The sequence below is a fragment of the Patella vulgata genome, chromosome 1 (assembly GCF_932274485.2).
Source record: "Patella vulgata chromosome 1, xgPatVulg1.2, whole genome shotgun sequence".
In the NCBI taxonomy this organism is placed as follows: domain Eukaryota; kingdom Metazoa; phylum Mollusca; class Gastropoda; family Patellidae; genus Patella; species Patella vulgata.
In genome coordinates, this window is record NC_065879.2 from 41,327,650 (window position 1) to 41,399,738 (window position 72,089).

Sequence of the window (72,089 nt, forward strand, 5' to 3'; positions counted from 1 at the left end):
GCCTAGGTTTTGCAGATATATTTTGTAAGAAATTAAACAATTTGGAGAGGGGCCGATTTAATAACGTAGCACAATTTTTCAAAATAATGTTGCTAATTCTGTCAGGTCCACTGGCTTTATTTGTCGAAAGTGAGATTAACTGATCGCGTACTTCAGCTGTTGTGTAAACAGGTTGTTCAATTTCAATCGGATTAACGTAAAGTTGCGGTGGCTCATCGTTGGGATTCTCAAGATGAGACTGACTGGAAAAGTAATCATTTAAAATATTAGCTTTTTCACAATCGCCATAAAACAGTCTATCATTAACTTTCAGGATGGGGAATTCCGTGGGGAACTTGCCGGTATGAACAGCATGACTTTTAACAAGATTTAATAAACAATTACAATTGTTTTTTCTGTGTTTAGGTTAAAGTGAATTATCATAGGCCTTTGAAGTGCAGTGATGAACTTTTGGAGATCGATTGCATGTGATTTTTGTTTTTGATTTTGGTTATTTGTGTTTTCATTGATACTTTTATTCTTGAAACAGATTGAAGCAGATTGTGATCATTTGTAATCGTGTATGTTAATCGTATAGTAATCGTATATATGTGCATTTTGCATGAATAATTATATGGTTTAGTAAATGGAAGTGTTTAAGGGTCTCCTACCTGTTAATTTCTCACAAATCGCAAAACAGAGGGAGGTAATATAATATCGATGGCGAGATTTGTGCTACATGTATATTTATATAATCCTATAGATGTTGGTATGGTCGTCGTAAAGGTTTCAGGGGATCTTTTACCTAATATCGAGCAAGAAGTCTTAAGAAAGGGAGGAATGTAATAAGATTGGTAGAATGTTTGCTCTTTAAATTAAAGCATTGTATTAATATTATATCTTTAAATAATTATTTGATTCAAACATTTATGCATTAAAAATATAAGTGACACATAAAAAGAGTTATAATTTGTTAATCATAGCTAGTTCCGTAGGAATCAGAATATCACGTGATTGGAAATTTACTAACTGCATCATTTGGCTTAAGTAACTAATCATATCAGTAATTGCACAGATTCAGGATCATGAATAGACTGACCTGTGCGTGATTTTCTTATGGGTACTATAAAAGAGAACCTGGCAAGCTTTTAAGTTTAGATATCCTAGGGGGCTCACGGTGGCTAAGCGGGTAAGACGCCGGCTCGCTAGTCTGGAGGTCTGGTGTTCGATCCCTGCATTGGCCCAGAAAGTTCATCCAGATTTTCCGGCGTGGTTCCCCCTTGTCAGTGATGCAGGACGGCGGGCCTGACAAGGGCAACTGTCTAGCCGTCGGATGGGACAAAAACCGAGGTTCCGTGTACACATTGGCGTGTACGTAAAAGATCCCTTGACAGTTGGAAATCGATATAAGAGTAAGCCGTAGTGCCGCTGTCCGGGCAAAGTTTCCCTCATAGCACACTGCATGGCGTATGCCCGTCTTCATTAGCCAAGTTCGGGGCAGGGCAGCAGGACGTTAAACTCCATTTCATTTCATTTCGGTTCGGGACAGATACCATCCGAGTTCCTAGGGACTGCCGCTGAATTCTCAGAGAGGGTAGACATCACTTTGGTTCTTTAGATGCCCAAATGATATAGCCGTTTCCCGAGTCTAATCATGCTGGTTAGACTTTTACAGGAGTTGGGGTTGAGAGAAAGATGTTTTAATTTTAAATATGCTAATGTAATATATTATGACTGTAATCTACGTAACTCGGAGCTAATATAAAACTGTAATCAAGAAAATCTTGTATTTGTTGTTCCTGTTAATCATATTAATTAAGACCGTCTTCATTATCCCAGTTCGGAACAGAACAGTGGGACGTTAAACCCCATTTCATTTCATTTCACTAATTAAGATGCAGTACATGTATATTCAATCACACTGTGAAGCTGTCATAAATGTGGAATGACAAAGATACGTCCTAACCAGGTAAAGAATTACAAATACAACCAGAGACAATACTAGACGATCAAGGACTGTTCCAAGGTATGTAGTAAGAAAAGGGAGTGTCACACGTTGGATGTGGGGAGTTTTTGTTTAATTGTATTTTCCACATCTAACCAGCGACTCATAGCACTGCATGGTGCTACATATGATGTGCAGAATATAGAAATCGATAACATAGTTTTCATTTCGGAAACTGTTTTTAAATACATGTCAGTGATAGTGTTCATTATGGGGCCATCTTGGATTTTTTAAATTGACGAATGGTTTTTTGACCACCAAAATCAGAGATCTAACATGCCTATGTCAAAATCCCTCGACGGATAGGTAATTGAGTCCATACTAAAAGCGGTATTGTTGAATTCGTGTAAGAGACTGGTCTTGTTGATTTAGTAGGTTTGACTGTGGGATTTGTTTTGAAATGCAATCGTTGTAGCACACATCATTACACAGTGTCGTGAGTATAAATGCCTGGCCAAGAAAATAAATGTAATTAATTTTAAATAATATCATATTCAACATAACCCTAGAATCAATTAATTATCCAAAATAAATTTGATTAATTTTTAGTAAATTGTACCTAAAAAAGGCTTTTTCTAATATTGTATTTGAACACGACCATGTAATGTATAGTCAAATTATTGTTAAACAACTAGCGAAGACTCAACAGCACTAACGTTCCTTTAAAAAAAATAGAAAATAAAAACAACAACTGAGGTCTTAGAATTCGTTTTATTAGAAACATATGTTGCCAGATATTAAAACCTTACCCCCCCCCCCCCACAGCTTAGTCGTCCTGATGTTGTCGTCACTTTAATGTTTTGAAAACATTGACTTTGATTACAGGTGATTGGTGACAAAGGCAATAACTCTAAATTCAACCCCAACTGGTCCAGAAGTTTGACGGCCCGACAGACAGAGGTAACGAACGATAATATACGAGAATATTAACACATGTACATATTATAAAGAAAAAAACTATTGTATCAAAATATGTTAAAGTCAAAATAAACCATAACAGATAATTATCATTATTGGGAGAATTCCAAAATTGAGCAACAGAACAGTTTTATCACAGGATACATATATCTGGTGGATTGTATGTTTACAGAAGCAAGATTATAATAAGCATTGTGGTATACACACTATAAAAATACACGCATACACAACATATAGATGCTATACAATAACAAAATACTGGTATATAAAGCCTCAACATTCGAAAGCCGTAGTTAAATTTACACAAGGACTTTACGCAACCAAAAGCACTTATATTTCAAAAGATTATTTAAAAATCGATCTATTTTATAATCTTCATTTTACACTTATCAAAATTTATGAAAGCTGCAGATATAGAGAATCTCCTGCCTACGAGTCTTTTTTTTACAGATCTTCGGTTTTTTGGGGTTTTTTTTTACTTTATCGACGAGTGTTGATATTTTTTGATATAAAAAAGACCAGTAGGAATTTTATTTATCACCCAATCCTTTCTTACATGCATTTTTAATAAAAAAGAAGTTAATTTTAATAAAAAATGAACTGCTCTTCGAAAATACAAAAAAGTAGTTCCTTTTTAAATGACCAATGAAATTCATGTAAAGGAGATATCGCAGTAGATTATGATATTTATCACACAAGCGATATCTACTGTATAATGTATTATTGGGTGATAAAAACAGTTATTTTGGACAAACTTGTTATTTTAATAAAGGCTGGTAACAAAGGATACCACCAGCACTAACATTAAACTGGACTGCACTGTAAAAGAAAAAGAAAGTCATACAAATTAGCAGTTTTAAAACACCAAACATCAATTTAAAAAAGTACACAACGATAAATACGATTTTCAGACTCCGTCGCATTCTTCCATATTGGAATCAAGCAAAATTAACCACAATTCTTACTAAATTAAAGCGTGCATATTAATTTTTAAAAAAAAACCCAGACGATTACGGTTATATCTAACTTATATCAAAAGTATCACCAATAAATCAGTTTTGATAAACTCTTTAATTTGTATGGATATTAACAGTTGAATTCCACCAATCGCAACCGACCGTGTACTTAAATTAAACAAAACCATCTCTATGCCAATAAAATATCTGTATTAATAGGAAGTGTATTACCTGAAATGGCTGTATTGCCTTCTCCAGTGGTAACAACTGTTGTTGTTTCTTCAAAACCACCTTCATCTATAAAATAATAATAATTAAAAAAAAAGATTTGGTGGGGTTTTTTTTTAAGTATAAACAAAACAATAAACTAAAATGTGCCTGATTATTCCTTACTTTCTCATTTGCAACCAAAAAAACCCCTCTTAACTGGGATAATTTCACATGATATAATATTTGAGAAAACAATATACAATTATTGAATTAAAATGAGGTAGGTTTAAATGTTTGCTGTAAATCAATATTCATATTATAAAAATGTATTACCTGGACAGTGAACTTTAACCTGGTTGAGCAAATTGGTTAGAGTTTGGGTCACAGTAGCTGTTTGGTTACAAGTTTGACTATATCCAGTCGTACACTTCAGTATTGATTTAAGTGAGCTGTAATGATAGTCAATAATCTGTCATGTATAATATCTTCAAGGTATAAATCTTTTTTATATCAAGCGATGAAAATGTTAGATAACTACACATTTGCACAGTTTGTGATTCACATCTACAATACTAACAGTGGTTAGGGTTGTTAACCGGTTCGGTGGACGTCTAAAAATATATTCTATGTGAAAAACTGTTATCGTTTTTGTACAAAAAAATCAGTCGCCGACTACGTTCTTAATAGACGCAGTGGTCGCGCATACAATTGACTGAAGTTTATACACCAATAAAACTATAAATTCGGCATTCGGTAGTTGTCCTTTAATCTGTTTCGGATAATAGATATTTTAACTGATATATATTACCGCTAAGTTTTTAACATAATGATTGTGTATAGTAATAGCGAAAAAAGAGCGAATTTGAAGCATTAAAAGTCATTCAATTCTTAACGCAAACATAGCTTTATGAAAGTTACTTGTTCGGATAAAACAAAATTCTTAATACAATGAATTTCTATTCTTTTCGATCTCAGAGACGATCTTTTAAGTATTTTGTAAAAAAACATATCTTAATCCACTTCTATATCACTAATAGCTATAGTAAACTACATACTTGCACCAGAATGTTTGGTCGGAGACTTTGTCCGTGATCTCGGCAACACCCGAGGGTAGGTCAATCTGCATACAGACTGATGCTTGCTGGCAGATCGCAAAATTTGGAAACACTACAAATAAATTATGATAAAAATGTAGACATGTAAAGATTTATATTTATTTAAGAAAATAATAATAATATCAACGTTAATAATAAAACAAAAATATGATAGAAAAACAATAATTCACAAACGATATACAACTTTTCCAATAAAGTCTCTATTTTCATTATGAGCTTATTCAGCTGTTGTTAATATTATATTTGGATATATTAAGTTCTGAACAATACCCCAAAGAAAATGAACGCACCTGAAGTTAAATCATAAAGGTGTAATAACAACATACCTGTACAAGACTGTGTAAACAATTTTTGAATATCAACTAAACTATAACTGGCCTTCACTTTACTTGATTCACCACAAGTGTCTAAAGCTGTAGTAACACATGTTACAAAGGCCGGAATATTACTTAAAAAAATAATGAAAATCAGCTATATACCTCTCTATACATGGAGGAAGCAAAATAATGTCATGATTAAAGCTCCAGTAACAAAACACGGAATATATTTTACTGCCAAAAATGAGAAGAAAAAATCAGGTATTTAAAGCTATAGCTATACGCGATGCAAAATCGTAATTATTTTTCTTATAACATTCAATTTTCACATTGACCCAACGACACATATTGTAATTTAAAATCTCAATGAACAAATTCCAAATCATTGAAATATCTTTTATAGGTTTGACGAAGGAACAGGCATAAATTAATATGTGTTTACTCACGGACATGATTGCACCAGGGATCCGCCGCTTCCCAACGTGACCAAACATCCTGCTACTCCTGGACAAGGATTTCTAACTGAATAACATAATATCAAAATACATTGATCATACCGATGCTGATATGACGCAATGATCAAGACTAAAAATACACATAATTCCTGTAGGGCTGGAATTCGAAGATGAACACAAAATAATCATCAGACATAATATGTTAGCTACAATAATGGAGTAACATGTATTCTAAAACTATTTCAAGCTCATGCTGGCAATTAAATCTAAATCTCCAGTCATAAAGTCAGTTTTCTGGAAACTGGGTTAATACTGTATATTTACATTGTGTTGGTTGCTTACACCACAATATCTCTGATTAAAGACGTGTCGATATCGGGCTTGTGACCGCTTTTGTATAATTCGATTTGTCCCTTGATAAATGCAAGTAACTCGCATTTTTATTGCAACTAAAATTATTGTGGTGACCGAACTAAGACTACTATGTAAACTGTTTATTGACTGGTTCCTAAAATATAATTTGAATTTGTGAAAAACCCGTGGATGGACCCAGAGATTAGTTGAATAGAACGGAACGATACCACTGGGACACCGAAAACGACAGACCGGTTAGATCTAAATATTAAAGCCAGCTTAACCTCTCCCCCAAAATTCTTTAACCTAACCCTTGACATAGCCCTAACCCTTACCCTAACCCAAAGTCTTCGGAAACAATCACCTCAAATAAACCAAGTTTACATGACGGAATCTGGAGGTGCCCGCAATACTTAGATCTGATCACGACAACCCTGTTCCATAACCGTTCGACCACCGCCTTTTATTTAAATAGATATTTTATTCACTATAATTGAATGGGGAATCGATTAAAAGACAAAATCACTATGCCAGACCTATCCATTTAACCTTGTGAATGATTGGACGAATGCTATTTTTTACATAAAACGCTTACCGCCATTACATATTGCATCAGTAGATGTCTTTATAGCTGCTGCATCAGTCACACTATTTCCTCCTAGATTACAAGGTGTAGTTGAAGCTGATACACATTTAGATATACCTTTAGCCATTCTAGTAAAACACAATATACACATTTAGATACCTTTAGCCATTCTAGTAAAACACAATATACACATTAAGATACCTTTAGCTATTCTAGTAAAACACAAAGTACACATTTAACCATTCTAGTAAAAGGCAATATATACAGAGAATACACAATTTTAGGTGATGTGATAAAGTTTAACCGGAAACAAATTTAGGTTAAAGTACACATCCCTATTTTTTTTTTTTTTTTTTTTTTTTTAGCCTAAACTGTATTTGTCTCATTTCCAAGGCCCTATAACTCGTTATTGGTGTGATTTGATCTAGACACATTCCAACATCTGGATTTCGGTATTATTTCCAATAATCTTACTCAAAACGTAAGCTAGAAATGCCAGGAAACAGATAATACGACCCCAACTAAAACAAAAATCATAATTTATTTTAAAATTCCGACCCTCTTTTTTGTGGCATAGTAACTGTAAACAAAACTATTTTTTTTCTGGCCTTAGCACATTTCCAGACAAGATATAAAATAGCGAGAGTGGTTTATACGAAAGATAAAGCATACTTATGATTACTATATTTCTCAGTCAGATAAAAATGTCAATGTGAAATTCTAGAATCCAACGGAAACTTTAATGGTCCCAAGTTAAACGGTATAAATAATCCTTGGACCATTTGGATTGTGTATCGTATCAATATCAATATTTAACCATTATTCTAGCATCCTGCACAATCAGTCTTAAACATATACTTTGGTTACCAATGGGGAGCTAGGTATCGCTACGTTTGCTTCTCTTTAGCACGGGATTTCTCATAGAAAAGACCCATTTTATAAGTTAAAATCAAATAGGGTGTGATTAGAAAAACTATGCATTTTACATTATTGACAATACTCGGGATAGTAATCTGAAGAAAGGCCAAGACAATCCCGATTCCCAATAAGCTACATTGTCTTGTCGAAATCGTCATACTGGACATCAAGGGATTAGGTTAAATGATTTTCAATAGATTGCTAATAAATCAGAAACTGTTTTCTCTCTTACTTGCACCAGTGTTCAGGATTACCAACAGCAGAGATTGACTTGAGTGTTATTGGTTCGGCTATTAAAGCAGAGACGCCATTCTGTGTACATGTACCAAATGTCTGACAGGTACCTATGGCTGGGTAGGCACTCAAACCTGTGAAATTAAGTAGTAACTATTTAGCAAGGTTATAAATATATCTGAAATAAATTACGACTTATAGTTTCAACAGTCTGTTCCTTCTCACTTTTCCTTTTCATTTACAAAATACGACTCATAACTGTTCAATCATGCTTGTTTTTAACGTATCAAAAATATTACTTAAAGATGCTGATCATCACCTTAAGCTACAATATTGTGCGAGTTAATCCCAAAAAGGAATATCTGTTCATAATTGCTCAATTCCGTTCAGAAAAATGATGCATATAACCAGTTAACTCATAAGTAATATCTTATAATGGGCCTCTTTTGAATCCACGGGAGAGTGTCTATCGTCTATAATTTGTTTCTATATTGGTAATTGAATGTTAAATAATCAATTTTTGAGTAGATTTTAGCATGGATTAAACCACAGGCACTTGAAGGGATTAAAACAAGCCAACAGTGAGGCTGATGTCCCCCGCCGAAATAGGAAAATAATTAGAGAGTTATTGTGTTCCAAAGTCTCAGCAAATCAAATTGCTTATCGCTCTGCTTAATCTGAGCAGAAAATGCTCATTATCGATCTTAGTCAAGGTATTACTGTAATGAAACTATACACCAAGTTTCATCACTCTCACTTAATTAGAACTAAAGTTATAGTGTCCCAAAGCATCAACCAATCAAATTGTTTATCTCTGCTTACCCTAAGCGGAACGGACAGACAAACAGACAGACGGACGAACCCATTTTAATAGTTCCCTGCTTTCTTCGAAAGGCGGGGGACAATAAGCATGAACATTTACTCAATTCGAAGATCAACCAATCAAATTGTTTATCTCTGCTTACCATAAGCGGAACGGACAGACAGACAAACAGACAGACGGACGAACCCATTTTAATAGTTCCCTGCTTTCTTCGAAAGGCGGGGGACAATCAAAGTAGGAGAGTTATTGTTTTCCAAAGTCTCGACCAATCAAATTGCGTATCGCTCTGCTTACCCTGAGCAGAAAATGCTCATTATCAAACTTAGTCAAGGTATTACTGTAATGAAACTATACACCAAGTTTCATCAATCTCACTTAATTAGAACTAAAGTTATCGTGTCCCAAAGCATCAACCAATCAAATTGCTTATCTCTGCTTACCCTAAGCTGAAAATGCTCATCTTCGAACTCCATCAAGGCATTGACCTAATCAACACATACACCAAGTTTGAACATTCTAGCTCAATTAGGAAGAGAGTTATCGTGCCCCAAAGTATCAACCAATCAAATTGCTTATCTCTGCTTACCCTAAGCGGAAAATGCTCATCTTCGAACTCCATCAAGGCATTGACCTAATAAACACATACACCAAGTTTGAACATTCTAGCTCAATTAAAAGTTATCGTGTCCCAAAGCATCAACCAATCAAATTGCTTATCTCTGCTTACCCTAAGCGGAAAATGCTCATCTTCGAACTCCATCAAGGCATTGACCTAATCAACACATACACCAAGTTTGAACATTCTAGCCCAATTAGGAAGAGAGTTATCGTGTCCCAAAGCATCAACCAATCAAATTGCTTATCTCTGCTTACCCTAAGCGGAAAATGCTCATCTTCGAACTCCATCAAGGCACTGACCTAATAAACACATACACCAAGTTTGAACATTCTAGCTCAATTAGGAAGAGAGTTATTGTGTCCCAAAAAGTGTGACGGACAGACAGACGGACAGACAGAAGGACAGACAGACGGACAGACAGACAGACAGACAGACAGACGGACGAACCCATTTTAATAGTCCCCTGCTTTCTTCGAAAGGCGGGGGACAATAAAACTTCTTACTACTGCTTGACTATATATTATAGTATATAAAAGGTATTTCAGCCGCCATCTTTGTTTTCACGTCTTCAAGACATTTCGTTTGCTGTCATCTCACAATACTCACTATTTCTAACACTACCCGTCGTATTTATTGCCAACGAGACCTTATTTGATCATTATTCAGCTTCCGATGTAATTAAATTGGTCATTTAACAGCGTTATTAATTACAAATCAAACTTGAAGCGCTTTCACATGCCTAAAATCAACTTCAAGAGACCGGAAATAACATGAAATCAGGTCAAAGGAATTCCCTTTTGTTTTTATTAGTAAGTCTAGATCATCCAGTCACTTCCTTTATTAACATAATACGAGATTTGCTTAGGGACTGGGTGATCTAGACTGCATCGAAACAAACCCACCTGTGTTGGTTGATGCTATACCGCACCTAGCGAAATAACAAAAAGGGGAGGCGCTACCAATAGCTAGCTGAACAGAAATTATAACGTGTTTGTAGGCGGGAGACTGATTTTAAATGTTTTAAATTCATTAGTCAATTTTTAAAAAAAAGGTTTCTGAAAAATTGATGAAACAAATAATGACTGATGCTCAAAAATTGTATTATAGCAGAGACCTGAGACGTACGGTTTCTGGCATAGGCATAACAAAAGAATGGACTTGAAGTTTATACCAATTGTATGGTATCAGTAGGCTATTTAGAAATGAAAAGGGTGTTCTTCTTGTTTTAAGAAATAATATCATTTTGCAGACTAAAAGGCAAAATATTTTTTTTCTCCAAAATATATATTAATTTTTTTATCGCTTTATCTGCCCCACCACTGCTCATATGGCTTTGCAAGGATCAGAAATAACATTGATATCTCCTTATCTCCTTTATTAGGTATATATATATAAATATGTAAAAGTAGTTAGAAGATTCCATTTGAAGTAGTTAATATACGTAAAATAAATTATCCTAAGCATGTTACATACCAATGACAATATATTCAGCTGTCATTCTGACATTCATAATTCGCGGTCAGCTGTGACAGTCAATTTTATTTTTAGTAACACGCCTTGACCAATCAAAAATAAGAGCTTCCCCAACGCGACGTCATTGACCTGATTTCATGTTATTTCCGGTCTCTTGAAGTTGATCTTAGGCAAGTGACAGCGCTTCAAGTTTGATTTGTAATTAATAACGCTGTTAAATGACCAATTTATTTACATCGGAAGCTGAATAATGATCGAATAAGGTCTCGTTGGCAATATACACGACGGGTAGCGTGTTAGAACTAGTGAGTATTGTGAGATGATAGCAGACGAAATGTCTTGAAGACGTGAAAACAAAGATGGCGGCTGAAATACCTTTTATATACTATAATATATAGTCAAGCAGTAGTAAGAAGTTTTATTTTAATCCCTTCAAGTGCCTGTGGATTAAACATACAGGAGCTAAATATATTTAGAGGATTGGAATAATCGAGACTTTGTTTTGTTTCGTACCGACTTTAGTATAATGATCGAGGCTAGCCTAAAATTCAAAAGCTATTATCTCTGTTCAGAGTCGAGCAATTTGACTGATATTTTACGGCATATCTATTTACGTTATATATTTTTTAACTATTATAGTGAGAACTGTCAACTCTTTATCTAATCTCCCATAATGCCCCTTTAAGGAATGAAAAGTAATACTTTTGTCCGAAAATTGTAAATGGTGATTCACGACTTCATTAATTTCTTACCAGTGCATATTTGTTGATACAGAGGCATAATTTTCATAATTGTCAGGTCTCCTACTTTTGGTTTATCTTTGCAAGCTGTATTCACACACGTCATAAAACTGTTTATTCGTCTGTTGGAATAAAGAACAGTATTATCGCTCACATTTTTGTGCCAATGAAATAAAATAAATGTATGAAAATTACTAATAAAGAAAATAAAAGACAGGAATTTGTGACTAATGTTGGGCGAGGGTAGTACAGTTTACACCATGACAACACGCAAGTTTGCATGTACTGCAAAACTACCAACCAGAGTACAAACAGATTGTTTCCCTAAATCATATATTTCTACGACAGATATAAATCAGGCCGAATATAAGCCATGTTTTTCTTATGGAAACTGCCGCATAGGTCCAGTATTTTAATTTAGTTTTAGTATTTTAGATGGGAAGTATGGCGTTTGGTTCCCTATTATTATACATTTAGTTCGTGCAGATTACATTAGTAAACAATACATAAAGTAAATAACATGATAACAAACAAACATGAATGAATTGTTGGATGGAATTAATCGAAACTATAAAATATACATACGGGCAGACTGTGTATAAATCCAGGTTTGTACTGAAAGGGCTTAAACAAGCATTGAGACCAGGGCAATACTCTGAAATTAGAAATAAGTTGTAAAATGGTCTGTAAATGTGTCAATCCACTCCTTTATATTATTAAATAATATTTTAATTCATGATATTTGAGAGAGATTGGTGAATAGAATTATCCCAATTAAAACCAAAACCCACTCTATATTTGATACTGGATCAGTCTGTGAAACATTGAACTATTAAAGGTAAGGAGCCCGTGAGCATTTATTTCTTTTAAAACAATTAAACATATTTTGTTAAAAGTTAAACAGTTGGCAATTTTATTTCAATACCTTGGTATCCAGAACACTGTCGTTCTAAAGCTAATTGAAAGAGTTGAATATCCCCGAACATTGGCATCTGTGTGCATTGATTTCTTTTAAAACAATTAAGCATCTCATGGGAAACACTTGAAAGAAAGAAAACAATTATTATAAGCCCAGAGAACAATATAAACTGGAAAGAACAGATACAATGTAGAAATATAAATTTGATACGAGAATGTAATCGCTAAATACCACGAAAGACTTTTCGTACCCCAGTATTACAAAACGCTTTGAGAGCAGTTTCCACAACGTTTCATTTTTCACGTGGATTTTAGACAAGTCTCGTCTTAACACATTCAAAATTAAGAATGTTGATACCAGAGATAATCGTGTTTATCCTAAGGGAATTCGATTTTATCACATTAGCGATCAGTAAATACTCGATGACATCGGACCAATGTTAATCTATGCTTGACAATGATAGCCCCCCATCAACGGAGATGCCAATCGGAGTTAGTTAGCGATAGCCTGACAATGTATGTTCATATTGCCGGATGTGATAATCCATCTTTTCTAGCCAGAGATATTTTGTAACCAACTGATCATTACCAATGTCCCTTTGGTACTAAGGAGCGGCACTCACGATTTTGGGCCTTGTTTCACGCGATGGAGCTAAACTTTACTAAAACTATCAAATAATCTATCATCGAAAGAAAAACAATAAAAGACGCCATAAAAAATGTGATATTCCAGAACAGAAGGGATCAATTTTGTACATATTTTGAGTATGTAGGAACATCGCAGATTGGGCAAACAAAACACAAAATACATACGGTGTTGTGATTCTCCCAAAAGCGACAAGTGGCAAACGCCCAAAAAAATAGGAATAAGACGACTTGATGATCATGATTTCTTTATTTCCTGCGTAGAATTGTCGGAGAATTTACAACGAAACGAATAAATACGAGAAGGCGTCAAATTTAAATGCCATTTATTAAAGACGTGCCTTCTATTCACTTAATTCATTAAATATTCGCTTATCGGTGTTTATAAATCTACGCCAATGAAAGAATAATTATCATTTACGATTTTTCGACCAAAATTAGATTACAAGATAATTTAATTTCTGAGTTTTCTAGAAAAAAAAGCCACGCAGAAGAAAACAATGCGTTAATTTTGTTGTTTAGCTTTAAATTTCTGTCATTAACAAATACTATTTATAATAGGCCTAATAAAGAAATACGACAAACAACGAGTCTGGCCTATACGTCAGTGGCGGCAAAGGCCTATTTTTAAGGAGTGAGTAACTCTAAACCACAAGATTAGATTATCTAGATATTAAATTTTGATAGAAAGAATGTAAATCACAAATTAATAAATAAAATAAGGCACTTTTAAAGAAAAGGTATTTCTTTATTAGGCCTAATATAAATAGTATTTATTAGTGACAGAAATCTAAAACTTAACAAAATTAACGCATTGCGACGAGTTTGTTTTATTCTGCGTGTTTTGGGTTTTTGGGTTTTTTTTTTGTTTGTTTTGTTTTTGTTTGTTCTGCCCACATACATAAGTTGGGAGAAAACTCTGAAATTTTGGTCGCAAAAGTGTATATATAATAAATATTATTTCATCAGCGCAGGTTTATTAAAAGCGATAAGCAAAATGGCTTGGTTAATACGCGGGAAATAAAGTAATCTAGTCACGGGAACCATCACTTATGCTCAAACAACGACACTATCCCATACCCAACCCCACACACAAGCCAGCACTTGATCTAACCTCAAAGGTTAACCAAGTGAAATGTACCTAAACCGAGGTTATTACTTAAAATATGAGAAAGTAGCCAGATTATAAACATTACTGTATATCCTATAACACAGCCAGTTTTATATTATATTATATTATTTATATTAACAAAATAATATGTCATGGATAAGACTTACCCGCAACATCTATATGTACCCTCATAATCGTCCTGAGAGGTATTTTGGCAGCCAGAAGCCATAAACGGTGTGCCACACCCCAGACAGTTTCCTCCTATATGGAAAAGTTAATACAATTAAAGGAAACACATACCGGAGTAAAAGTAAGTCAATAACGTATCTAAACTATTTAAATGCCCAGGTCAACTTTTGTTAAAATCCAAATCCGGTACCAAATGTTAGTTTAATATCTGATCTTAGCATTCACATCAACTTGGGATTATTTTGAATATATAAGATGCCGATTGAACGGGATGCAAAATAGATTTCATTTCTTTGTGCTCCTTCTAGATAATGACTTCAAAATCTTCACAAATAGTATTTGTGTGTGTTTCCTGTATATTTTAATAAAAGTTTCTTGGACTTCTGTTAAAATCACATAATGTATTTGCAGGCAGTATACTGAAAACATTCAATTAATTTCGAAATTTGACATCGTTATGATGTACCCACTTTCCTTATACAATCAAATAATGGCTAGTAATGATCTGATATAATATATACGTTTGTATATTGTGTCCTGTCCGTAGGCTTGTCTTTATATGTGTGCGACCACTCCCCCCGCACTTGCAATTAAAAATGCATTATGTAAGGTTCAAATAAAGATCTGACCGTTCATGCTATAATAGTTTTAAAATAAAAAATGATAATCAATTGAAATATTCCCCCAAATTACTTTATTCTGAACGAGATGTGAATTTTGAACTGCGAGTAAGAAGTAGCTTAAATAGTTTCGATTGCCGAATACCATTGCTACGATAATAAACTTTGTCTCCGTGTTCCATTTTAATGAAGACATGTCAGACAAGTTCTAATCCTATTAATATGCCAGCCATCCGGTGATCTAGAGAGTTGGTTATGTTAATAAAATGTCAAAATGATAATTTATATTACATTTGATGACAAAAACAATACCCGTAGATTTATCTCTTAAATAATGCATCTTTAATGAAGATAATCTTTGCAAAATGAGCAAGTCAGAACTTTCCTTCCAGGGTCATATAGTTTACGTCCTTTTCATATTAGAAATAATTTTATACCTGCTCCACACATTTGGTCAAGCATTGGTTTCAGGGCATCTATGGGTGATGTAGCGTTCGCGGGCATTAAGTTTGGGCATTCTTGTTGTAACTGATTATAACATGTAGTCAAGTTCGTCATTGCACTGAAAAACATTATTAGTAATACTTTATGTTTGAAAGTCGCGATAAAGAAATGTTTAGGAAAACTTTTTAACCGTCAACAAATTCTAATGGAGATGGTGGTATGTATTAAACTTGTAAGGCGCATGGGTGATGCTTGTGCTAAGATAGCAATATGAGTAAATAATTAACTTAAGCAATCTTTTTACAGACAAATATGAGTTTAGATCATCGAACAGGTGACCAAATTATGCTCCATGGAACGTATCCTTAAAAAAAGGAGAGATGATGATCCCCGTATGCTGGGTAGACTAGCATCAACCGTTAAAGAAAAACAAGCAACACGGTTATTACCAAAAAATTATTTATACGCCGAGGTATTATCAAGTACATCTCAGTATTAACGAACTTCCTACTTTTGTTTATAAATTAAACAAATAATGAAATCACATCTATCAGCTCCCAAGCTCCACACCTCCCAAACAAAAACTAAACTTACGAGCAAATCATGGGCGTCAAGTTTTGTATTGCTGACATATCCGAAAAATCGATGGATAATATATTCCGTGAAACGCTACTACACTCAACAGATTTCTGCAGACAACCATTTTGCGTGCCTGAAACATTTAAATGGCAGTTAAGTTAAGATGTGAAGTAGCAATTATCTTTGTGTGCTTTATAACATCACAAGCTCCAGGCTTCTGAAATCTGTGTTTAAAGGAGCTAAGTCTCTAACTTAATATTTTTCATAATATTCGAAATTAAAAGCACAAGTAGAATTCAATATTGATCAATTTCAATCAATATTGGTGTTGTTATCTTGCTGTGAATTGTAGAATCCTAATATCCAATATTTAAGACACAATTAAAATTTTATATAAAAAATAAAACAAAACACAACACAATTTATATGGAAAACAATAACTGGTTTATACACATATAGCTTGACGTTTCGACAAGTGATTGTTTTCCATATAAATTGTGTTGTGTTTTTTTTTTTAATGTGCTCAATCGCTAAATGCCACTCAAGGATAAACATTTTATAATCAGTACGAGTCGTGTACCCTATGGTTTCGGGTGTCATTTTGTAATGAGCTAGAGAGAAATCGGGTTTAACGTCCAATCGAGACAAACTAGGTCATTTCTCGACTAACATTTTGTTCAATTTTATTTCAATAATTCGCTTGCGCATAGGAGTCTTTAGCAGTGTGAGGAAACCGGAGAACCCGAAGAAAACCCACGAGGTTGGAAAGGCTACCCTACTCCTTGTCACTCACAACCGGGGAATCGAAACCACCATTTTGTAATGAACAAATAAAAACATACCCTACAACACAATATGGAAGTAATTAGTAAAGTCTGCTTCACAAACGACAAAAAAATAATTTAAAAAACGTGTAGAACGTACCAAGCACACGTAAACGACTGCCGTTAAATTGGAAGTGTTCAAGTATTTCACCGAACACAATTGATTAGAATTACAATACTTCTTTCAAAAATTAATGAATACTAGTATCACGTTACATATGTTCATATTACATTACTAATGTTTGCTTTTTGAACCATTTTTGTCTATTTCAAGGTTCCAAAAAATAGAGTCATACGCCCTTTAATACAGAGCGCAACATTCTTTTTGACTGAGTTTGGATTGTATATCCACAACTATCATCCCGAGAACTTTTATATATGATTATTAATTACCTGACTCAGAATAGAAAACTTTATTGATATTGTGTTTACAGTAACGGTAAGTTGCAGTCATAGTAGGGAGGTTTGGACCAAATTCTCAAACGATCTAACTGGACTTACACATTTGAAAGTGGTACCTATTACGAAAACTACACACTCGGGTCTTTCCTTTGTCCGACTTTAATCTTACGGAAATGAAATAGGGTTTAACGCCCTGCTATTTTTCAACGATTGGGATAATGACGGTGGATACAGAGCACATAGTGGGTTATTAGGGAAATTCGGCCCAGAATTTGTAACCTCGGGGTTTCGTCCTATCCGAACGTCAAAACACTATGCCTTGCCAGGCCATCCATCCTTCATCACTATTTAATCTTACTACTGTGTATTTGCCATAAAAAAATCCCTTGCGCTCATATTGCTTAAATCATATTCATACCTGTATCGTTTCCACAAACTTGTTCAATCGTTGGTTTAACAGCATCTAAGCTAGACGTGACATTCGCGAAAGCTGGGTCGGGACACATAAGTGTCAGTTCACTGTAACACCTAGTGATCTTACTAAATGTACTGAAAGACATAATATAGTAATCATTGATATTCCAACTTGATTATCTGAGTTTTATTTAAACTGTCGTTAAAATCTCTATATATGCAGCTATTGATATACATTAATCCAAATCGTTTCGGATTAGCTCGAAATAAACATGCCGGCTGTAAAGATCGATTTCCATTAAATTGCCTATTGCAGGTCTTTCTTTAGGCCTGAAATGTTTTCTAAATTATTAATTGAATTAGACATTAATTAACTTATCCAGGCCATAATCAACTCTCGATGGCATCGGATTTCTGCGATATTATACTATTCAAAAAAAGTAGGGGATATTTGATTTTGGGGGCATAATACTAAAATATGCAAATGACTACGAAAAAAGTCACTATAGAACCTAACAGAAGAAACATTTCCAGTTACATGTGACGCCCAAACGCACCAATAGCTACCGCATGGAATGCAGGTGATGCTTGGGATCATCATGGGGGTCCAACCCAAGATTTGCACGACTCTGACTTTGAATGTTACAGTCATTGTGGCATTGAATTCCAGGGTGGAAACATCAGTTTAATTGTTTTAGTGACCAGAAAACAAATTTTGATATGCGTCGGCTTACCCAAAATGAAAGGTTACGTGCCCTTGGCATGCTACAGATCGGCACAACACGGGCGGTTGTGGCGCGGACGATGAATGTTTCTCAGTCTGTCATAAGCAGGCTATGGTCCAGATACCGTGATACACAATCTGTACAGGACAGACCACGCTCAGGTCGACCAAGGGCGACAACTCAAGCCCAGGATCGATTTATCTGTACCTTGGCCTTGAGAAATCGTGTCATCACAGCAAATCAGATCAGCGCTCGTCTTCAAACAGACACTGGTGTGAGAGTGAGTGGCCAGACGATTCGGAATCGACTGCATAGGGGTCACCTTCGCGCCCGACGTCCTCGCGTGATCCCTTGTTTGAGAGATCATCACATTCAGGCAAGACGTCGTTGGTGTAGGGATCGTCAACACTGGGATAATCGACGCTGGAGCAATGTGATGTTTTCAGATGAGTCAAGGTTCACTGTTGATTTTTTGGACAGACGTAGGAGGGTGTGGCGTCGTCGAAACGAGCGCTTCCAAGACGTTAACGTCATCAGACATGATCGATTTGGGGGTGGTTCTGTTATGGTGTGGGGAGGCATCACTGTTGCTGGAAGAACGGCTTTACATGTTGTTGCAGGGCGTGTTACAGGCCAGTACTACCGGGACAACATCTTGGCAGTCCATGTTGTGCCGTTCGCACGACGTCATGGCCGCCGTTTCATCTTCCAGGATGACAACGCAAGATGTCACAGGGCCAGGATCGTTACAGGTTACCTCCAACAACAGAACATCACCATATTACCTTGGCCAGCACTGAGTCCCGACCTCTCCCCCATCGAGCATGTCTGGGACATGCTTGGACAGAGGTTACGTCAACGTCAACAACGTCCTGCCAATGTCCAAGAACTTGCTGTTGCGTTACGGTGGTTGAAATTATTGCACACGTCTTGTCAAACCTTCCAAGGCTAATATCTTTGCTCGCAATAGAGTAATTTGAATGAAATTTTTAAATTATTCATTTTACATTATCCATTTTCGAACTATTATTGCAAGAATGGCTAGCTCTTTATCTAAATCTTACATAATGTATCTTTAATTTTGTATGACAATTATTCTGAAATTTTAAAGCCAAAGATAATCATGTTGATATTATTCCTATGTTGATAAATATCAAGGTGTTAACATAATGGTGACGGTTGATAGGTGTCAATCTGTTCACATTGCCATCTGTTCTATGTTATGAACCCATTTTTCTTTTAGTATCAAGCTGTGTTGAAACAAATCATACACCTATACAATTCTAGTATCAAACCGCGTTGAAACAGATCATACACCAATACAATTTGTAAAGAAGAATAATATTAACAATATGAAATCCCTTTAAAGAGTAATTCACTTGCGAAGGGGTCTTTAGCAGTGGGAGGAAACCAGAGGACCCGAAAAAATTCACGAAGTTGGACAGGTGACCCTACTCCTTGTTACGTACAAGAGAGGAGTCGCAACCACGTCACTTGAATCAATGACATACCTTATGAAGCATGTTCCAGTATTGGTTCTTTATGATGACATCACTGGTTTAACTTCATATGATACTTTTATTGTTCTTCAAATATACTAATGTCCAAAAGAAAGTATACACTGTGCATTTTTTCCTGCTTCAAACAAAGTCATTTTTCCATTGTATGCGGTATTTAGGTACAATGTCCATTTGTTTTGCCATTTATTTGCTTAGAAATATTGAGTTTGGACGCACGAGACATGTTCAGTGTAGTTTCATCACATTTTGTTGATTTAAACAAAACTTAGTCATATTGTTAGTGTGTATACTTTCTTTTGGACATTAGTATATATAAAGTACAAACTTCTTATAGTTAAAGACTCCGCAATTAGCTTGTGTTGAGGTAGCCATGGTCCTAACTTGGTTTTACACCCTTGGGTGCCAACACCCAGCAAACTTAAATGGCCACTCTTCGGTTTTAACTTGAGACCTGCCTGTTACCAAGTTAACGAAAAGACGCCCGCCCCCGCCCTCGCCTTCACTGAATAATCTATTTTGGATTCCTGCTTATAATCCCCCTTCTATAAAAAGGATGATCGAAGAGATTATGCAGCTGGCTATGTTGTATCATAATTCAGGTAGTAACTAATGACTTCCACATAGCCGTTCCAGGCCAGTGCCAATGTCGCCCATCTGTGGGTCATAATGATAAGAATGTTTTAATCAATTTCATGTATGGAAGGTGTTAATTGACATTTTTCTAAATAATCTCCAATTATGTAATACACAACGAGCACGCGTTCACTCCCACCCCCGTTCATATTGTAATCCCCTGTTGATATGCTAAGATTATGTCGAACAAGAAGAAACTTACGGGCACATCGTTGTAGATAGACTTTGTACAGCCGATTCATCTGTGAAATCTATGGAAAGTACAGCATCTGCAATCTCGGTTGAATAGTTTGAACACTCGAAAACTTTCTGAAAACAGCCATTTGCTGAAAGTTGATACAAAAATAATTATAAAATAACGGATCACCAATAAAGTTATTTTGTATAAAAAAAAGATGGAAAGATTTATATCTGCTTTAAGGATATAGCATATGCATGAAAGCAACTGGAGTGTGTGTATCCCTTTAACTTCTACAGAACACTCTATTTAGGTCAAGTTACATCATCCTGTCACAGTTGTCTAGTCTCATAATATCCTATGCTTACAAATAAATTCCGATGCAATAACTGTACTGGTTAATATAGACTAATAAAAAATGGCCTGACAAAGTTAGGTAGTGCTTTGTAAATCAAAAAGTAATTCTTATTAAAATACGAACAAATCATCTACAAAGCGCATATAATCCAACACGTAAGCCTGTTCCCAAATGCCATTCAGATATCCTGAATAAAATATTATTTTAAACCAAATTCAAAAAGGGCATACAAGAATTCATTTTCATCTGTTTATATGGACTAAGAGTGGTAATAATTTCCCCTCTTGTAACGACAAATTTTAGTCCCGAAACGAAAGAGAGCTTTAAAATTCTGAAGGGTAGGATCTGGAGGTAATGCGGAAATCGCCAACGAAAGATGTCAGAACCGTTGCCAGGCGTAGAAAAAAAAAGAAATGGTCAACCCAAATGACAGATTGCATTTTTAAATTAGAGTAGAAGTTTCATATGCGTGAAGCGACATACCCACCGCCCCTTAAAGATAACTACTCTTAGGTATTAAATATACAAAAATATAAAAGTTTTTGAAAAAAGAACTACATTATTTGTCGATTACTAGCACTTTCGCTTATTTTATTAAGCTCTTCAGATAATCAACATTTTGGTAATACAACAATGACTATGACGTTATAGAATCATAGGAACACAGTAGTACAAAGAGGGAACATAACGTAAAATCAAATCAGACAACAATAATTAGGGCTATGTGCAATGAAATTACTAGAATTTTGCATTTAAAGCTGGCCGATATTTGTCAATAAAAGATACCTCTTGGCTTCTAATAAATCATTATTATTGTTATTAAGCTTGTACATCGGAAAAACACTAAATTTGCAACCACCACAAACATCTATATGTCCACTAAGAGTGTTCATCCTATAATGTGGATTGAGTATATGATGTCGATGGAAATGAAATGAAATGAAATGGAGTTTAACGTCCTACTTTTCTGCTCCTAACCTGGGCTAATGAAGACGGGCATACGCCATACAGTGTGCTATGAGGGAAATTTTGCCCGGACAGCGGCACTACGGCCTACTCTTATATCGAATTCCAACTGCCAAGGGATCTTTTACGTGCACGCCAATGTGTACACGGGACCTCGGTTTTTCGTCCCATCCGAACGACTAGACAGCTTTCCTTGTCAGCCCCTCCGCCCTGCATCACTGACAAGGGAGAACCACGCCGGAAAATCTGGATGAACTTTCTCGGCCAATGCAGGGATCGAACATCCGACCTCCAGGCTAGCGAGCTAGCGACTTAGCCACGTGATGTCGATGGAGGTTCATCCTTGTCTTTAGCATACTTATAGTTTTTCCAATGTACCGTCTATTACAGCCTGAACAAACAATCACATACATGACATAACTGGTTTTACAGTTCATGGGTTGTTTAATATGAAAGAGTTTGTTATCGGTGATTTGGATTGAGGAGCCCTTAATTATTGTTTTACAGGTCTTGCAATTTATTTCTCCACATTCACTTACCACCGGTGTATCTGGACTACTATCAAATTTTGAAGATGTTAATAATTTAGCTAGAATTCGTGGCTGTTTAAGACTGTTAATAATCTTAGTTTTCACTTACCACCGGTGTATCTGGACTACTATCAAATTTTGAAGATGTTAATAATTTAGCTAGAATTCGTGGCTGTTTAAGACTGTTAATAATCTTAGTTTTAGACAAAATGTTTAACATAACCTCACTATTCTTAAGGATGTGTAAATTATTATTTATCAAAGACTTCCCATCTTCTTGTGAAGGGTTAAAAGTTGTGACTAAAGCAACATTTAGATTTTTGCATGCTTTCTACTTACAATTTCCACCTCCTCCACCACCGCATGTTTGAACCACTAGCGAAGAATACATTTCAATTGTACTGTTCAAGTCAATAACTGGACATTCCATCTGAACCTTTCTGTAACAATCTACTGCAATCGGCATTTCACTGAAACCGATTTATTTTACGACAGTTACAAACAAATCGTTGGATGGCCTTAATCACCATGACAATTTCGAACAATATATACACAACCAGAAAAGTTAAGAACCCCCCCCCCCCCTGATTTTTCACAGAGGGGTGAACTTCATGGAAGTATGGTATGAAACTGAGAAAAAGAAGATAGGCAAAAGAAATTTTAATTAAAAGAAGGGTCGTTTGTTCATTTGGAAGACAAGTTTTGTAACGGTATGAGCACTAAAAGTGCATGAAAACACAAGAGTGAAATTAAATTGAAATAGAATTTCATCCAAATAACATGGGTGTTTAATTAAGTATCGCCAGTTCAAGGTCTTGATGTGTGCCACCCGGTAAAAACAGCTTTAATAAAGTCGATCAATGTCCCAGGAATCACAAAACATCAGTAACGTGTGCTGCCACCAGGTGACTGAATAACTGCAGCCACTCTTCTTGACATACTCCTAACCAGGTTCCTTAATTGTTCCACCGGTATCCGCTGCCACTCCTCGTGAAGAGCTGCATCCAGTTCCCTCAGGATTTATGGAGGAGGATTTCTTCTTTGTACCCGACGGCCCATGATGTCCCAAACATGTTCGATTGGGTTCGAATCAGAAGACATTGCTGGCCATGGAATTCGTGTCACAGCATTATTTGTTAGATGTTGGTTTACAGCACGTGAAAGATTAGATCGTGCATTGTCGTCCATGAAGAAGGGTCTTGTGGCAAGTCTGTGGTCATCGAAATGATCAATAATTACAGGATCCAGAACCTCCTGAATGTAGCGAGCTCCTGTGAGTGAACCTTGTATAGTCACCAAATCAATTCTACAGTCGTAGGAGAAGCCTCCCCAAACCATTATGGATTCCCCGCCAAATGGTATTCTTTTCAAAATGTTCCTGGGGGCAAGACGTGTATTCTTAGTTCTCCATACGCGGGCTCTCCCATCAACAGCATGCAGGAGGAAACGACTTTCGTCGCTCCAGTGTATTCTCCTCCATGATCTTAGGTTCCAGCTCTGCCTGTGCTCACGCCATAAGCTATGCTGACGCTTGTGGTGATTTATGAGCTGTGGACGCCTGATGGCCCTTCTGGCTCTTAAACCAGCAGCTTTGCAGCGGTTTCTCAGTCTGGTTGCTCAAGCGGCGATGAGGTAACCAGACTTGTTTCAGAAGGGTGCTTGAACCAATAGGCTGCCATCTAACATGCCGTAACAGAGCGTGGTAGCTTTTGGTCTTCCAGAACGGGGAAGGTCATTTACATCATTTGTTTGCGCATACTTCCTTAACAGACAGCTTATTACGCTGTAAGAATGTCCTGCCCGATGAATGTATCGGAAATTCTTCTTCGTGCCATTGTCAATCAGAAGTGCAAAAAAGTGAGAATGAAGTCGATACCGATCCTTAAATACCCAATGCTTGTGGTTGCTTGAAACTTTGGTGTGTGCAAGACATAGGTGGCGGGATTCGCGTTCGTGAGAGACATTTTCCAATAAGTAAAACCTTATTTTATGACCAATATACCACTCTTTGATTTGCCATCACGAGGATTGAAATTTGGTTTCAACATATACCGATAATTCAGCTTTTATTTGGTGGCGATGGTGGGGTGGGGGGCTTAACTTTTTTTGTTGTGTATATATTGGTGATTGACGTCATGATTACTATTGGTAATATTTATTTGCAGCTCTGGCTGGAGAATTCTGGTCAGTCAGATATTTGTAAATCGAGTACAACAAAAGAAAATTGAGAGGGTTTATCAGTCAACAATACAAATAAAATTGACAAAAAACACCCAATCACTTGCCTTAGATACGTTTTATCAGATTAAAATAAATTTGAAATCCTGAAATTTATTTTACTGAAATTGTTTTTACCAAATAAATTCTATGGAGATTTGTATTATACAAACCTTGATTATTGTTGCTGTGACTAATGAGACTAAACTAGAAAACTTACGCGCAAAATGCTGCTTGGTTTGATGTTTGCAATTTGTTGTAAGCTTCAAGAGTCTGATTGCTGCAAATCTGCTGTTTAGGTGCACAGGCAGCTGAAACGATATCACAAAAAAAAACATTTCCAAAAAGTTTTCTAGTTAAAAATTTGATCTGCATTTGTTTCCGTTTTCAATTCACGTTGTCCTGTACTACACAGACAGCTAACCAGGACTTGATAAATTCTATATTCTCTCTATAGACACTCTGATTGATACAATAAATGATGCCCATGTGACAGAGTCACCTTACAAAAGATATTAATAAGGTAATTATAGAACGTTCCTAGTAATAAAAGGAGCCACGGTGGCCCAGTGATTAAGGCTTTGGCTCACTAACCTCTAGATGCGATGTTCGATCCCAGTGTTGAGCTAGAAAGAGTTCATTGGGATTTTTGGGCCTGGTCCCATTTTGTAAGTGATTCAGGACGGATGAGATGTCAATGAAAGAAGAGCCTAGTCGTTAAGGTGGGGCGAAAAACCGAGGTCCCGTATACACGTTGGTATACAATCCCTGGCACTTAGTTTCCAGAAATGATTCACATTAGGAATACCTTCTTGTGGTGGGCTCCAAGAGACTACAGAGTGAGAAACATACACTCGGTCAGTTTTGCAGCCACCGAAAATAATTTTATCAAACAATAAATAGTTAAGGAGACTGGCAATAATATGAGTCGTATGTTGTCCGTATGAAAACAATTACTTACACATTTCACAACTAATAACTGTGTTGTTTATTGTCGTTTTAATCTGGGTAAATCCTGTGGGTTCAACAGTTCCTGGAGGACAGTTAGCTGCGTCATTATCTAAACAGGTCTTGGCCGTTGTCGCTGCTCTGTAAAAAGGATTAATATCTGAACATTACATTATCGGAAATAAAGGTAAAACAAATTACCAATGCCTTTCCTTAAATGTCGGAAAAGCCCCTTTAGGACTAAAGCAGGAAGCGTGAATAGAATGGGGTTAAACCACAGGCGCTTGTAACGTGGAAAATATTTCAAAAATAACATTAAAACTGAACTTCGATTACAAAACTACAGAAATAATTAAATAAAAAAAAGGTAACGCCCAAAACAACCGCCATACTTGTTTTCAAGTTCTAGAACTAACATGACGATCGCTTTAGGCGGACAAACACACATGTAGGCCACGCCCACTTCCAGTATATACCGTGTCAAGCAAAGTGTCCACATCCGGTTTGCTAGTCAACTACCAATTACCTCCTGACTGATTGAATTTTTTTCACTATCAGCTCACAGAAAATATTATTGCTTCACAATTATTATGTCTGATCTGGTACATATTATTTTACTAATTAGACGAAAGAAGTCAACCACGATTTACTTTTGCTCTAAAAATAACAGAAAAACTACCTTACCCCAAACAATAACAAATCTAGCAGCTCCAGCCATTTTTTTCTTATTTCGTGATATGTTTTTCTCAACAGAGTAGAAACACCAAATACTTTTCATAAAGTCTAGTAGTATCGTTCCAAAATATACTCTTCAAAAAAAGTAGACATAAACAGTTCATATGTGCGGCTTATCTGACGGCCCCATTTCACTCGCAAAGAGATACACCGTCAAAAGTGAAAATGGACGTTTTTGATTTTTGTCTTAATAATGAGTAATTGCTCCACCAATCCTCAGACATTCAGCAATTCGTCGTGACATGCTCCTAATCAATCGTCCAATCACGATTTGGAGTAAAATGGACGTTTTTGATTTTTATCTTAATAATGAGTAATTGCTCCACCAACCCTCAGACATTCGTGGCATGCTCCTAATCAATCGTCCAATCTCGATTTGGGACAATTTGACCCACTCCTCTTGACGTTGACGTCGACGACCACGTCTCCCGATCAAATTAAACGTAACACACTAAAGCAAAGATAGGCTAAACAGTAAATCTTATGCAAAAACCGATAGGAAAGCAAACATGGATAGATAAACCAGCACACGGCAGTTTTCATCAACCCTTCCTTGAAGTGTCAAATTTGACAATGAACCCCTCCCACGTGTATGACGCTATTGTGTGTCGCCCGTGCAGCTCAGTGGTTCTGTTGGGGCGACAAGTTCTTCATCTGTGAACATACGCTCGAAGCATGTCAGGTGTCCATGACTATTTATCATATCACAACCTGCATAGGTATTTGCATTTCAATATAACCTACTTTTTTGAAGAGTATATACCCAAAGCCGCAATAAAACTGTAGTCCTCTCCATCAAAAAAGCATGTTTTCACTTTCAATTGTTGTTATAATGGCGATCAAAGGACATAACTTACATATTTCTGGGCAAAATGAAAACATATCCTTATTTCATGGAAGTGGGCTTGGCCTGCCCAACAAGTATGGCGGTTGTTTTTTTTTATTTAATTATTTCTGTAGTTTTGTAATTGGAGTTCAGCTTTAAGCTAAGACTAAGTATTTTAAAATTATCCAGGGGATAATTAAGTATAATTAAGTCACGTGAACAATTTTTAAACGTCATCGTAGACTCGATTGTCTACCAGCGAAAAGTAGTGAGTATTGCCACAGGTTGACGGGATCTCGAGAAGTGAACTTTGATCCCAATTATTTAATTCCAACCAGTTTCTCACCTTGGTATTATTTTATATCTTCTGAAAATAAATCGGTTTCAGACGAAGTATTCGCCCCCGCGTTAGAAATTGGAATCAGATCAGTTATTTGATAATCTCGCTTACAAACATGAACGTAACAGACTTAAGACACATACTTAGTCATGGTTTGATCTCATATTTGAAATATTTTCCACGTTACAGGCGCCTGTGGTTAAACGTCCTACTTTTCTGTACCGAAATGGCCAATAAAGTCGGGCATAAGCCATACATCTGCTATACTGCTATACGGAAACAATTCAAATGGAATAGAGCGGTAGTGGTTTCTAGTGGGGTGACAATTGGTGGATGAACTAGAACGACTGAGAACAGTAGAATCGAATATACATGTATGCACATTTAAATACACATTGAAAGAGAAAAGAATGTAAAAAGCAAATTAAATGCGTACGTTTGCAAACAAATACAAGCATGCATCTAAAATAAAAGGGGTGAATATGAATTGAAATGAAGCGCCACACTGTAAATATTGTAAATCTATAATCAGTGGGGTGGTAAAACGCACCCACAGAGCTGCTGTTGCGCCAATGTTGGATCACTGCTACTTGCTGCGCCAGCAGCAGTAAAATATTGTTGTTGGCAATTGTTGTAATTAGTATAACATCCATCACATGACAAAACCAGTAGTATTACTGAAAAAAAGTACATACAATGGATAATAAAACAGTGTTGTTGATAATTGTTGTACAGGGTGACCCAAAAAATGACACTCATGAAAACGTCAATTACATGCAAAGTCCTTTTTGCATTTTATTCATATTTGGTACAAATAAACTTTAGTCTATGCCTGACATTTCTACCCAGTTTCAAAGATTTTGGCAGTGATGGCTGTCATTCCAGCAGGATGGGGCAACGCCCCACACTTCAAATGAATCACTGGAATGGCTTCGGGAGCTCTTTGCTGACCATCTCATCAGTAGAAGGTGTGATCCTGAATTGGCCTCACACTCGCCTGGCCTTAACCCCCTAGATTTTTATCTGTGGGGCTATCTCAAAGATAATGTGTACCAGGACAATCCCCAGACTATCCCTGAACTGAAGACAGCCATCACTGCCAAAATCAGGAGAATCCCTAGGGAGGAGTGTGTGAGAGTAATTGACAATTTTGCAGATTCGGGTCTGCTTGGGGCGCAGAGGTGGACATTTAGAGCATATCTTGGAAACTGGGTAGAAATGTCAGGCATAGACTAAAGTTTATTTGTACCAAATATGAATAAAATGCAAAAAGGACTTTGCATGTAACTGACGTTTTCATGAGTGGCATTTTTTGGGGGGTCATCCTGTAATTAGTATAACATCAATTATATAAAAAACACAGTAGTATCACCGATATTGAAATAGTGTTGTTGATAGTTGTTGATTGTTCCACACCCATCACATGACAAAACAGGTAGTGTTACTGAAATAAATGCATTTACAACGGATAGAGGGTTTAACGTCCACTCATCTAGGTCATTTCGGGACTTTAACAGTCTTTAACAGTAGGCGGAACTGGATGACCTGGAGGAAACCCACGAGGTTCGACAAGAGGGTGGGGTGATAGTGCAGGGGGTGTATGCCTTCGCTACATTAGAAACGCATTTCTGATTTTTTTTAAGGGGAAACGGAAATAAGGACGTCACAAACTGTTTAAATGCACTTTTTAGTCCTCTTTACTTCTCGCAAAAGTTGTAAGTTTTGCACCGTTCCCTTTCCGGTTTCTAAGATCCTGTATCCGCGCCTGCAAATCATTTATTCGGACTATTTATTTTACAACATGGACTGGCATAGTGCCATGTTTATACTAATTGATTCTTTTGCTGAAAATATGGGAAAACAGTGACTGTATAGAGTGGTCCCAATAACACAATATATCAAGGTCATATAATGTCGCAATTTTATTTGAATTAAAAGTAGTATTCAATTCAATTTACCTACCAAATGTGTAGTGAGTATATAGTTTATTGCAAACAAAAATAGGGTATGTAAGCTATAAAGGTAACAGTGAATGAATCCTTAGAGAAATGTAGTAATATGGGGGGCAAGAATTTGTGCTAAAGAACACATATGTAAAATAATATTATGGTCTTGATTAATTATTCTCCATTGCCAAAATATTAGCTATGGTGTAAGTTTATTCTGAAACGCAATTAAAAATTGTTTACGAAATATTGTGACAATAACAGGACATGAGGTCTTAAGGCAAGGGATGGTGAAATATGATGGCTAAGAACAATAGCGTTATCTTTTATATTATTGATTCTAACTTCATAACCACAAATATAGAAAGTATATGCTAGTTATTTTGATACGTTAACTAAGCTATAGATTAATGAACATGTTGGTCGTTTACATTTTTCTTTGTTATAAAACATTATATCATATTTGTTGACTAAATTAGGTAACAATCCCTGTCGATATACAGGTTTGGGGTGAATGTCCATTCCATATTTGGAATTTAGCTGTTATCAGTTGTTTACGTAAATAACAGAGACAAAAGAATATGCACCTATATAAGGGAGCGGGGCTAGAATAATTGGGAGAGATCATGTGGATTCTTTAGACGACTCTTTCATGCGGTAGCGTTTTCCTTGGTCTAGCCATGCTGGCTAGATTTTTACAGGACTGGGGTTGGAGAGAAAGAGATGTTAATTTTAAATATTGCAATGTAGACTACTGTGTAACTGTTGTGACATAAAATGTTTAGCAAAAACACTATCGTTGTTCCAGTTACTTATTTGAGTCAGTATCGTGAGAAAACACAATGGTGAAGTCCTTAAGAAGAAAGATACAACAGTAGCAGTCCAGAGCCAGCCAACCCCCCATTAGACGATCAGGCCAAAACCTAAGATGTGTAGTTGGATAGTACTACAGAAACTGTACATGAATTCTTATACATACATTATGCAAGAACTAAATGTGTATATTGCAGCTATTTCTTTAGTTCTGAAATGTTATATAAACTAATACTTAAACATTTATTTTATGAAAAGAACTTAATCAACTCTCGGTGCCATCTTGTGTGTCGGATTTTCACTGGATTGAATCCGATTTGCTGTTTGTTGATTAACTCTAAAATGGATAATCGAGACTGTTTTTTTTATCGTACCAACTTTAGTAATGATGGGGGGCTAGGCCAAAAATTCAATCGCTAATATCTCAGTTCAGAGTGCAGCAATTGGACTGAAGTTTTCAGCATATTTCCTTAAAATTATCTAGTTTTTATCTATTATAGTGAGAACTGCCAGCCATTTATCTAATGCCCCTTTAAAGTCACAATGCGCGAACCCTTAAAGTAACTGTGCGTGATTCGTTTTTGTTTTCGTTTTTTGGAAAATACTAAATATCTCATCTCTTAATCCACGCTTATGTGTTCTCAGATTGATTATTTAACATGTAATTAAGAAAACAAAACAAACACATAAACGGTATTGAACACATATGATCGTCTTCAATGTGCGAACCTTGTGGCTTATTTCCGAGTCATGCTATTGTGGACTGTGTGGTATTTAAGCAAAAACGACTGGATGTATTGAATTCGCTTGATGATGTAAGTGACAATAAATTCATTGTGAAAATTCTCTCTTTTAAACTTAACTGCCCCCCCCCCTCTTTTTTGTTATATTATATTAATTATGTGTTTACTATTATTATTATATTTACTGTACTGTAATACTTTTCGTATTTGGATGATCAATATAATATATATTTCAAATCACGTCCATGGACTTTAAATGTTCAAATGAACTCGGTATATCATAAGTTTTTCAAAAGAGTTTAAACATCAGGTGCTACTGGATTTTTTATATGTCGAGAAAATTGTCGAATGTTGGCAAATTCTTTTCAGAAATTCAGCTTTATCAATGATGTAATTTGCAATGGATTGAACATCCATCAAATTGCGATCTTTTAATGTGCATTTAGGTTAATGAGATGGGTTTGTAGCGAAACAGGTTGATAAGAAGGAAAAAACAAAAACAAAGCTGCGTACTATCACGCATGGCTGGTTACATACAATGCGAAAGCACAACAATAAATGCCTGCTATGTCACATAAAGCTATTTAATTTCGTTATTCGGACACATACCAAATATTAAGGTCAACTCCTTGCTTTCATAACAGTAAATCGCGTGTTTGAAAGACAGGATCGCAATTTCGCAATGTTCACAAGTTACATTTAGATTAATCAAGTCGCCATAAATCAAACCCATAGTATTAACCCATTTATATTTCTTTATTTAACATTCTGTGGTCTTTTATACACCTTTACACTTTTTAAGCGAGAAACTGACATGCTTTGGCTCTTGGCTTGGGTCAAGGGCAACGATTTATTTTTCAATCTTTGAATGTATAACGCTTGACCACTTTGTGCGCAATGCATTTGTGTAAACCCATTTAATAGTGGATTTCACAATACGATGAATAAACCATATATGAACAAATATACATAATACACGGACAGCTTGGTTACAAACCACGATTAATATTTAATAAAGTAAAATGTCAGGGACATACAACCAATAATAACAAACGGCCTACTTAATATCATTTGCAGATAATGGGAGGTCTCCGAGGAACAACCAAAAATAAATTTGAAGGGCATTTATATCTGTCATATTGGTTTATCCACGTCTAATATTATCATCAATGTCATCAAGATACTTCATCTATTGGATTCATAATATAATATGTTCAGTATTACGTAGATTGACCATTGAGTCATTTGGAAACCCGAATATTTGGTTTTAAAATTGTGTAGTTGTACTAGTGTTACAAGGGTGTTTAGTCTGCTTCTGTTCTGCACCAAAAGGCCTATCAACAACGGGAATACGCCATGCAGTGTGTGCCAAAATTGAAATTTTACCGAGAGAGAGAGAGAGGCGTTTCCGTTTACTCACCTTAAAGCTCAAGCTGTCGATGGTTCTTTTACCTGCACTACCTGCACACTTACATTTAACGGAACTTTTGTTTTACTTTCATCCGAACCACTAAACGGTTTTAATGGCTATCCCCCCACCCCCGCCATTTCTATCACTCACAAGGCGCTATCCCACTAAAAGAATCTCAAAGAACCATCTCCTCCAATGCCGGGATCTCATAATGAGCCGACGCCTTACTTACTGAGCTACAGCACGTGGAAACACAGTATCGTTTGTGTGTGCGTGTGTGTACTTTTACGGTACTTAAATTGCATATAATTGTTTTGATTGATGTACTCAAAACAACATTCTTGGATGTGTCTAGAAGGATTAGAAATTCCCGTAGTAGCATGGACTCCATTTCCTCGTCCCTTCGACATCTTGTTATATCAATCATAGACATAAATAATACGACGACAATTTATAAAAATAAACAAGAAAATGCAAAAGCGTATATATATATCCCAAATCCTTATTATGTATATCTTAAAGATAAACAATATGAGAATAAGAGTACAAATCTTACCTGAGGAGGCATAATACGCCGCTGATTTGGTTATATACATCATGTTGTATAATTTCTAGTTAACCTGTCGATATATATTGCTTAGTGGTATTAATGAAGTTAAATTCCGCTTAGAGCTTTTGAAGTGATCACGGCGTGGTCAATGTAGTCACTGTGTAGACTTGAAGCTGATCACAACTAATTTATACATCTACGTCATTGTCGCACGCTTGAATGAATATACTGTCAACCAGAATATGGCTTTCATAGGATAAAGGGTCAGCAATGGACCTGTTGTCCGTATCAAGCCCTATCTATTATTAGACTCGTTTCTCCACAAGCACAGTATAATATCTACTTACAACCCCCACACACACTCAGTTGGAGGTGTGGTGATGGGAGGGTAAAAGTACATTTTAAATAGTTTAGACAAACATTATTGTGGCTTAGCTCATCTCACCGCAGTCAGTGTCTCGGGCCTATCTCTCCGCACACCATTATAACGCTGACATGTAAATACGTTACAAAATGAAAAACTGTCCACAAATGTAAAACAATTGACACATATTGTAAAACGCCTTATTTATTAAAACGACAAATACAAAACAAAACATTAAAAAACAATGTCCTTGTCTGCTTCTATAGACACGAAGGATGTCTGTTTTTTGATACAGTAATATTACGAGAAATAATGTTAGTCTGGTTACCATTTGTTAGGAGACTCCTCTGGTCTGAAATCTGCAAGCCTTTACTTCGTCTACGTGCAATATAATATTGTAATTGAATGCGCTACACGGTCAAGTGGATTTTCCGCTTTTAAATAAAGTGTAGGTCGCTATTAGGAATGATTCCTTGGATTAATTAGTCTTAAATACGAAACTTTTTCTGTTTGCCACATTTGGTTGTATACAAAATTATAGGGCTAACATGCATTATATAAGATGACGTTCTTACTATACTTGTTTGCGAAAATAGGTAACGGAAAATGTATATATTTAAAATTTGAATCAAATTACTTATTCTGAGCGAAGTTATGACTGTTTGTTAAAGATATAGCCCAAATCGTTATTTATCGTAGCAACGGTATTAGACAACCGAAACTTAGTCCCCATTGTCCATTTTATCGTTACTTTTTCTTAAATCTCTCGGATGTTTAAATCCATTTACACCTCGACCATCTAATGACAGAGGTAGACCCAGGGTGGCTAGGTGGTTAAGACGTTGGCTCGCTAGCCTGGAGGTCGGGTGTTCGATCCCTGCATTGGCCGAGAATGTTCATCTGGATTTTCCGACGTGGTTTCCCCTTGTCAGTGGTGCATAAGTTCCAGAAGATATTTGTAGAAAAAATTCAGTTTTTCATAAAATTATTCTTCAACGTGGTATTACACTCCACAAGATGTCTTGGTCACTTCAGTGATGACCCGAATCACGGGTTTGTATGTGGTAAGAATGGTAGAGGGAAAGGGGGGGGGGCGTGTGTGTGTATGCTTTTCGTGAATACTATAAATTGTATATTTTCATTCCAATTAGGCTTATTTATTTTGACCATGAGACTAGTTACATGCACGAACGACTTCTAAAACGATATATTAATAACTACACCCATGCTAGACTCAAGTTGCATTGAACATGACTGTCGTGATAAAGACGAATGTTGCTGTTTGGCTTAGTTTGATATTTATTGCAATTTGGGCTTCACTGCGTGTAGATGAGAGAAAGGACGTGTGTTCAAATTGACTAATTTATGCGCATGTGTAATCGAGGCTTAAAAACCTGTTTTAAGACTTTCTTTCTTTCTATTACTACTCATTCAATAAAAAATTTACATAATTAATTATATAAAACAACATAATATACAAGATACGGCGTGGTTTAATTAAATGGATTTCCCGACAGAAAATATTTACACGTCAATTTGTACACGGAATCTCGGTTTATCGTGCCATCCGAACGACTAGGCGTTGTAATTTGCCAGGCTTTTCGTCCTATACCACTGAATAAGGGGGACCACGCCCGATGAACTTTCTCGGACAACACCGGGGGCCCTCAGGTTAGCGAACTAATGTCTTACTCACCGATATAGTGTAAGACTTTTGTAGAATTTTTGCTCTTTAAATTAATGATAGCATTATACTATATCTTTAATATATAACTTAGTTAACACATTCTATAGAAGTTGTATCTAATGCACTCAAATAATGAGTGACGGATTTGCACATAACAAGAGTTATAATTTTGTAAACATAGTTACTAATTGCATCAAGAAATGGTGATTAAAACCAAGTGGATGTTTTCATTATGACAAACTATGTTTTAAAGTGACTTTTGATATACAAGAACTTTTTTTTTCATTTTTAGTGTTTTTACCCATTTTTTGTTATTACTCCTTTATATGTAAATAACTTAATTAAATCAACCTGTCCATAATATCATGTTTTATGTATTGGACGTTAAATTTGTAATAAACAACAACGACGTCAGTATCTTCAATCCAGAAACGCGGATTAAAACTCACCGGACAAGGTCAGTATCACCGATCGAGAAACAGTGATTAAAACCAACCGGGAAAGTATACGTGAATAAGACCCATACTATATAAAATTTCATATGCCCTTGATTATATCGAATTTTCTTGTTTTGTTGCTACTTGTCAATTATGAGAACTAGATTAGATGAAATCAATTTTAAATGTTTGTATTTTAGATGCTTAGTAAAATTAGATGATGAACTATTCATTGCAGTGAAATACATTTAGCATATAAGATTAGGATAGTTAGTTGTAATGCTTTGAAATCTAGTGGCCAAGTGCATAGGCGCACGAGCCAGGGGGGCAAGGGGGGGGGGCAGCTGCCCCCCTAAATTTCGGGCAATCTGACTTTTCGGGCAGACGGTAAAGTGAAAACAAAAATTATTATTTCATCTAGTTGGCAAAATAAAGTGCCCGAAATCTAATAAAACACTAATTTTACTTTTCTTTTAAATAAATACTACGAATTTATACTGAATTTACTATGGATTAAAGCATTTTGTCTGGAGCCACTTTGTTCGACATTTTTCGGGCATCGATTATTATTTGTGAATGCAGCTGCAAGTCTGATTGGATGGTAGGAATTCGGGTCGGCATAGAGTGGGATTTCGGTTACAAAACCGACTGGAAACTTTGAAGTTGCTTAATTCACGGACTAAAATAGTAGAAAAAAACATTTGCGGAGGTTGAATTTTCAAAATTTTCTCGGTGAGCGATCCCCCATACCTGCGACGATTGATTGGTTGTTTAAGATTCGGGTAAGTCACCAAAGGTAGGCTATATTGGACCACACTGAATTTGTTGTATTCACGGGCTGGAATAGCAAGAAAACGCGTTTGCGACAGTTAAATTTTCAAACATTCATCGAGCTCGTACGCCTATGCATCACGTATAAATGTATAAATTTATATGATATTTCTAGGTTTATCTTGGGGAGCTACGGTGGCTAGGTGGTTAAGACGCTGGCTCGCTAGCCCGAAGGTCGGGTGTTCGATCCCTGCATTGGCCGAGAAAGTTCATCCAGATTTTCCGACGTAGTTTCCCCTTGTCAGTGGTGCAGAACGGAGGGCCTGGCAAGGACAGCTGTCTAGTCCTTTGGATGAGACGAAAAACCGAGGTCCCTTGTATATATTGGAATGCACGTAAAAGATCCCTTGGCAGTTGGAATTCGATATAAGAGTAGGCGATAGTGCCGCTGCCCGGGCAAAACTTCCCTCATAGCACACTGTATGGCGTATGCCCGTCTTCATTAGCCCAGTATAGGAGCAGAACAGTAGGACGTTAAACCCCATTTCATTTCATTTCAGGTTTATCTTGATAAGGGGACACTGGTGAAACGTGAAACGTCCTTTATAAAAGGCTTCGGGTTATTAAAAAATTTAAAAGTAACGTCATAAACCAAATGTATAAATTAACGCGTTTGCGGCCATCAAATTTTCCAAATTTTCTTTTGGGGGTGTGGCGGGAGGGGGGAGGCTACTATACGGAAAGCTCCGCGGAAATTGTTTCGGGCATTTCGGTCCCCTCAAGAAAATTATCCTCCATTTCCTTGCATCTGTAGCCATTCCAAGAGCTATTTGGCTAATATTTTCGTCTAAGTAAACGTTCGGAAATTGTTGAAAAAGAGCCTTAAAATCGAGCAAAAAAGCCAGTTGAACATGTGACTCGAAAATTGTCAAGGCGAGCAAGGCATTATGATGGGAAAAAAGACGAATCTAAACCCTAGCCACTTCACTATGTACTGTGTACTGTCCACACATGAAACAATGCTACATCAAGTTGCACTCATGCGCGTCAGTGATGCGCACGAGTGTATACGCCGCCGATCCCACAAGATGCTATCATTGATGTCTGTCTATAGTCACTCTATAGGATTAGGGCACCGTCAGCTAAACAACAAGAATTCGTTTGAAAGCGGAAGCATTAATTAGACCAGACTGGTGTGTTTGTGTCGATGGTTTGAGTCATTTGGGATCCCTGTAACGGGTTGGGAACGGACGTATTTGAGTCTCAGAAAAGGCACTTTCAGCAGTAAAAAAGGGCACTGTCGAAAATTAGGGGGGGGGGGCACCCCTCGCGCCCTCCTTTGGATCCGCCTCTGAATAGAACCCGTACGCCTATGGCCAAGTGACGCGACTCCACCGGATTTAATAATTCACCCAATTGTACGTCTTACATTATTTAGAAGCTTGACGACAACGTATCGCTTATTAAACTCATCTTATTAGATGTAAGATACACCAAATATTATAAATGAAGTCTTGGTTTCGTGAAGCTGTATTCAAGTGCGCCGTATGCTACTGTTGAGTGAAAACTTGATAATAATGGCGGATAAAGGAAGGTCTCAAGAGCAAATGGTTGAAAACGTCGGGAGAACTTTAATAGCAAAAATATTTTGGCAAAGTTGTATAAAATACGAACAATATATGCAGATATGCAGTGTTAGTGGTATAAGTAAACAAACTGATCTTTTTAAAGACCATCGCTACAAATGGCATGTTTCATGTACGATATAGGGAACATTTTGTTACATTCTAATAATATTTGTTTTAAAGCAATGTGTAAAGTATTACCCATTTAGGAATTAACTTTCTACCAGTGACCTCATCTTATCTGGTGAAAAATAAAACGCATGGACCAAATTCGTGTATAATAAATAGCAGATCAAGTCACGGATGAGCGGATACTATGATAATGTATCTCTTTTTAGTTTCTATAGTGTTTACTCAAACGCCCCATGGGCAAATTACAGTAATGGCCGCAGTAAGGTATGTCACTAACATATTATTTGGGATCTGTTTTGATTTTCTTAAAGAGCACATAAGGTCACCAGACAAAATTTTCTGTACTTATAGCCAGTGGTCACAAAATACACTGTATGACAAGCTCACACTAGTCTTACATATTCGAAATATAACGTTTTAGTATCAGACACCTGAAAACACTTTTCAATTTTTCAGTGACAGCCCCAATCCGGTTAATTGGCCTGTGATGTCACAGGGACCACACATACAATAATATACACTATTAAGGTATTATCACTATCCATACACACCACCAGTTGACTAGTGTGTATTGACGGTTCACTGACCTAATCATTACCTGATTATGATTATTAAGGTGTAAGCTACAAATCACTATAATTCAAAGCATGTTTAAGAGCTTACCTGTCTCCTACGTTGCAAAGTCAAAAATAGAATATTATAAGGTTTGTGTGAACCTATATCTTTGATCTGGCTGACTTTAAAAAAAGATAATTACCTAATCAACGTTCTTAATCCCATCAATACTCCTAACATCGAGGTGTTAATTAATTTATGATCCTGTGTCTGTGCGACTTTTAGTCGGTATTAATTAATCAGAGATATTACCGATATGTGTACACTTGCACAGACACTTGCATTAATACACAAATAAAATCTTAAAAACAAGAAACGCATAACCCATGTTTCATCATTTTTTTAAATTGAACGGGATCATTGCTTCCATAAATCTAACTTGTTTTTAATGTCGTTATGTAAGGCTAAAATAAATTAATTATTGGTTTTAAATGTGGGGTCACTAATTGTGACTGGTCATGTTTTCTGCCAAAGTTTGTTTTCGTTTGATTGCACCAAGACACACGACTTTATCAACTTCGCACGCTTCTCGCATGAAACCCGAACCAAGGCCTTTACAATCCCGGCGTCATCAGTTTCAAAATTAGTTGCAAGTGTAGACAATCAACGGGCTAAGTGGTGCCACACCTGAACGAAGCCCAACGCAACAACGCTATCTGTCGGTTACAATCAGGTGAATCCCAGACAGATGTGGCCAGGCTGCTGAATGTTTCCCAGAATACCATCTCTTGTCTTTCGGTTAGGTACCGACAGCAAGGTTCAACACGTGACCGCAAACGGCCAGGATCTTCACATTTACCGGAACGGTTCACAACAGCAACCTCTACTGCAGCAGCAATTCCTGGATAGCGTAGGATCTCCGATTAGAGCTGTTGTTTTGACACGCCGACAACGTCATATCCAACTTCAATGACAACGCTGGAGAATAGTTTGGTTCAGCGACGAGTCGCGGTTCCTGTTGCAACAAGGCGATGATAGAGCGAGGGTATACGGACCCCCAAATTTTACTATGCGTTTCTTTTTTTAAGAATATAATCACATACCTTTTCGCAAACAATCTGTTATTCAATTTAGTTGGTTACCAACAACATTATTTAGCCCACATTTACTTGTAGGCCTACTGTTAATTCTAATGTAGTGAGATATTTTTCTTATTTCATTTTTGCGATATATTATAGAGTAATGAAGTCAATCCCAGCATCCACAAGGAGAATGGAGGTCTCATTCGCGCCGTACGATGACTCCAGGAATATGGTGTACAGTTGGCTACGAAAATCCCTAAATGGATCCGCGAAAACCTGGTAAATATGAAGCATATCTTCGAGGTCTGGGACGAAGCTAAGCTAAATTTGTTTTTTAGTTAGATGGAGTTTGGATCATCGTAAAACATATCAAAGTTGACTTTTATGTCATACTATATCTTGGAAGGTCGTTGGAAGGAAGAAGTTTTTAAAATAAATGTTAATTATAACAAAAGAATTATTACCGTTTCCTCCAGGTTTGAAAACAAAATTGATGGCTATTGGAAAAGAAAAACCCGGTGGCAGCATCAATCCATGGATTCAAATTATAACGACCCATCTCTATTTTTGCGCTGCGGCCCGAGACGAAGACGTTTCGACGCAGTTGCTTTGTCAGTCACATCCAGAAGTACCACCGCGAAACCATTTCATTTCGTAAAAGCCGAAAATTAATTATCTCTTGGCTTCATAGATGTTCGTAACGCCGTCGATAACAATTTTACACCCATCTTCTTGTCTTCATAGAATGCGAATTAATTGTACAAGTTTAGTGTTGGCTTACTCCAATTAGTTCTGATCAAAAGAACATGGGGAATATGGCTACAGCGACTGTCTTTGTTATGGTATTATGGTATTATAAAACAAATTCTAAATTGGATCTTAAATTAAAATAAATTACAAAACAAAATATTTGGGGATTAAGGAATCAGTCAGGCGTACTGTAACTGTGACGTCACTGCAGCCCGAGGAGATTAGGAGTGTTTTCGGTAGTCGTTTTTACGGGAGGTCTATATTTGCGACTTCGAGTGGGGGTGGCGGATTTAATTTTAATCATATTGGTGTGAACTTGCTGTAAAGTTCATATATTAACCACTGGCTACAAATACAGAAACTTTCGTTTGGTGAACTTATGTGCTCTTTGAAAGACAAACGTGTATATAAGAGATAAATATTACCCAAATCGAAGGTTGATATGTGAAATAACCCAAGGTCGGGGTCGGGGGGCCGTGGGTTATTTCACATATCGACTGAGGGTATTAGAGTAATATTTGTCTTACACACCGACATCAATGTTAAATCTATCCCAATTGATTTCACCTATAAGACAATGGTTTAGCCCATATCGGCCCTGCGACTGATATGATAAAATTAAGAAAACAAGTCGTAAGTTGCATGTGCATTACATTTTAGTAACCACGTGTTCACAAACTGGCATTCATTTTGTGCAATGTTGTCAAACGATTCGGATGACGAACTCATCCGCGCAAGTCAGTTTATAGAAAATATGGACGAAAAAGAGAACTTAGATTCTGACAAAGAATTATTTAAAGCTAGTCCAAGTGCAGAATTCACGCAGAAAATATTTAACAAGGATGTAATTTACTCAGATTTTGAGATACAAATGATAAATGCTTTTTAATTTCGAGTGAATGTGTCAACAATGCCGTACCTTATCCAACAAGTTAGATGTTACTCTTTGATATTCTGAAGACGTAACATCAAACATCCGAACAGTCAAAACCTCGTCGCAAAAGTTGATAACTAGTTTACTTCTTTCAGCGTACGGCAAAACTCCCAATTTTCAGTTATCTGCACCACTAACACATTAAACTTACATATCATATCCATCTATTTTCCACAAAATCGTTTTTCTTGTCTATTTTAAGAGATTTCACAAAAATATTCCGCGATAACCAACAACAAACTGCGAAACCGGAAATCACCCATATTGGCGCGAGGTGAAGGCTGGCAAGATGCATAATAGGAACAGGGTGCAACACGAAACGAAATTAAGAGTTTATTTGAAGGAAATCCTTTTAATGTCCAAGTCATTGATTAAATGCACATCAATAAACAAAAATCATAACATGTTATTGATGTCATTGTTTTTATTACGATTCTCATTAGATTTAGTGAAGTTTTTTTTTTAAAACTAATTTTAAGGTTCATGGGGGCTCTTCCACGGATATGGAATGGTTCCGTACATGTAGCTGCAACGTTACGGAAGACAATAGTTGTAGAAACATTTCTACGAATATCGTATCATCTTTTTTTTTTCAAAACTAATTATTAAAAAAGATGGGCGTGTATTTTTAATTCATTTTTTCTTTCTCTCTTCATTTGTAAATAGAGGGGGGCGAATGGTTAACGCGTGTGCGTTTGATAATTAGGTCTGTCATTGAATCAAATGGCGTTACTTCGATTTCCCGCTTAAATACTAGGAGTATGGTCGCCTTTCCAACTTCGTGGGTTTCCTCGGGGTCCCCCGGTTTCCTCCCACTGCTAAAGAGTCCTAGGCGCAAGCAAATTATTGAAATCTAATTGAACCATATTATTATGTTAGTCCCGAAATCAGCTAGTGGACCTCTCTGAGTCTCTCTCTCTCTCTCTCACGCACACACATACACACGCATTTGTAATTGGTAGACGAATCTGGGCTTTAACCTATTAAAGTTAATTTCAACCTATATAGGTTAAATTTATATACATTATTCACATCCTTATGACGATCACAAAATTTATTTCATATTTTATTTAAATATATGGTCGAACGGGCCATCACACATTTCTAAAAATTTTACAACACCAAATTCATTTTTTATGTTGCATGGACATTTTAAAATACAAACAGAACAACATAAACATGCCTGACACTGACAAAACTCATCATCACAACCATCACATATTGTACTTTCATAAAATATGGTCTCATTTAATTTATGAGGCCTAAAATATGGTTACATGAGCTGACGTATGCATTGTTTATTCATATTTTGGACAATTAATTTAATATCTTTCGAGATGTTACACTGCGACATGGTGAAATTATCAAACAAAGCAAAAGAATAGCCGGGACGACCTTCCCTAGCACAACGTCCCGCCTCCTGCCAATACGAAATAACAGAATTGGGACAACCAACGTAAGATACTCCGAAGCTCATGCAATTGACGATATTCTGTTCTAAAATCTTCGCCCCATTCAGAAATACAATGGGCCTCATTAATACACATTAAAATTAATCTTTCTTGGTATACGTCGGATAATAAAACATCTTTCCATTGTTTTTTAAGGACTGTTTCTGGTGACGACAGAATAGTCCTGAAATTTCTATTTTTGTATGGAAATATAATTAAAACCATGTAATAAATGAACCATACAATATTCGAACAAAACATAACGTTGAGATACAAGTGTCATTACGCAATTTAATGATGTTGGAAGTGGGATGATCCAGGTCTCTGCTCTTTCTACAATTTCATTAACAAATCTTCCAATAAAACACATACGCTTTTCGGTGGAACGCTACTGAATAAGATGTTCCAGAACGAATTACATTTGTTATTTTTTAAATAGAAAGTGTGTAGTTTACCTCTCACATCACCTTTCATTTATGGTAATGGTTCCAATTTTACAGCTGAAGGGTTCCATTTCTTAAAACATTCACAATGATCATCCATCAACGCCGATACAATTAAACAAATTGACTTATTATTTTTATGTAACATTAATGTCGAAGCCATACAAAATGTCTTTCCATATCCAGTTGGTAAAAGTCCAAGAACATTTTTTCCATTCAAAACACAACAAATAATAGCCAATTGTTCATCTTTTTGTTCAAAAACAATTACAAAATTCTCTTTAAGGAAATTAAAATTGTCTCGTATCGTCGTAACGTCCATGTCACACTAATCTCGTGTTCACCTTTATTGACATTAGTTGAAATATAAAAATATGAAGGTGAGTGTCAAGTTTGGGCGATGGATTTCAGCGGTCAACTTCATCGTAAAAATTTTACTTTGCACGAATCATTCGCAATAAAGGAATGTGTTTTGCGTCTGCGCCATGGCCATTATAAAAGCACCAATCTTCCACTCTTTCATTTCTCAGATATTATCGACATGGAGGACGAATCGATGTGTTCGAACTGCTTTTCATCATTTAGGAGAAGGGGGGAAAAAGGATATTATCGTGTTTCGTTAGAAAATGTTTTACCATTTTCTGATGTGAGTGCAAGGGAATATTTGTGTGAAATTGGTGAAGTGAACTTGACACCAGTTAAGAATAAAAGACTTGGCAAATTCTTGTGTGATGTGTGCTGGAAACAACTATCCGAAGGATACAAGCACAAAAAGGCAATAGATGAATTCTGGACAAGGAATGAATCAGGTAATTTCATAACTTTTCTTATATAACCTCGACTATCCTGGAGGTTGCGTGTTCGATCCCCTTCTAGTGGTTCGGATGGAACGAAAAATCGAGCTCCCGTGTATACATTGACGTACACGTAACAGATCCCGTGGCAGTTGGAATTAAATATAAGAGTAGGGCATAGTGCCGCTGCCCGCGCAAAATTTCCCTCATACCACACTGTATGGCGTATGGCCGTCATCATTACCCCAGTATGAACAGAACAGTAGGACGTTTAATCGCATTTCATTTCATTTTTGTGTTATCTTTTGATATTTTTGAAATGACCCACAAGAATTGGAAAGATTACATATAAATATTTACATGTTTGCGAAGATTACATACTTTTTGGACAATGTACAAATTGTAGTCTGTACGCAAATCGCATTCAAATACGGCGATTTAGTTCTATAGGCGTATTCTATGATATATAACTAATCAATATAACCCAGCGCATATTGTAAAGACTCGACATACATGTGTATATTGCAATTAACCAGTTATAAAGTGTATACGTCGAATGTGGCTACCACGCCTTTAAAACCTAATTACAGAGCAAGGCCGCAGCATACTGATTTTCTATTCGTCGGGGTCTTAACTAAAATCTGCTTTACAGCACAACGAAATACTGTTTTTAGTAGCCAATGTCCCAAACAAAGAAGGATTTTTTTAAAAGATGTTCCAAAAAATAAACTCAAATTGGTGTGACATTAATGCCATTAAAATCAAACACTAGATCGTGTCCAATTGAATATGGAAGCCTATTGTGGCAATGTTAAAATCTATACTTCTCACCACAAATATCGCCAACAGAACAATTCACCTAAATCCACACAAATCTATCTAAATCCACAATATACTACTAATATTCCAACTTAAAATCACATTAACTATTACCGTAATATGTCGCTTGAACGTTACAGGTGACGAAATGTTATTTATTTTTTTTCAAAAAAGAAACTACATGTACAATTTTTACACACAAAAACTACAAAAAAAAACTTTTGGGGAACAAACAACGGTTATGTTAATTACGACAAACTTTATTATCAATAAACAGCGTATGGAACACTGGACACTTGGAAATTGAAATAAGAGTAAGCCGTGGCGCCACTGTATGTGCAACAGTGGATCCTAATCCAGTAAATATCACAGGCTAGCGTTGACATCGAGAGTTGATTATGGTCTGGATAAGTTAATTAATGTCTAGTTAATAATCTAGATAACATTTCAGGTCGAAAGAAAAACAATATACAGATTTCGCTTTTGTATAATGTTTAAATTAACTATGCCTTAGTTTAAATAACCTTAGTCTGTACCCAACAATTTTGTTTTTGTATTTTTGTCTATATAAAAACTTTAATTTACTTATTTTAAAAAAAAAAATACAAATTTTCAAATAACGAAACATGGTAATTTTTCATGGATTTGAGTTGGAATATCAGTAGATAATTCTTGTTTTGGTGCGTTTGTGTGAATTGTGCTGTTTGTGGTAGTCAGTGATCATGCGAAGAATGGAAATTCCGTGGCGAAAAAGCGATAAGTCGAGGTAAAAATAATCGGGGCCCCCCGTTTCCATGCGTTTTCGCATCCCCCTTAGACTTCGAGATTATAACATGACTGCAATAGGCTTCCATACATTGAATGTACCCTTTTCCTTAATGTAAATTTGAAAAACCCTTAATTTTTGGTGATATTAAATTTAGGCTGTCATGCAACAAAACATTGTTCAGTCAGTGGTATGTGTTGTGAAAAAATGGAACAAAGAGCTAATGTGGAACAGAACGGTGAACTACGGAGGTGGTGTCGGACGTAACGTCCCAATGGACTATATGAATGAAGTGTTCAATAGACTGTATAAAGATCTTCTAGATAAGGCAAAGGGTAGATATACCTTTTCAACACTTGAAAGATGTGGATAGATTCTAGGAGAATCTTTAGACGTTATATTCGACAAAAACTTCGGAGAACATGGCATATATATATAGACACCGCAGAAGAGCTACTAACCGTGACGAATATGTTAACAAATTGGTCACACTTTTGAGTGGGGATGAACTATTCAAGAAATTACCAGGCCGGCAGCATCACAATTTTAAATTATTTCATTATAGCCTTAATCCAAAACAACCTGGACAATACCTGAACAAACTTTAAAATTCATCTAATAAACTTGACAAAATGAGAAAATATGTCCTTGATGAATAATTAAAGAAACATTATCAATTTGGCGATATTGAATTTTATGGAACATTAGTGTGTTTTAATTTCAAAATTCAAACACTTTTAGATTGGTTTAAACATACATTCGTCAATGACAGTCAGGTTTACGGACACCTATAGAAATAATTACCTGTATGAAGTATCATATGGGCTTTAAATTAAAGGGCATTTGAAACAACGGGATTTTACATTGTCAGCAATATATATTTATGGAATTGGCGCAAACAGCTGACTGTTCGTATTACAATATTAATTAATTTCTCTGGTGAAGTTCGGTCAGGTTGCATATGGCATATGCCGAGAAACATCTTATAGATTATATTTTACACAAACGTCGTGTTGTCGGATGATGAAAAGGGCATTGATGTACAAAATATCCAGGTGAAAATCAATATAATTACATGTATATTGAAACCAAACCATGGTTGCCAAGTTGCGCTTTCAATAACCATTATCATAAATAATTATATAATTTAACTCTCTAAACTATCGAAGCGCATAAATAATTGTCAATTGATGCCGCGATATTGATGTGGTAATGTATGGAACCGCAAAAGGGCCAATGACGTCATAAATACCGCAATATTAATCAGGTAATATGTCAAAGTATTTTAGGATAAAAATATCTTAACGCAGATGACTGCATTTAAAACGAAATGACAACATACAGCATAGTTGTTGATTTAATTAACCCGTTATCAGGTGTCAAATCATCGCAACGATAATACTAATAATACTAACTTTATTTAAGAACGGTAAATGATTAGGCTGGAAAAGTCTATCTACCATCCTCTCATTCATGCAAGTATAATACAAAGGGTGACAACACAACAAAAAAAAAGAGAAAGATATCCACTGGGTATAAAATAAATCAATGAGAGCTCCTAAAAATGTACACTGAGCGCCATGGAAAACGCATCACTTTTTTTTCCCGAATATTTTATTACTAGGTGGTTTTGTATGTATAATATTATGCAATACTATGAACTATTGTTTCACACAATGCTCCCAAACGCAAACAATTTCTGCCCGTGTGCACAAAAAAGAATTGCACGAGATGCACATGAAAAACCAAATATTCACGTGCAACATTGTGTGTGAGCCCTTTAAAAGCATGTTTTCAACTTAATGTGCAGTACATGAACTGTGAAACATCAATCTGTCGTAATTTGTTGTTGGACGTGTGAAGGAATCGAGCTAGAGATGCCGAGACTTACTGAAAATCAACGGAATGAAGCCATGGGAATGTCCAGGGCTGGCATGTCTACACGTGCTATTGCCAGACACTTCAATTGTCATCAGTCCACTATTGTAAGGGTGGTGGAACGTGTTCGAGTTACTGATCAACACGTGACCGTCAACGTCCTGGTCCACAACGTCTTACAACCCAGGCTCCGTGCACGACGACCTTATGTTGGAGCTATCCCCAGGGATCATCACCGTCATCGGCGTTTGATATGGGCTCAAGGACACCAGACATGGAGAAGAGTAGACTGGCATCAAATTTTGAAGATGTTAATAATGTAGATAGATTACCTGGCTGTCTAAGACTGTTAATAATCTTAGTTTTAGACTAAATATTTGACACAACTTCGCTATTCTTAAAGAATGTGTAAATTGTTATTTAATAAGGACATCCCATCTTCTTGTGAGGGGATAAATGTTGTGACTTAATGTTATGATTTTCGCATGCTGGGTGTGTTTTTCGTAGTCTTACTTATGTCTGATCTAAACTTAATGCCCGAATCGTTGCATCTTCTATGAGACCTAGAGGATATTCTTGTTTCAATAAGAATTTTTTTAACCTTGACAACCGTCTTCGAACAATGGTACATATTCTCCTAGCTAAATTATATGGAATGTTCCATTTGGTATGAGAAAATGAAATGAAATGAAATGGGGTTTAACGTCCTACTGTTCTGCTCCTATACTGGGCTAATGAAGACGGGCATACGCCATACAGTGTGCTACGAGGGAAATTTTGCCCGGGCAGCGGCACTATCGCCTACTCTTATATCGAATTCCAACTGCCGAGGGACCTTTTACGTGCATTCCAATGTATACACGGGACCTCGGTTTTTCGTCTCATCCGTCCTGCACTTGGTATGAGAAGGATGACAAGAGTGACAGTTTAGATATTGGTATGTATCTGTTTGTCTGTAATACAGATCCGTTTCAATCACTCCCTTTGGTGACAGATTAATTAATGGTTACGTTCAAAAAGTTTCATGATGTTGGGGTAAACTCTATAGTGAATTTGATATTTAGTGTGCAACTCATTCAATATTTTATGTAATAACTGTGCAGTACTATCGGACCTCCTTGTTGGGTTTGTTTTCTTCGTGATCGTAATATATAACACTACAGGTTAAATGGTTCCTACAACTTCATTGTTAAGCTGGAATGGCTTCGATTCGAAGGTCCCTCGTTCTCAATAAATAATAGCTGCTCGGAATACCTGGGTGAGCTCTGACCAATCTCGCTCAACACCCTCCTTTATAACCCCCTAATTTCTGCACATCTTAAATTGACCTTGACGTTAATTTCCATCACAAATATGGAATAAACCTCCCCATTTCCCAAGACCATGGGGGAGGACTACCAATCATAGGCCAATAATCAGATAGAATTTGATGGATATTTTGACAATGGTTAGGACTTTACCAAAATATAACTGGTTTTTTTTATATAAATATATTATTATCATTCACGTTCATTAAGTACATGTGATTTGACAACAATTTTTCAAAGACCCAATATTGTCTTATAAACCAAAGTGTTACAACTATCTGCTTTAAGTATTGTTATGCAGTCATCCGGGAAGCGAAACCGTAATCTTTTTATCATGTCACTGAATTCTCTATCAAACTCGATAGCAAACCTCTCATACCAAATCTCTTCTAAATATCCTAAAGTTAACGTTGCATAGGTGGGGCCAACTTTAGTACCATTGACCACACCTTTAATTTGTGAATGATAATTATTGTCAAAATAAAAACAAATATTATTAAACACAACTTCCAAAGCTTCCAGAATAAATGTTTGGTGAAGCGTTCTGATAGTAATTCAGGATAATATCCAATATCCAATCTATACTAAGCAGCAAAAGAAACGTCAGGCTGGTATATTACTCTGAATAGACGAATTGTATATTTGTGACCACATCTCCAACTTTGCCTAAGCAATAAGGCTCCTTCCCAAACACAGAATTGAACCCAGGAAATGTTCTCAAAAACGCAACCTGACTTCTGAGATGTATGTAATGCATGCTGCACGTGCTCTTCACCGGGGCCAGCCCTATAAAATGCACCCCCTTACCTGGTTGAATCATTCACACTACAACGTCAGCAGCGTGCCACGACTGACAACAGCTCAGAGGAACCAGGCGCTTGGAAGACTAGACGCTGGCCATACTGCCCAAGCCGTTGCCAATCACTTCCAGGTCAATGTTCGGACTATCTACAGGCGTCAGCAACGCTTTCGAGCCACCAAATCCACGGATGATCGCACCCGAACTAGTAGACCAAGGGTTACTACAAGGCGACAAGACCGCCATGTTGTGCGACAGCATGTACAGAATCCCTTCATACAGGCATCTGAGACAGCGCGTCAGACAGTGAGGATACACGAAAGATCCATCAGTACCGATACAGTGCGCCGACGTCTCAACAGAGAGAACATCCATTGCCGTAGACCTTACCGTGAACAAATCCTCACCCCTCGCCATCGACTTGAACGTTTACAGTTTGCCTAACAACACCAGAACTGGCGACACAGGCAATGGAGAACTGTTCTGTTCACAGATGAGAGTCGGTATTGCGTATCAACTGCAGATGGCAGGACCAGAATATGGCGTCGACGTGGCCAGTGTTATTCTGACCAATGTGTCATGGAACGAGACTCATGGGAAGGTCCAAGCATAATGGTTTGGGGTGGAATTGGCCTGAACCAGAGAGTCCTGTGGTGTTCCAAAATCTTGGTCCATGGAGGGGATGCGGCATCACAGCAGTGCGCTATGTCATGCCAAAATCCGCATTTTAAACGAAATAATGACGTTATGTTTCATTTTCGGTGTTTCATCGTTAACATTTATATATCATTAAACATAAAGATTAAAAAATTATTAGACAGAGGTGTGCTGGGCGGGTAGGCAGGATAGGTTTTTGTTTTACGACAAAGAAATGAATTTCCCCCAATATCACATTCTACAGTAGATATCGCTTGTGTCCTTAATTTCATCATCTACTGTACTGTACAATTCATATTTTATTAAAAGTAACTTCTTTTTATTGGGTGATAAATAGAATCGGCGCTATTGCACTTTCGCACTTCTACCAGTTCAGCCGAATCGATGTATTATCAAGGTTAATGTTCAAGGTGAAAGCAGAGACGACGCCCTTCAGAAAAGATAACTGGGTCAAAGTCGTGGGCCAAGGTCATGTTACAGAAAACTGAACTCAAACTTTTCAAATTCAGTTTTGGGACATTTGACCTTGACTTACGACCTTCACCTTGGTCCTGTCTTCTCACACAGCTTGATCAGAAAACGGTCAAACGCCGAGGGCCCGTGTTTGAAATGAAGGCTATGGGCGTGGTCAATATGAAAGATCGTGGTGACCTCCAGTAATCAACGCTAACCAACCGTGATCTCGATATTGACCTTGACTCCATAATTCCAATCGATCTCGGGGCCTATGCGTTTATGCGCGCCATAGCCATATTTCTTGCTGTATTATCAAGGTTAATGTTCGATGTCCCCCTCCCCCGCGCTCAGAAAAGATAATTAGGTTAACGTCGTGGGTCAAGGCCAGGTTACGAAAAACTGAACTTGAACTATTCAAAGGCAGTTTTAAGACATGTGACCTTGACTTACGACCTTCACCCCGTAACCGTTTTAAAAGGCCATAATCTTGGCTTGGACCGTGATAGGTTTTCCCCGAAGATTTTTTTATGGTCAAATCGGTATCTACACTATTATCTACCAATATTTACAGTATTACTATCAGGAGAGGTTGTCGAGTTATTGTTTGTTATTTTCGATAAAAAGCAGAAATACAAATTGACGATCTTTATTATTATTCAGTATATTCCCGTCCACAATGCGAAAATTTAATACAAAATAATCGCCTCTTGTGCAATTTGCATGCATGTGTGAACCCAAATCTACAAGGAGTATTTATTACCACTTTCTTCTCTTTGTATAGAATGGGGTGATAAATATATATTCGTGTTCAAGAAATGAGTGATTTCAGATTTAGTTTCAGATTTAGATCCCGTGGTTTGTATGACAAAGAATTTGTGTTTGAGTAATAAAACACATAGGCTTTATTGTGAAGTTGTAAAAATTTTAATAAGAGGTACAAAATTAAAATAACAATGATACAGAGAAATCCCAATCATATAAAGGCCAACATTCAATCTGCAAAATAGTTAAGTATTAAAACATAGTTAAAATTTCAAAAAGTGTAACGACTAATCACTAAAAAACAACGGCAACAAATCACGAACCATAGAAGTATCAATTTCAAGCCACTCAACATAGATTCGTTGATCGTGTAACTACTGATAACTAAAACAACAGCTAATCACGATAACAAGTATGTTTAATAATGACAAATCTCTACTGGTTAGGGTTTTGTCAGTTGGTAATACTTTTTCCTGAACTGATCACACCGCCGGAAGTAGATATAGCTTCTTTGTTAATGCAAACAACAGTTTCAGACATGCGCAAGTGCCCAGGAGCAAACACACACCGGGAGTCAAATCAAACTGTCACACCGGTAAAGGTCGATGGTGGCTATTTGAAATGGTTACGGAGTGAAGGTCGTAAGTCAAGGTCAAATGTTCAAAAACTGACTTTGAAAAGTTCGAGTTCCCTGCTTTCACCCCGGACATTAACCTCGAAAATAGAGCAAGAAATAGGGGCATAGCACATACATGTATAAGCACAAAGGTCCCGAGCTCGATGTGAAATTAGAAGTCACGGTCAGCGTCAAGGCCACAGCGATATTCACACGCAAAGGCCAATCCAACTAGTCAACGCCAAATAGTCGTTTATAAAAAATGGTGGCTTAACGCAAAAATTAAAATATACGAAAATTAGTAATATTACATGTATTAAGAACTGCAGCGTTAGCCAGCAAGCCCAGTGTGTCGGAATACGTCTTAGTGTGTTGTTATTCGAGTAGTCAAAGAAAATGGCGTCGAACGGATAAACTCATATCATGTTAGAAGCTAAAAGGTCGGTAAAATAAAAAAATATTGATCGATTCATCTGAATTTTGGTGTGAGATTATGCAATAGCGCCATAGAATCTCCTACTTATCTTTTTTGATATAAAAAAATATCAACACTCGTCGATAAAATAAAAAAAAGCCTCGTCTTTTTACTTTATCGACTTCCTTCTCTATATATTAGTTTCTAAAATGTTACTTTTATGAATATTTTTTTCGATATTTCAAAAGTCTGGAAATGAAAATATGAAGAAAAATACATCGGATCTGTACAGTTCCTAAGGTTCTGCAAGGTCTACATATGAACACCGAGACCGTGTCATGGCATTAATTCAAAAGGGTTGAAATGAAAATACAAACTTGGAAAACATGTATAAAGAAATATAGCACAAATTTTAAAAAAGACAAACTAGTTTTTAGTGTGTTTTAATTCACGTATTATGTCATTCTGGTGAATATACAAAAGACTGTATTATTATTCAAATGGGAACATGAAATTTGACGAATCAACATACATGAAACATTAAATGAATTTTGCAGAGTCTGTGTAATTATTTTAAGAAAATCATTGAACGCTAATCTATCTCCCACCTCACAACCCATGGTGAAAAGTTGATATTAAAAAAATATATGTGCAGATCCATTATCTGAATAATCTGAAAGGAACCAAAAGAAAACACAATTTTTTTAGAAATTAAATGGGGTTTAACGTCCTACTGTTCTGCTCCGACGGGGCTAATGACGACGGGCATACGCCATACAGTGTGTTATGAGGGATATTTTGCCCGGACAGAGGCGCTACGACATACTCTTACATCGAATTCCAACTACCAAAGGATCTTTTACGTGCACGTCAATGTGTACACGGAACCCCGGTTGTTCGTCCGATCCAAAAGACTGGACAGCTGTACTTGTCAGGCACCACTAACAAGGGAAAAGCCCGTCGGAAAATCTCGATGAACGTACTCGGCTAACACCGGGAGCGAACCCGCGACCTCCAGGATGGCGAGTCAAGGCCTTATCCATGTAGCCACCGTGGCTACCCAAACAATGTTTAGCGGGGGGGGGGGGGGGCGCTCGATTTCGAGAGTGAACATCAAAATGTTATCAAAATGATGACTGTTGTACACAAATTGTCCGTTATCATAAGAAAATATTTACGTGTAAAGTTCTCCATACAATATTTCTCAAGTAACCTTTCTAATTCGATAACTTTTGTTAAACTTTGCAAAATCGCAGTCATAACGAACCGAATTATACTAGACGCCAGAAAACAATAAAAGAAAGGGAAGTATAGCAGGGCCGTCACTACGAATGCGTATAAGTTATAAATTAGATAGGTACAAAAGATCGATATTAGAATAAGATATATCTTGGATTCGTCGTTTATTGTGTCACATTTAAACATGACCTTAGATGGTGAAGGATCTTTTGTTTTAAAAAATTCCAGGTCATAACCTACCTTTTCTGACTGCCGTATTTTATAATCGTCTACCCTGATATCGTCAACAAAAACCTTGTCTGGTATCCTATCTAAACCATAGATTTCAATTACTTGTATTTTTCTGAGTTCCGCTGCCCGGTAATTATTGGTTTGAAAATCGAACGTCAGTTCTCCAGCCTTTTTTTTTTAAAAAAAAAAAGGTAAACAACCACACAACATAATCATAAACATTAAATTATGCGCAAGAGAAAATTATTCAAATAGCCCCATCGGATATATTATGACTGTTATCTTATAAAGAGTCAGTATAAAGATGCGGGTTCATAGACAGTTATTTTTTAAAGGTTGTTAAACGGTAACTTTACAAGCTTAGCTACACGTACCTATGAAATTAGGCGATCATTTAAACATTTATTAATTTCTACGTGTTTAATGTGACCAGACACTTATTGGCTTATTGGCATTATTATATTTTAGTTATTATAATATTTACCTTAACCATAGTAAACGTCAGTACAGATGATTGGTTATTTTTGTATGTTTCTAAAAATAAAACATACAAGTATCACATTCATGTACCAGTTATGTTGTCGTCCATGTTGCCAATACAGTTAGTAACATGATGAATGAATATGACATCATATCATAACCTGTTCTGTGGTGTAATTCACATATGGGTTTGCTTCTACCATATTAAACCCCGAACTGTTGACTGCATATACTTGATACCCCCTCTAGTCTCAATGGCGGCAGTGTCTCCTCTTATACTAGTATTCCGAGTATATGTTTCGATATATAACGCCAATAGCCCCCTCCAAAATAACAGTTTAAATATACTCTAACGTTGACCGGGTAGACAAAAGTTTAGATATATATACTGCGAGTTACATACAGATATATCGACAACTAGACAGACAAAATGACAACGGTGACGACAATATGGGTGAGTAAAAAATAACAAGTATTAGAATTAGTAACAGTATTGAACTGGAAAATTCAGAACACTAAATTTGTTCAAAAATTAAGGTTTTGAATTTGACCAGGTTTAATAATTATCGTCTAGATTTCTAGAGACCACAAAATCGTCGTGTTTTAATATATATATATGTTTACGATATTGTTTCATCGAAATAGATATATGCAAATACAACATTATAATACAGGAATAATTATTACCTAGACTTTCTCCATCATCCCAAAACAATTCACCATTAGCAAGTTGGTTTTCATCCAAAGCAATGATTATACCCATAAAATTGGTTCGACTAAATAAAACACAGTATGAGGGCATAAATTGAAAGAAAAAAAAAGAAAATGCAATTTCTATAACAATTTACAAGCGTTGAAAAAATACAAAGTATCAAAAATTCTTTTATCCCAGAAAGGTAGGACGTTCAACACCATTTTATTCATTCAATCATAAACAGAAAAGGGTTTTATATTTAAAATTCATAATCTAAATGTAAAATTCTAAAAGTAAAAGCAAGGGGAAAATATAATAAAACCGAATAGTATACAGTAAAAATCATATAACTAACTGTACCTCCGATTCTCCATTACAATCACTGAGTTTTTTCACTCTACGTTTCAACATGTTGAATTAATGTAGTGTGAAATAAACTCAGTTATTGTTTTCCATATTAATTGTGTTTTAATATTATATATTCAATTACTAAATGCCGTATAATGATTTCATAAGAGGGTCGATGGTATTATAAACAGCAAAAGTATAAACAAACAAACAAATGTGAACGGACACACTGACGGACGGACAGAGTTGACGCTATAAAACGCACAGGATGTCAGAATTAGTACTATTATGTTTGGATAAGAAATCATAAGAAACCAATGGAAATTAACTTAAAGGAGCTAAACCCTTCGATTTAGATCCAAATGAAGTATTTAACTGGGTCAAGTAGATTCAGATACGATTCAGACTAATCGGAAGTGGGCTTATTTAGCCTACTATTTCAATTTAAGCTTACTGTTACCCTTACACTGGACGAAACATTTTCAATGAAGGAACTTTGTCACCCGACAAATTTAAAGCAAATTAAAATATAAAATCCTTTGAAATCGCCATTTACACTTTGACCAATAAAAGAAAGATATTTTAAATTAGCACTGAAAGGTCTGAAATACTTTTTCATTGCGTATGATCTTAAACTATTTTCGGGTATGTTACATCTTTATGTTTAAATGGGTATGCATGGAAGTCATACCGATATCTTTGTATTAGATAAATGAAAGAAAATCTATATACTTTTAGTCAACAATATTCTCTTATAGGGGATTTATGGAAGATTAGATAAAGAGATGGCAGTTCTCACTATAATAGTTAAAAACTAGATAATGTTAAGGGAATATTTTGAAAATTTCAGTCAAAATTGCTCCACTCTGAACTGTGATATTAGCGATTGAATGTTAGGCCTAGCCTCGATTATCATTATTAAAGTAGTTACGATAAAACATAGTCTCGATTATCCATTTTTAGATTTAATCAACAATGAGCGTTCAGCAGCAGATCGGATTCAAATCCAGTAAAAATCGGATATATAAGATGACATCGGGAGTTGATTACGGTCTTTTCATGTTAATAAATATCTAATTAATAGTTTATATAACATTTCAGGTCTAACGAAAAACTTGCAATAGGCTGATTTAGCTCTTGCATAATGTATGTTTAACCATGACATACAACGAGAAAGCAACAGATTCAATCCAAGTGATTTGATGGTTTTACAAACCTTTGGTGAGTTGTAGTTGAAGGTTCTTGCCAAGGTATCACGTAACCACCTCGTAGATGTAAATTGAATTTATCTAGCGGAGTATATAGTTGGTGAACAACTCCGGTTTGTGTTATTTCTTTCCCCTTTAACATAAATTGATGGAAATAGTTGTCAAATATTGTTTAACAAAATCAAATAATAAAAAAAAACATATATAATTACATGTGTAAATATAAATAAATCCAAATTTTTTAAAAAAAGAAATGAAAAAAAAAAACAGCTCATAGAATAAATAGACCTAAATGTAGCAACAGCCCCCGACTGAGTATTGCTCGAATTTTATTGAAGAGTGGTGTCCTTGATACAATGCTTAGATTTCCATTCGTCAAGTAATCTCTGACAATCATCTCTTGATTAAATTGTAGTACCAGGATGCAACGCGACATATCTCTGTAAGTATAAGTTAAAACCTACCGTATGATATTCATACCATCTGGCCTTAGGAAAGTAAGCATCAACGATGGTTTGGTTCTGAAATTTGAAATACAATGTAATACATTATTAATTAATTTGAAAAGTTGTATTAAAAGTATATGTTTTTCTCCGAATATCTCATCCAATAGTCTAACTTTTGTGAAACAAGGAGGAAAGAATTTAACCACGTCTCAGTTGTTGAAGAATTGAAATAACTGTAACATCATCGAATTATAAAGCTACGAGTTCTAGAGTTGATATTTGTTACCTGTTCTAGGGCTGGTGATATAAGAAGGGCTGGTCCTAACAAAAACTGTCGGTCTACTGACCATGTGTTTCTGTCTTTTGGAAATCTGGAAAATATTTACAGTGTGGTATCAACAAGTTTCAATAATCAGGGGTTAAAAAGAAGACACAGTATAGTTCATGTATTTACACCTTCCATTAAAATAAACGCTTTACTCAGCTGATTGACTTCCGTAAGGTGTTAACTTACTCAAATAGCAGTGCTTTCATGACCATGTAGCCTTCTTCGTGAGCTTTATACATAAGGGTATACAGATATGGTAAAAGTCTGTATCTAGTCAGGAGAACGGGTTTTACTATATCTATAAAATGTTCATCCCATCCTGCTGGGTCTTGATGCTATATAAAAAAAAATTCAAAACTTGATATTTTTCTGAGGTAAACATTTTATTATCTTAGCTTGCTTTTGAAAATGAAATGAAATATTTATTGAATATTATTAGATGAATAATTATACAAATTATTTATTCCAGGACAAGAAATTTATACAATAATAAATGCAATGTTTCAAAATGTCAAAACTTCCTTTAGCACAGTTTCGTGCAATGTCTTTGAGAAGTGTCCAATCACGATTTACCTTAAATATTACAGAGTAATCTCCCTTGCCGTTATGATTTCTAGAATGACGTTTTTATTAATAAACCAATATGCAACCTCTTTCAAAACGTTTATTTAGCATGGCTTCGTGCAATCTTTTTGAGACGCATCCATTCATAAATTACCTTAAATATTACAGGATTATCTCCCTTTGCGTTATGATTTCTAGAAAAAGGGTAAAAAGCTCCTAGTTGATGCCATCTTAAACACATTTCATAGTCAGCTTCATACCAAAATCCACAAATATCAGCTCCATTCTTTGAAATGAAAGACACCAAATAATCGTAATGATGAGTTTAATGTTTAACACGCTAAAAGCAACATCTAGAAGAACGAACTAAACAAAATATATATTAATGATTCGCTTATTCGTATGGCTTCTCTATAGGCATTTATGAATTTCTTTAACACGGGGAATATACATACCATAGCAAACCCAAACATACTGAACTCCATTATGCCTGAAACCGACAAAAAATACAATCAATTAAAACATACTCAGGTAAGCACGATGTATGAGATTTGGTTCCATGCTCATACCTTTATCAGTGTATAGAGATTTCACGGGAAGCGGAGATTACAGTAAAAATGCGACATACACGCTATTTATTTAGAATAATGAAATAATTATCCCGAAAGCGACAAGATATTTACTGTGAAGATGTATTCAAAGTTTTATTTAGGCTATTTGAATGTACATTGCCTTATGAGATGACCAACGAATCAGGTTCGTTGCAGTAGTATAATTAAATATGTAAGAGAGAGAGAGAGAGAGAGAGGGAGAGAGAGAGGAGAAATCGGGTTTAACGTCCAATCGACACAAACTAGATCATTTCGGGACTAAAATATGGTTCAATTTATTTCAATAATTCGCTTGCGCGTAGGTCTTTAGCAGTGGGAGGAAACAGGTTGGACAGGCACCCTACTGCTTGTCACGTACAATTTACTAGGAACGTATTCCGTAGATGTGACGGAAGGACCCAATTTAATAGCCCCCCCACCCCACGCAGACACCTTATACCACAAACTTACGAAGACAAATAACAACGTAAACGTGATACTGATACAGCAGATATCCATGTGTCTGTGTAGATATGTATATTCATGGACATCGACAATATTATTCTGGAAAGATTGAATATAGCAAAATCCTGATGCAATGCATATACTACTACTGCTACCTATACTGTAAGTACTTACTAATTATAGACCAATGCAACTGTGGCCATTTACTTTGATTGTCTCCCATCCATTTTGTAGCATATTTACCAGTACCAACAAATGATGATCTAGTTATTGCCCATGGTCTTTTTGGGGCTGACATGTTGATCAATGCACTGTTAAAATGGATGTTTCATATTTTAATCACAAATACATGTTGATCATGCACTGTTAAAATCATGTTGCATGTTAATCCATGCACTGGGAAAAATCATTTTGTTTATTTTAATCATAAATACATGTTGAACAATGTACACTGTACAGTTAAAATTATGACGCTTTTATTAATCACAAAATGTTTAAATTGTATTTTAAGATATGTAGATAACGCTCGGGTTTTTTTGGGTCCCCTTCTTTTAATAAAATGAAATGAAATGAAATTTAACGTTCTACTGTTCCGCTCCTATACTGGGCTAATGAAGATGGCATACGCTATACAGTGTGCTATGATGGAAATTTTGCCCGAGCAATGGCACTATGGCCTACTCTTATATCGAATTCCATCTGCCAAGGGATCTTTTACGTGCATGCCAATTTATACACGAGACCTCGGTTTTTCGTCCCATCCATCCTGCACCACTGACAAGGGAAAACCACGTCTGAAAATCCCAATAAACTTTCTCGGCCAATGCACCTGACCTTCAGGCTAGCGAGCCAACGTCTTACCCACTTAGCTATCGTGGTTCCTTCTCCTCTTTTTAACATTTTTCTAAATATTAAAAGCAGATTTGACTTCTTGTTAGGACATTCCTTATCACCGAACCTTCTCAATCCTATTTTCTCAATAAGGAAATACATCCCAATCTTGTTCAGGTTCTATGAAAGCGCGTTCCTTATTTAAGCTCGTTTGGCAACAGCTGAAGCGTATGTAAACTGCATCAAAAGGAAACACTACTTGAATGAATGTTTCTGTCACATACTACCACCACCACCACATAACCTTTCAAAGTACAACAGTTATTGTATCGAGATTTCAGTTTAACTGTGTAGGGGAGGTTAGGTACAACCGTTCATTCCATGTTCAAGCACATTTAAGCTATGTGATAGTTTTTTTTAAAAAATGCCACGTCTACTCTCCAGGCGAGATGGCAGGACACCAACTTGTGCTTGGATAAACCAAAATGCCATGTCTACTCGGCCAGGTGAGATGGCAGGAAACCAGCTTGTGCATGGATAAACCTTTTTATATTATAACTTAGACACACGTTATGGTTTTAATTGTTCCAAGGGGCAACATGATTTTTTAAGATCCTTGTTTCGGAAACCCTGTTCACTTTTAAAACGCGAATAAAGACCAATATTTTATTCTGCATACCCTAAACAAAATATTCCCCTTTTATGTTTGACTATATACAGTTAAGATTAAATGGTCTACTTCATTGGCTCTTACTTGCAGAGATACTGTATAGGCAGTATTGAGATATATCCTATTTTATGTATACTCAGTCAGGCAAAAATGAAACTAAAATAATGAACAAGCTACTCCCGTTTAATATTTCGAAATTTTTAATGGTACACATAGCTTACTCCATCGCTAATCGAAATAGCACACCAAGTGTATACTTTATTGACTGAAATCTAAGTGGTTTATCACCTATGACCCGAAATTGCACACATTCACTCTATTTAATATATAGTTTAATCATTATTTTCTTACTCGTGTATCCTTATCGTTTGGCTGTGGGCGTATAGATTATGTACATCATAATGACGACCCCAGTGTTGATGGCTGTCCATACATAGTGTCTTGCTGAATAATCTACCATCAATCTCAGTTCCAAGTATGTCTGCAAAGAAAGTGTTACTCAGACTATTAAATATAGATTTAGTTATGCCATGTCAGTGTACCTGACACATATATAAGCAAATGTAATAATACAAGGTTATGAAGTCTATTTGGGTCATTACATATATAATGCCATAAGGTTAATCTTGCTATACATACAGTAGAGTGGAGGATAGGGGGACGGGCTTCTTGTGCTTGGGTCAAAGATTTTCGGTTAATTAGGTACACTAGAAATTAACTCGTTCAATGACGTGAAATGTCTGACTCTGCTATGTAGTTCAATGCTACTAATTCCTTCATTTTTTTAAAAAAAATATCTAAATTTCTACTATTGAATAAGAACATCTACTATTCATATATATGCGAAACCTTCTCTGGTGGGTGCACGGTCCTATGAACAGTTGCTCATTGGAATAAATATCAGATCATATGGTTATATGAAAACAAATCTAAAAACACAAATTGGCTCTTCAGTGGGATGTTAATCAAATCTGTTCAATTACCCAAACGTTTAACTTTAACCCTTGCCCCAAATATTACTGCTTCCATACAATTGTAAACAAGGTGAACATAAAAATTAAATAATAACATTTTGTAATCAATTGAATTGGAGTAAAATATAATTTCATCTCTCACACCCTCCGTATTATGGTTTTGCTTTCAGATTTTCAATAGAGTGACTGTCACGGCCCTAAAACTAAATGTTATAGTACCTTTAAATAAATATACTCACGTGCTCCATAAGGGGGGAAATTCAATTTTGAACTGCTGTTGCAACTATGTATTGACCCATCTACAAAATTAGATGGTTCATTCATATCCTGTAAGATAAAGTAGAATACAATGTCTCGTTACTCCTTTTTGCGTTTAAAGAGACACTTTAGGCGACTTTGTAATGAGTCGGTGATTTGAATTTCCATTTCGAAATTGTACGTATTTCAAGGGAGAATATGATAACTTACTATCCACAATGCATCAAACTCAATCGATTGATTCTTGTGTAAATATCGCATCCATTTCAACCACCAGTTCATGGTATTAGAACGAGTAAAATCTGGGTATGCCGTTTGTCCTGGCCAGACCTAGAGAAAATGTATAAAATGTAAGATTTAGCATTAGTGTTTGAAAGCGAACATAAACATTATGTTCGCTTATGTTTATGATTTTATATTGTAAATAGAAAAAAAGCAGAATAGTTAAAGCTAAGTTTAATTGACAAATGGTTGTGTTGAACTTAAATACATTTTATTGTTAACATATATAACATAAAAGTTTGTTTCTCTAAAAACTTACAAAGACACTGGTTATGTGCCTCTAATTCGAATAAACAACATTCAAAAGGGATACTTTGCCCCGTTCGTACTCAATATGAAAATATTATCAAAAAGTGCTGAAGCAAGTAATTAGGCCCTACCTCCCCTATTAATTCATTTCCAGAAACATCTTTAACATACATCTTTTTGTCGATACCATCTTGATATATATTAAAACCAGGACTATTTTGTTTTGCCCCATGTATTAATGTAGTGTTTGAAGCTATACCACTATCCTACAAAAACAACAAGTCTGTTACTATTGTCCATATTGACTATAATTACTATTAATAAACTTAATTTTAAATGACAATAACGTTCATACATATCACATGCCCATACAAGAAATGTTGAAATTAAAGTTTATACTTTGCACATCTTGGCAACAGTATTGAAATTTACATCGAGATCACGAATCTTTATTATTGCAGATTCTTGTATGAATTATATACTCTTCAAAAAAAGTAGGGGATATTCAGAAACAATACAAAACTGCGGAAATGCACTGCTGTTTTTATTAGAGGTAACCAGTGTATGTTAATAACAGGCCAATTGCCTACACATGAACATAAACAGTTCATATGGGCGGCTTATCTGACGGCTCTATTTCACTCGCAAAGAGATACACCGTCAAAAGTGAAAATGAACGTTTTTGATTTTTGTCTTAATAATGAGTAATTGCTCCACCAATCCCAGACATTCAGCAATTCGTCGTGGTATGCTCCTAATAAACCGTCCAATTATGATTTGGGGCAATCTGACCCACTCCTCTTGAAGTGCCACGGCTAATTCTTGCATTTTGTCCGTTGACGTCGACGAACACGTCTCCCGATCATGTCCCAGACATGCTCTATAGGGGGAAAGGTCAGGACTCATGGCATATGGACAATATGGTGACGCTGGAGGTAGTCATTCACGACACGAGCGCGGTGGGCATGGACATTACCATCTTGAAAGATGAAACGTTGACCTGCACGTTGAGCAAAGGGCAGAACTATCGGTGCCAGTAGTGGTCAGGGTAGTACACGTCAGTGACCCTTCCTTGAACAATAAGTCCGTTCTGCCAGTCATGGTGATTCTTCCCCACACCATAACAGACCCACGCCCGAATCTGTCATGCTGTCTGCCGTTTACGTTAGCATGACGCTCATTTACACGCCTTCAAACGCTAGCACGCCTATCGGTGAAATCTAGAGTGAATCTGGTCTTATCTGAGAACATTACCCGCGCCCATCGACGATTATCCCAATTTCTACGCTGCCTTCACGTTTATGGCACTATTGCGTGTCCCAGGTGCAGCTCAGTGGTTCTGTTGGGGCGATAGGTTCTTCATCCGTGAACATACACTCAAAGCATGTCAAGTGTCCATGACTATTTATCATATCACAACCTGCATAGGTATTTGCATTTCAATATCCCCTACTCTTTTAAGAGTATATTTAGCATTTAAAAAAATAAATTGGAAATAGTCTATGTTTAGTAATTAGGTTATTTTTTGACATATTTCTTATGACGCCACACATGAGAAAAGATATTAGGTATTCTACAGAAAGTAAGTATACCCTGCCCAGTGCAAACACTCACCACTGCTTATAGCTAAAACAAGAATAAGACAGCATACGGATTATTATACCAAGATTTCATACAACCCTATTTCGTATTACACTGTCTTAACTTACAAGAATGACTACAAACTTCTGGTTATTACGATGAAGATCCTCTACCAAGTCAGGTAGACCTGGCCAATCAGATTTATCATAAGTAAAATCCATAAAATTATACATATAGTCGATGTCAGCCCATTGGACATCCTGAAAAATATCAATTATATCAAAACCAGATTACTAGGCTGAGATGTTGCAATAAGCATGTATTTTAGCTTACAATGTAAGCTATCTCAAATAATACCGCTGCCGCTGGTTTGCCATACTCCTCGCAGTGTTTCGTTTGATTAGAGCTAATCCCAGAGAGGGATTTCTCAGGCCATTGCTTCAGGAATATGCTGGTTTGTCTTTGTGAGTTTTGTTTATATATTGCGCGGCCCCCATGTGCTTACTATTGTATATCTAAACTCACCAAAATATGCGAGATGGTAGAGAGTGGTCTACTTAGCATGATTTGGTGGTTTTGAGCGTTTGTTGCTGCTGAGTAGATATTAATGAACGTAGCTATCTCTTTTGGTTACATATGTTTTCTCTAGTAGATGTCCAAACACAAACTTCATGATAAAACTTACATAAGGTATACCGGCATCTCGGGTTCTATTTATCACCATCTGCATATCTTCTAAATCTTTATATCCCCATCTACTTAGATGGAACCCTAAAGACCAATATGGTGGCATTACGGGTAGTCCTATAGACTGAAGATTAAAAATAGTGTACCTTTTAAATGTTAAGATGTGAACAGTAGGCGAAACATCATTAAAGTTAAATCGGAATTTCTCATGGTCAAAGTTACTACAGATATATTACAATCCACATCATTGTATAGATAAATTATAGATAAATTACAATTTACATCATTGTAGATGCATTACAATTATTCACATCATTGTTTAGTTTACCTAATAGTTAACAGCATTGTAGATACAATACAGTTTACATCATTGTAGATATATTACAATTTACATCTTTGCTGTTCAAATACAATGGTAGTTATGCTAAAACCTACATTACTGACACACCAAGAATTATCAGAAAACAACCTTACAAATAGTTTCATTAAAACTATATATACCTGAATATATTGTTGTACCGCCTGTTCAGGACTTGGCCCCATAAATATATAGAAGTCTAAAATACCACCTATCACCCGATATGTTACGGCTGGATTGGGACTTGGCTGTAAGGTTATATCTGTGGAAGCATACACAGATAATGTAGGTATGTATCAAACGTAGCAACGAAAGAAGACGATTTAAACGTTATCCAGAAATGTCAGATGCAGAATTTAAGAAACGGTTTCGAAGAAAATCTTATCATATATTTCACTTACCCATTCCATTGCTGTTCTTTAACAAGACCATGTTCGCATTTTCGTCATCCTCTAAGTTTAAGTAAACCGGGTGGGCACCGTATAAGTTTTCTGGTCCCTAGAATAAAAGGGAAGCAGTGCTAGGTCCATACTTGAAATACAATTACCCGCGTCTTCCATTAAAGGAATGCCATATTAATGGCAATAACAGGAAACTAGATTCGTTATTAGCTTATTATTAACGACTTAAATGTCTAGCCACAGAGCTCATACAGAAACCAATTAATACAAATGATACAAACTACAGGACCAGAATCTCTAGTAAATATAGACCATGTCCGCCAGTTCATATCATGTTTGAATTGACGATGATTGTGTTCACCAAACCCATAAAGGTTATCAGATGGTAGACGGGTTGTGATTTGTAGAAACTGATCCGAGAAGGTCATTCCTGGTACATCTGTGGAAAACCTGATAAAGCAATGCATGGTTGTTAATGTTTTAAAATCAAAATGACCGTTAACAAGAATGGACAGGGTATCTAATTTCAGTAATTGCAGTAAACTTTAATCGTGATATTAAAATCAAATACTAATGGATTCCAACATTGTGTTGTGACGTATTTTAAGTAAATTTAATGCAACGAACGGCAAAACATATTTTAAACTTACACCGTTGTATTGGTGCTCTTTCTACGAACGACAACTCCAAACTGAGGTCCATACTCCACTACACTAACATCATAAAGCTGTTCATTACTTGACGGTGGTGATGAGGAAGATTCTATGTCTAGCGCTTCTGTCGGGATCTCATATCGCCCCGCCCCTTCCGGATAAATCTACAAACGTAACAGATATTGCGAAATGATTGGTCTTCAACGGTATGACTATAATAATTTATACATGACATTCAATCTTAACACTTGAAAGAAGAAGTTGGTGCTCTTTTGTGATTTTTTTCATATGGAATGAAATGTTTAAAAAATGAAACCGACGTAAACGACTGATGTAAGCCATCCCAATAAAACGCGGGTTGACATAATTATTTAAATTCTAAACAGAATTTTTAAAAAAATCACCTTTATCCTCAATCTATGTTTAGTCTGGTATTCAACATGTATTGTAAGTTCATCATACATACGGCCACCGTATATATTAGTAGATTGTGTTCTCTGCAAATGTTGGAGAAAACCAGTTCCGGTTTTATTGATCCCACCTTTTAATCTGTAACCATGACCTTCTGGGTAAATACATCGTGGTTCTTCTTTCGCTGTCTGGGTGACCCACAAGCACCTGAAAATAATGTTAAAAATAAGGGAACATATGGTATTAAAAATTATTTTGTTGAAGACTGATGAGTACAGGAGTTCATGAGCTTAGAACAATGTCTACCAATATGACAAAATATACCGGTATTGTTTTCATATTCGTACATTTTATTTTCATGATGACCCATTGATTGTGAAGTTACAGCTAAGATTGTTCCAACAAGTAACACAAAACTATGAATTACAAGTAGAAAAGATGAGATCACACAACTGATAATTTTGCTACAGATCATTCATCCTGTATTAATTGTAACCTTCAAGTATATGGGAGACCAAACAGTTCTGTATTCTTAGTTCTTAATTCATAATCCTTAATTCTTATTTAATCTTCTTGTCGTATTTCGACATTTGTACACTAAAATTAACATTTGTATCTTAAAATCAATATTTGTTTTACAAATCAGATATTTGTCATATCAAATTTGTAAAATGTATTTTTGTTTAATTTTAATTGTATTTTAATATAAAGATAAAGTTTATTTTAGTAAATCAAAAACAATAATCTACATTTACATTTCATCATAGACATACAACGAAAAACAAATCTTGAACAACAAATTTATAAATAAAAAACTCCAAATACAAATCTTGCAACACATTTCTCCAAAAACATTTCTTCAAAAACAATTCTCAAAAAACGTTTCTCGAAATTCATCAAACCGGAACATTATGACGACATGAGCCGAAATCAACCTGACATACAATACGTCACCATACAATAAAGGAGAATCGAGCAAGCATATATTCAATAAGATGGCCGTGACTTTAGTGAAATCACGCGCGTGTTATGTCTATATATAGGGGATATTCAGAAACAATACAAAACTGCGGAAATGCACCGCTGTTTTTCTTACAGGTAACCAGTGTATGTTAATAACAGGCCAATTGCCTACACATGAACATAAACAGTTCATATGGGCGGCTTATCTGACGACCCCATTTCACTCGCAAAGAGTTACACTGTCAAAAGTGAAAATGGACGTTTTTGATTTTTGTCTTAATAATTAGTAATTGCTCCACCAATCCTCAGCAATTCGTCGTGGCATGCTCCTAATCAACCGTCCAATGACGATTTGGGGCAATCTAACCGACTCCTCTTACAGTGCCACGGCCAATTCTTGCAGTGTTGTCGGTTGACGTTGACGTCGACGTCTCCCGATCATGTCCATGCTCTATAGGGGAAAGGTCAGGACTCATAGATGACCAAGGCATATGGACAATATGGTGACGCTGGAGGTAGTCATTCACGACACGAGCGCGGTGGGCACGGACATTATCATCTTGAAAGATGAAACGTCGACCTGCACGTTGAGCAAAGGACAGAACTATCGGTGCCAGGATGTGCTCACGGTAGTACACACCAGTGACCCTTCCTTGAACAATATGCAAGTCCGTTCTGCCAGTCATGGTAATTCCTCCCCACACCATAACAGACCCACGCCCGAATCCGTCATGCTGTCTAACGTTAACGTTAGCATGACGCTCATTTACACGCCTCCAAACGCGAGCACGCCTATCGGTGAAATCCAGAGTAAATCTGGACTCATCTGAGAACATTACACGCGCCCATCTACGATTACCCCAATTTCTACGCTGCCTACACCATTGACGTCTGTTTGCCATGTGCTGGCGAGTTAATGGGCTGCATGTAGTCGATTTCTAATCGTTTGGGGTGTAACTCGAATTCCTATAACTTGGTACAAGTTTGCAGAAAGCTGATTGGCCGTTTGCCCTCGATTTCGCAGGACCTGTGTTCGAATGTATCGATCCTGGGTTTATTGTAGTGGCTCTAGGACGACCTGAACGAGGTCTATCATCAGCATTGTGTGTTTGTTGATACCGGTTCCACAGTCTGCTGATCACAGACTGTAACACATTAAGCATGTTGGCTACGGCTCGGTGTGTAGAACCCATTTGAAGTAGACGTAGACGTTCATCATATTTAAGACGTCTCATTGCAAATTGAACGTAACACACTAAAGCAAAGATACGCTAAACAGTAAATCTTATGCAAGAACCGATAGGAAACCAAACATGGTTAAGATAAACCAGCACGCGGCAGTTTTCACCGACCCTTCCTTGAAGTGTCAAATTTCATATTGAACCCCTCCCACGTGAATGGCGCTATTGCGTGTCGCACGTGTAGCTCAGTGGATCTGTTGGGGCGATACGTTCTTCATCTGTGAACATACTCTCAAAGCCTGTCAAATGTCCATGACTATTTATCATATCACAACCTGCATAGGTATTTGCATTTCAATATCCCCTACTTTTTTTGAAGAGTATATTTAGCATTAAATAATATAAATTGGAAGTAGTCTATGTTTAGTAATTAGGTTATTTTTTGATAGCGACATATTTCTGTAGACAAACGAAAAGGGACTTTATCTCTTCTAAATCATGCAGTCATGAATGTGCCTGTAAAATGGCCAATATATTCAAAGAGCGATAGACAAATATTTGCCGGTGAAGCATTACACGATAACTGGAATTTATATCTGCTTAACTAGGTATGTAAACATGTACATGTATATGCCAGAAAATATTTGACAATTTTGAAAACGTATTTGGGCCTTTTTAATGGTATGCATCCCGATATCTTGAATTTCGTGTTATTGCCTGTATTTTGACGTAAAATACCCCTCCCTCCCCTCCTCATTTAATACAGGTTAGTGCCATTCAAATTTATTCTTTTTTTCAAGGTACGTAAATATAAATGTGCCAGAAAAAAATTGACATTTTGTAGCAAGCAGTAAACATACTTTCCAGCAGTATATGAACAGATATCGAGCATTTCTTATAAAGTTGTTTTTTTGACTTTAAATACCCCCCCCCCCCCACACACACACACACACAAACACACATTTCTCTCACTTAATAAAGTTCAGTACCGTGAAACTTTGATCTTTTTTCAAGGTATGTAAATATAAATATGCCAGAAAAGTTGTATGGTATTAAACTCTATTATGTGATATGGTGAGGGGGGTGGGTGGGGTCTTTAATGTTAAAATACGGGAATACTACGACATTCCAAATATCACACAGAATACCACTGAAAAGAAATTTCATTTACCTTTTCAGATATGTAAATTACATTTGTATTTGAAAATTTGTTGGTTGAGATTTGTATTTCTCTAATGAAATGTAAATGTAAGCTATTTTTTTTATTCTCTAAAATAAATTTTATCTTAAAATACAATTAAGTTAAACAAAAATACATTTTACAAATCTGATATGACAAATGTCTGATTTGTAAGACAAATATTGATTTCAAGTACACCCAAAAGGTAAACCTTAACAGTCAGGTCGATATATTGGATTATAAAGGTAAATTGTTTTGCTCACAGATGTGTCTTGGCTTTTTATAATCAAAGAATTTTAATAAACGTAATGTGCATAGAGTGACTATTTACCCTCTAATAATACACTCGTTTTCAGTACCATTATGACGTTCAGGATAACAGTCAACTAACACCTTATTGTAAGGAGGACTTGATAGTTGTTTGGTTTCTCTAGATCTGAAAACAAAAATGATTTAGACTTCTATTTATTCAAGTTGCACTAGTCTACTATCTAGTCATTTAAGCCGATGATCGTCATTTACATGTTACGAATAATATTTAAGTTTTCAAGGATTTGCCTTAAAAAGTATTCAAATTGATTATTTAAAATTTAATTCTTAAAAAATCAAGATCAAAACATCCTGACTTGGATTCAATCGGAATAAAATTTTTTATCGAAGATTATAAGTGTCTGGTTTGACCATGTCAATTTTATATCCTCTACAGAGAATATCATACCAAATGTTGATAAATTTTCAATTCGTCATATCGTTGTAAATATTGAGAAAAACAATACTGTAGTGATAACAAGTCCCCCAAAAGACGCTTATAGAGACTTTAAATGTCAAGATGTTCCGCGAAAGGGGTATTTGGTAAAATTTGATAAAGAGCTGGCAGGTCTCGCTATAATAGTTTATAATAGTTTAAAAATAGGCAATGAAAAAGGCTATCGATTATCCATTTCTATGGTAACCGCATCAACCGCAAACCTTTTTAAAATCTACTTAATATCGGATGGTATCGAGAGTTGATTATGGTCTTTGTAAGTTAATTAATGTCTAATTAATGATTTATATAAATTTCAGGCTTAAAGAAAGATCTGCAATAGACAGATTTAGCTATTACATAATGCCTGTTTTATAGTGTGCATTCAATGTAGACACCCTTACAGTAACTCGTATTATTAAAACCGTTGGCAGAATAATAAGTGTCTGTTATCTTTCGAACTGAATTAGATCCCACAAAAACTTTTTTACTTACATTGGCCTGTTCTCCCTGTGTTTAAAGTAGAAAGCTAATCCTATTGTTATTCCAACTCCCAGGAAAACTGCCAAGAAAATACCTAAACATATCTTTCTTTTGTCATATTTTCTGTGAGTTGTGAATGTAAAAGATGTCACTATTTTGACGGTTCCATCTGATTGATCAGAAAGGTTGACGTCTTGAAAGTCTTTGGTTACATCTGTGCCACTCTGAGTTGAGTGCGTGGCATCCATTCAAAAGAGCTGTTGATCCTTTACTTTAAAAATCGCTACATTTGTTTAAATAAAATGTATGGTTTTTATATGTATACAATACAGTCATGTACTTGTGCTTCTCTAACTACTACATTATTCATTATCACATACAACATCCTAGATGTATTTATACGATATTCATCAAACAACCCAAATCGATACAAGGACATTCTCTAATGAATTAGAAACATTATTAAAGACGCAAAACCTCATTATTCTTTAGATAGCAATTTAGGCTGATAAAACAAAAAAAAACTTAGGTTAGTTATAATCGTATCCTCGATGTCCTTGGATATAAATAAATTAACAACTCGATTTGGAATGGATTATTTATTGTTTTATCATGGTTAAACACATTTAAATATATTTAACACCCATTGAATGAAATAAGGAACTATTCTGTTGAATAGCATTTCCAGATAACTACAGCTAATAACTATACTACTATTTAAGGCATGTCTTGCTTTCGTAACAGCAAATTCTTAATTGAATACGAATATAAAACAAATTACACCCTACTAGCATCAGCATCA

General features: G+C 36.1%; 2 protein-coding genes across 3 annotated transcripts; both read right to left on the reverse strand.

The window, feature by feature from the left end:
* Positions 1-2,681: 2,681 nt before the first annotated feature.
* LOC126821480 (uncharacterized) lies at positions 2,682-33,603 on the reverse strand. 2 transcript variants are annotated; one of them, XM_050549926.2, is made up of 21 exons: positions 33,294-33,579; positions 28,375-28,501; positions 25,937-26,064; positions 25,196-25,286; positions 23,098-23,228; positions 20,929-21,052; positions 17,853-17,983; positions 16,224-16,341; positions 15,623-15,747; positions 14,544-14,637; positions 12,628-12,743; positions 12,288-12,357; positions 11,715-11,824; positions 8,046-8,181; positions 6,905-7,023; positions 5,947-6,022; positions 5,510-5,631; positions 5,124-5,235; positions 4,402-4,517; positions 4,090-4,155; positions 2,682-3,721 (listed from the first exon to the last, which is right to left on the reverse strand). In XM_050549926.2, exons 1-21 carry the CDS (start codon positions 33,334-33,336, stop codon positions 3,666-3,668), a joined length of 2,211 nt encoding a protein of 736 aa, XP_050405883.1. In that variant the 5' UTR covers positions 33,337-33,579; the 3' UTR covers positions 2,682-3,665. The 2 variants fall into 2 exon arrangements, with proteins under 2 accessions (XP_050405883.1, XP_050405896.1); XM_050549939.2 differs by lacking the exons at positions 2,682-3,721; positions 4,090-4,155; positions 4,402-4,517; ... (2 more) ...; positions 5,947-6,022; positions 6,905-7,023 and adding an exon at positions 7,038-7,065 and having other exon boundaries at positions 33,294-33,603.
* Positions 33,604-53,346: 19,743 nt separating this feature from the next.
* Positions 53,347-66,422, reverse strand: LOC126821651 (sucrase-isomaltase, intestinal; the record flags this gene model as incomplete). Its single annotated transcript, XM_050550118.2, has 21 exons — positions 53,347-53,460; positions 54,267-54,425; positions 54,742-54,791; positions 55,425-55,513; positions 56,996-57,120; positions 57,452-57,508; positions 57,720-57,804; positions 57,948-58,096; positions 58,480-58,611; positions 58,781-58,815; positions 59,555-59,691; positions 61,233-61,362; positions 62,095-62,182; positions 62,324-62,443; positions 62,776-62,910; positions 64,354-64,485; positions 64,911-65,036; positions 65,414-65,532; positions 65,672-65,768; positions 65,953-66,121; positions 66,322-66,422. Coding segments are annotated over 21 exons (2,316 nt in total), but the record flags the coding sequence as incomplete, so codon positions are not given.
* Between the last annotated feature and the right edge of the window lie 5,667 nt (positions 66,423-72,089).

Excerpts from the sequence above, each read along its gene's own strand:
- LOC126821480 (XM_050549926.2), bottom strand. The coding sequence starts at position 33,336 with ATGATGTATATAACCAAATCAGCGGCGTATTATGCCTCCTCAG. Across the intron at positions 26,065-28,374 it reads GCGCAACAGCAGCTCTGTGG|AGCAGCGACAACGGCCAAGA; the intron begins GTGCGTTTTACC and ends TCCTTTTTACAG. Across the intron at positions 21,053-23,097 it reads TGGTGGAGGAGGTGGAAATT|CAAATGGCTGTTTTCAGAAA; the intron begins GTAAGTAGAAAG and ends ATCAACTTTCAG.